This window comes from Pseudocercospora fijiensis (genome assembly GCF_000340215.1).
Source record: "Pseudocercospora fijiensis CIRAD86 unplaced genomic scaffold MYCFIscaffold_6, whole genome shotgun sequence".
In the NCBI taxonomy this organism is placed as follows: domain Eukaryota; kingdom Fungi; phylum Ascomycota; class Dothideomycetes; order Mycosphaerellales; family Mycosphaerellaceae; genus Pseudocercospora; species Pseudocercospora fijiensis.
The window spans coordinates 3,120,224-3,187,257 of record NW_006921537.1 but is presented as its reverse complement, the minus strand read 5'-3'; the positions used below and the strand labels follow the sequence as shown (position 1 = coordinate 3,187,257).

The 67,034-nt window shown below is 44.9% G+C and overlaps 16 protein-coding genes and 1 non-coding gene across 17 annotated transcripts; 5 read left to right on the top strand and 12 right to left on the bottom strand.

Annotated features, from left to right (window-relative positions):
- Positions 1 to 3,989: 3,989 nt before the first annotated feature.
- Positions 3,990 to 4,256, bottom strand: MYCFIDRAFT_176567 (uncharacterized protein; the record flags this gene model as incomplete). Its single annotated transcript, XM_007930307.1, has 4 exons — positions 3,990 to 4,041; positions 4,081 to 4,110; positions 4,136 to 4,173; positions 4,203 to 4,256. 4 exons carry the CDS (start codon positions 4,254 to 4,256, stop codon positions 3,990 to 3,992), a joined length of 174 nt encoding a protein of 57 aa, XP_007928498.1.
- Positions 4,257 to 4,302: 46 nt separating this feature from the next.
- On the top strand, positions 4,303 to 6,330 carry MYCFIDRAFT_204249 (uncharacterized protein). The gene has a single exon (XM_007930306.1). The coding sequence runs from the start codon at positions 4,577 to 4,579 to the stop codon at positions 6,143 to 6,145; it is 1,569 nt and encodes a 522-aa protein (XP_007928497.1). The 5' UTR covers positions 4,303 to 4,576; the 3' UTR covers positions 6,146 to 6,330.
- A 708-nt stretch (positions 6,331 to 7,038) lies between these two features.
- On the bottom strand, positions 7,039 to 7,164 carry MYCFIDRAFT_t54. The gene has a single exon. It is a non-coding gene; the product is annotated as a tRNA-Arg (tRNA).
- A 160-nt stretch (positions 7,165 to 7,324) lies between these two features.
- On the bottom strand, positions 7,325 to 8,065 carry MYCFIDRAFT_140868 (uncharacterized protein; the record flags this gene model as incomplete). The annotated part of the gene is made up of 2 exons (XM_007930305.1): positions 7,325 to 7,832; positions 7,893 to 8,065. 2 exons carry the CDS (start codon positions 8,063 to 8,065, stop codon positions 7,325 to 7,327), a joined length of 681 nt encoding a protein of 226 aa, XP_007928496.1.
- Positions 8,066 to 8,228: 163 nt separating this feature from the next.
- On the top strand, positions 8,229 to 10,272 carry MYCFIDRAFT_211797 (uncharacterized protein). Its single transcript, XM_007930304.1, has 3 exons — positions 8,229 to 9,355; positions 9,417 to 9,624; positions 9,743 to 10,272. The coding sequence occupies exons 1-3, from the start codon at positions 8,661 to 8,663 to the stop codon at positions 10,115 to 10,117; spliced, it is 1,278 nt and encodes a 425-aa protein (XP_007928495.1). The 5' UTR covers positions 8,229 to 8,660; the 3' UTR covers positions 10,118 to 10,272.
- A 591-nt stretch (positions 10,273 to 10,863) lies between these two features.
- Positions 10,864 to 13,858, bottom strand: MYCFIDRAFT_72157 (uncharacterized protein). Its single transcript, XM_007929871.1, has 2 exons — positions 13,457 to 13,858; positions 10,864 to 13,339 (listed from the first exon to the last, which is right to left on the bottom strand). Exons 1-2 carry the CDS (start codon positions 13,816 to 13,818, stop codon positions 10,897 to 10,899), a joined length of 2,805 nt encoding a protein of 934 aa, XP_007928062.1. The 5' UTR covers positions 13,819 to 13,858; the 3' UTR covers positions 10,864 to 10,896.
- Positions 13,859 to 13,873: 15 nt separating this feature from the next.
- Positions 13,874 to 16,222, bottom strand: MYCFIDRAFT_217179 (ABC transporter, ABC-B family, HMT-ATM type; the record flags this gene model as incomplete). The annotated part of the gene is made up of 2 exons (XM_007930536.1): positions 13,874 to 15,712; positions 15,776 to 16,222. 2 exons carry the CDS (start codon positions 16,220 to 16,222, stop codon positions 13,997 to 13,999), a joined length of 2,163 nt encoding a protein of 720 aa, XP_007928727.1. The 3' UTR covers positions 13,874 to 13,996.
- A 594-nt stretch (positions 16,223 to 16,816) lies between these two features.
- MYCFIDRAFT_140759 (uncharacterized protein) lies at positions 16,817 to 17,952 on the top strand (the record flags this gene model as incomplete). The annotated part of the gene is made up of 3 exons (XM_007930303.1): positions 16,817 to 16,945; positions 16,993 to 17,565; positions 17,617 to 17,952. 3 exons carry the CDS (start codon positions 16,817 to 16,819, stop codon positions 17,950 to 17,952), a joined length of 1,038 nt encoding a protein of 345 aa, XP_007928494.1.
- An 8,725-nt stretch (positions 17,953 to 26,677) lies between these two features.
- Positions 26,678 to 28,987, bottom strand: MYCFIDRAFT_51989 (uncharacterized protein). The gene is made up of 2 exons (XM_007929806.1): positions 27,221 to 28,987; positions 26,678 to 27,155 (listed from the first exon to the last, which is right to left on the bottom strand). The coding sequence occupies exons 1-2, from the start codon at positions 28,802 to 28,804 to the stop codon at positions 27,054 to 27,056; spliced, it is 1,686 nt and encodes a 561-aa protein (XP_007927997.1). The 5' UTR covers positions 28,805 to 28,987; the 3' UTR covers positions 26,678 to 27,053.
- A 782-nt stretch (positions 28,988 to 29,769) lies between these two features.
- MYCFIDRAFT_64530 (uncharacterized protein) lies at positions 29,770 to 30,976 on the bottom strand (the record flags this gene model as incomplete). The annotated part of the gene is made up of 3 exons (XM_007929860.1): positions 29,770 to 29,916; positions 29,983 to 30,344; positions 30,403 to 30,976. 3 exons carry the CDS (start codon positions 30,974 to 30,976, stop codon positions 29,770 to 29,772), a joined length of 1,083 nt encoding a protein of 360 aa, XP_007928051.1.
- Positions 30,977 to 31,758: 782 nt separating this feature from the next.
- On the bottom strand, positions 31,759 to 32,451 carry MYCFIDRAFT_81333 (uncharacterized protein; the record flags this gene model as incomplete). The annotated part of the gene is made up of 1 exon (XM_007930302.1): positions 31,759 to 32,451. One exon carries the CDS (start codon positions 32,449 to 32,451, stop codon positions 31,759 to 31,761), a length of 693 nt encoding a protein of 230 aa, XP_007928493.1.
- A 522-nt stretch (positions 32,452 to 32,973) lies between these two features.
- MYCFIDRAFT_140021 (uncharacterized protein) lies at positions 32,974 to 35,895 on the bottom strand (the record flags this gene model as incomplete). Its single annotated transcript, XM_007930301.1, has 2 exons — positions 32,974 to 33,789; positions 33,895 to 35,895. 2 exons carry the CDS (start codon positions 35,893 to 35,895, stop codon positions 32,974 to 32,976), a joined length of 2,817 nt encoding a protein of 938 aa, XP_007928492.1.
- An 8,667-nt stretch (positions 35,896 to 44,562) lies between these two features.
- Positions 44,563 to 45,721, bottom strand: MYCFIDRAFT_87993 (uncharacterized protein). The gene is made up of 2 exons (XM_007930300.1): positions 45,063 to 45,721; positions 44,563 to 45,003 (listed from the first exon to the last, which is right to left on the bottom strand). The coding sequence occupies exons 1-2, from the start codon at positions 45,589 to 45,591 to the stop codon at positions 44,813 to 44,815; spliced, it is 720 nt and encodes a 239-aa protein (XP_007928491.1). The 5' UTR covers positions 45,592 to 45,721; the 3' UTR covers positions 44,563 to 44,812.
- Positions 45,722 to 47,795: 2,074 nt separating this feature from the next.
- Positions 47,796 to 48,146, bottom strand: MYCFIDRAFT_8780 (uncharacterized protein; the record flags this gene model as incomplete). The annotated part of the gene is made up of 1 exon (XM_007929688.1): positions 47,796 to 48,146. A coding segment is annotated over one exon (351 nt), but the record flags the coding sequence as incomplete, so codon positions are not given.
- Positions 48,147 to 49,761: 1,615 nt separating this feature from the next.
- On the top strand, positions 49,762 to 50,881 carry MYCFIDRAFT_189452 (uncharacterized protein; the record flags this gene model as incomplete). Its single annotated transcript, XM_007930299.1, has 2 exons — positions 49,762 to 49,996; positions 50,046 to 50,881. The coding sequence occupies 2 exons, from the start codon at positions 49,762 to 49,764 to the stop codon at positions 50,879 to 50,881; spliced, it is 1,071 nt and encodes a 356-aa protein (XP_007928490.1).
- A 1,171-nt stretch (positions 50,882 to 52,052) lies between these two features.
- On the top strand, positions 52,053 to 53,712 carry MYCFIDRAFT_140370 (uncharacterized protein; the record flags this gene model as incomplete). Its single annotated transcript, XM_007930298.1, has 2 exons — positions 52,053 to 52,593; positions 52,625 to 53,712. Coding segments are annotated over 2 exons (1,629 nt in total), but the record flags the coding sequence as incomplete, so codon positions are not given.
- Positions 53,713 to 53,814: 102 nt separating this feature from the next.
- MYCFIDRAFT_176559 (uncharacterized protein) lies at positions 53,815 to 63,900 on the bottom strand (the record flags this gene model as incomplete). Its single annotated transcript, XM_007930297.1, has 4 exons — positions 53,815 to 54,015; positions 54,044 to 54,207; positions 54,236 to 54,396; positions 63,890 to 63,900. 4 exons carry the CDS (start codon positions 63,898 to 63,900, stop codon positions 53,815 to 53,817), a joined length of 537 nt encoding a protein of 178 aa, XP_007928488.1.
- Between the last annotated feature and the right edge of the window lie 3,134 nt (positions 63,901 to 67,034).

Here is a 67,034-nt window from a genome sequence, read left to right as displayed (position 1 = left end):
AAAAAAAATAGACCAAAAAGCGGGGGAGACGGCAGTGCAGCAGCTCTGAGGGGTTTACGTATATATATATATATATATATACGAGGAGCGAGAAAAGCTCTACGGCCTTAAATACTTCGTATTGTCTTATCTATAAGATAGCTGTCTTATCTATAAGACAGGTAGGTCTATTATAAGACACGTTAAATACCTATAATCTATCGTCTTATCTAAATTAGCTATAAGACAGCCGTCTTATCTATAAGACGGCTTATAAGACGCCTGTCTTATAAAAGATTGCCTCTTATCTACTATACTATCTTTTATAAGATAGATTTATACCTAGTTACCTTATATATCGCTATCGCTACCCTCGGAGGCATCTCCTTTAGATATAGCTTCTTGCCCTCTCTTAACCGCTACTCTTGCTATATCTATATATCGTAGTATAGATAACGACGAGATCGAGGACTTCGTACTAGTGCTAGCCGTATATATAGCGGTTTAATCGCTTCGAGTAATACTAGAGGCTATAGAGCGGCCGAAGTATAGGCCTCTAGGCAAAATAACTACTCTAGTAGTACCGGAAATGGGGTCGTTTTAGACGCAGGTTATATTAATTAGACCGCCGGAGTATTATTACGATGCAACGAGGCTTCGACAACCTGTTCTTAAGGCGTTAATTAACACTCTCGTAGACGATTATAGCCTTACTTATAGCCGTCGAGTGAGCGCCGCTAAGCAAGTAATTATATGCCTAGATATGCTAGTATATAAGAAGACAAACCGGCAGTTACGAAGGGTGTATTAACACTCGCTACTTACCGCGAGGCGCGCTATTCTAAGGATTAGTCGTCTATTATATACGTTGTTTCGAGACATAGCTAAACAGCCGACTGCCGAGTCTATAACCTTACTAGAGATAACTAATAATCTAAAGATATAGCTATACTTCTTAGGCTATATTAGCGCTCTTAACGGCTCTTATATTCCCTTTAAGGCGAAGAACGTACCGAATACTAGCGCGTATCGCAATCGTAAGGGTAGTATATCGTAGAACGTTCTTACGTATATAGATTTTAAAGGCAACTTTATATATATATTGCCTAGATAGGAGGGCTCGGCGGCGGATAGTACTATATTGCAAACAGCTATACGGAAGGGGTTAAAGATTCCTCGAGGAAGGTTCTATTTAGCGGATAGCGGCTATTTAAAGAACCTCGATTATGTGCTAGTGCTATACTAGAAGACGAGGTATTACCTTCGAGAATAGTACGCCTCTAAAATAAAGCCTAAGCGTAAAGAAGAGTTGTTCAATCTTCGGTATTCGTAGCTTCGTAACTACGTTAAGCGTAGGTTTAGTATCTATAAAGAGAAATAGCTAGTATTTAAAGAAGGTCTATATAAGGGCTATTCTACTGTCTAATAGGCGCGGTTTATTATCGCTATTTGCGCCCTTAACAACTTCTATAACCTCTATAACTAAACTATCGAAACTAAAGCGCTCGAATAGCAACCGGAAGACCGTAACGCGGGTTTCGACGAGGATAATATCGTAGAAGATAAGGTCGCGGAGATAGATCGAGTATCGATAGCGCTTCGAAGCAAAATAGGTATATATAGAGATAAACTAGCTATCTCTATATAGCGAGATTATACTGTAAGGAATGCGGCTAGCAATCCGTACGAAGATAATTAATAATAATAATAAAGAGAAGGCGGAGGTAGTAGTAGATATCCGAGTATAGTACGAAATCTTAGCTTAGTTCGGTACGTATAGGTCTTAGCGGTATTCCTTACCTTAAATTACTATTTCTCGTACCTTCCGGAACTTTAGTTAGATGCCTATATATGCCGTTATCACTCTCGCGCCTATCCTCGTCCTCTATCGGTATAAAGAAGGTAGGAGGCGGGTATTGCCGAGTTAGCGCTAAAAACCGACTGTTATTGCTGTATCGCTAGTTTCTCTATAGTAATACTACTATTCTTTGCATATAATAATTTTGATTAAGAGTTAATTAGCAGAAGCGTTATATAAAAAAAGAACGAAGAAATTTAGTTATAGCGTTGTTGAGGAAACTCGCGATAAAGTCGAAATCCGGAGGTTTTACTAAGCTTTAGGCTTAGCTTTATATGCGACAGAATTAGTAGGAGATATAGCTTGTTTACGGGGCAACAATATTGTTAGAAATAACCGTAATAGTAGCTTCGCAAGCAGTTCTAATAGATTTACGCAAAAACTAACAATATCTCTACGTAAATTTATAGTATAGATAAAGACCCTTTATTCTTTAAAATGTAGCTTCCCCGACAACTATTCTATACTATTACTGCTAATAAAAGCTACTTTGGCTTCTAAACTCGAGGTCCTATATCGACGGTAACTGCTGTTTAACGTACCTATAGAACAACTGCTACGCCGGATAATTAAAAGGTATGTTTTGAGGAACCATTTCCCTTAGATTCTATACTAATTAGGGTTCCATTTATAGTGCCGCCTACTTAAGAGTAGGCGGATTAGTTCCTCCTGTATCCGGCAACGTAGTAGGCGTAGACGCCTCTTTAGTAACGTCCTCGATATCGTCTATATTCGCCCTCTTCTTTAATAACTACTTTAGTGTTGCTTCTAAATCTTTGTCTAGACAACCTATAATACGGCTAGCCGTACCTTTATTCTCGAGAAGGTCTGAGAGTGCTATTCGCTTCGTAAAGGCAAGCTTTTAAATAGCCTCGCAATTTATAGCTTTACGAATAGCAGCACTTACGATAGTATCCTTCGGCGCGTTCGAATACTGTCTATTAGCAAGAATGCTTATTAGTGCTCGGTTTAGCGGCTTCTCGAGGTTAGTAATAGCAATACTAACTTTGTTAGTAGAGTACGAGCGCTATAGTTAAGACTCCGTTGCCTTCGGCTTCTTCGCTAACGCTATAACGGCCTATTTCTATAGTAATTAATAAGCCTATCTCTTCCTTCTACGACTAATACTGCTATTAGTACTAGACGACCTCTCGAGAGGTAAACTTAGCGCTTTGCTAGAAGAGGCTTCTTTATTAGATGCTAGCTATTCTTCTTCGTCTATAATAACTTCTTCTTCCTCTTCTTTACTACCTTCTTTACCTTCCTCGTCTACCTACTTAGCGTAGCGCTCTATAATCGTTAAATCTACTAAATCCGCGGCTTCGAATGCGCCTTTACCTATAGCGAGGTAATTACTAAACAATACCTCTAACTTGTTATAAAACTTAGGTAGGTTGTCTTTAAATAGAAGGCAATCTAGATAAGCGCTATAATAGCCTTCTTCTATATTATTATCGTCCGGTTTAGGCGGCTAACTACTCTACCTACTAATCCTTCTAAGGTGCGCTTTCTAGCGCTTCTAAGACGGCCGGAAGGTATTAAACTTATTACGTACCTACTTCGGTGCTAGGCTAATATTATACTTAGCGTTAAGCTCCTTCGTAACCTCGAGAATATCCGAGTCTAGAAACCCTTAGTTATTATTCTGCCTTGCTAGTCGGTCGATGAACGCCTATAGTATAGACTCGATTTGTGCCTCTATTTATAAATAAGGCAGCTATCTCGTACGCGGCTTATTTATAACCTCCTTCTTCGACTCCTTCTTCGACTCCTTCTTCGCCGCCTCCTTCGCTTCCTTCTTTGCTTCCTTCGTAGCCTTCCGCTTAGCTTATATAGTAGCGGCCTTCGTAGCGGCCTTCGGATTAAGCGGCGTAGACGACGACGAGCCCTTCGGCGGCATTATATAGCAAGAATAGCGACAATCGATATAGTAGTAGTAATAGCTAGGAGAGGTACGGTCTATAAAGGTAAGAGGAAGGTTACGAGACATCGCTAAGAGCGCTATTTTAGATAAGATACGTTAAATACCTATAAGATAGAAAAGATACTAGCTTATAAGACAATAAGGCTTAATAACCTGTCTTATAGATAAGACAACCGCTTATCTATAAGACGCGCGAAGTATTCAAGGCCTACTATTAATAGAGAAGTTCTAGTGCCGCGATGATGGTATACGCACGCGCCCAACCCCCTGACCCTGACCCCTGACCCTTGACTGGGTTGATCTACTCGCACGGGCACACCTGACGCTACCCGAGCTCGTAGTCTCGTACCTGATAAATTGACATGCGTCGGCACCGTCGTACGGCCTGATCCTGGTAAGACTTGATATGCCGCTCGATTTTGTCCTCCTATAGGTTGCCACTACCTGCACGTGGTACACACTCTCTTCTATGCCCTCATTCTTGCTCATCGACATCGTCTTTAGTCATCGCGGCCCATCTTCACTTCGAGATGAGAGCAGCCTCTTTCGCTGCCAGCGCGGCGTGGCTGCTCAGCACTCTTCAAAATGTCGTCGCGTGGGGACCGCGAGGAAGCCCGAATGGCCCACCTGGGCGGTATGGCGGACCTTGCGAGCATGGCGAAGATTTCCAGCCAGACTTCATCCTGCGAATAACAGAAGCCAACGTTCCAGTCGCGTGTCAGAATAGGACTTCAGTACTAGCAAATGGCACATCGCCTGGCCCGCCCATTCGACTTCAGCCTGGCCGGAGAAGCTGGATTCGCGTCTATAATGACATGGAGCGTTGGAACACCACAATACATTGGCATGGGCTGAGTCAGCGGATGGCACCTTTCAGCGATGGCACCCCAGCAGCAAGTCAGTGGCCAATTCCGCCGGGCCACTTTTTCGACTATGAAGTGTATCCGACGAAGAACGAGAGCGGCACCTACTTCTACCACAGCCATGTTGGCTTTCAGGCAATGTCTTGTGCAGGCCCACTGATCATTGAGGACCCTGCGGAGGATCAGCCTTACAGGAATCAGTACGACGAGGAGCGCATCGTCCTCATCACCGATTACTACAACCAGACCGACGAGCAGATCGAATTCGGTCTCTTGAACACGACATTCAAGTGGCCTGGTGAAGTCAATGCAGTGCTCATCAATGGAGTTGGTGTTGCGAAGGGAGAGACAGCTGGCCAAGGCGCTTGCAAGCTGCCCGTGATTGATGTAGAGCCCGGTAAGACGTACCGCATGCGCTTCATTGGAGGCACCGCCATCAGCCTGGTCCAATTCGCCATTGAAGGTCACCATAACTGGACGATCATCGAAGCCGATGGTAGCTACACCAAGCCGTACACCCTTCCAAAGGACTTCAGATTCATGCAACTGTCCAGCGGACAGCGTTTCGACGTGCTTTTCAAAACCAAGACCGTGGCCGAGCTCAACGGAAAGACCGATTACCTCATCCAATACGAGACCAAAGATCGACCCGCCGTCTATCGTGGCTATGGCGTTCTGCGATATTCCGGCGGCAAGCCCAACATCACCACAGCACCAAGCACACCTCTCTTCAAGCTCAGCAACCACACCTACGACTGGCTCGAATACGCCCTCGAACCCCTCAAACCCAACAACTTCCCCCAAGCCTCCGAAGTCACCCGCCGCATCCTCATCGACAACCGCCAAATCGGCCTCTCCGCCGAAATCATCTGGCAAGCAAACGGCCTCAACTGGACCGAACTCCTCTCCTCCCCCTACCCGGGCGAAGAACCCTACCTCACCCACATCTACAAAAACGGCCCCTCCGCCATGCCCAACTACACCGCCGCCCTGCAAAACGGCGGCTGGGACCCTCACTCCCTCGCCTTCCCGGCAAAACTCGGCGAAGTCCTAGAAATAATCTGGATCAATACCGGCTCCTTGGTGAAAAACGGGGGTGGGCAGGATTATCATCCTTTCCATGCTCACGGGGCTCATTACTACGACATCGGCTCGGGGAATGGAACGTACGATCCCATCGCCAACGAGAAGAAACTCGCGCATTACAACCCTGTGCTCCGCGACACCACGAATCTATACCGGTACATCGACAAGACCACCGCGGGGAGTCAACTTGGTTGGAGGGGGTGGAGGTTACGAGTTACGGATCCGGGGGTTTGGATGATGCATTGTCATATTTTGGCGCATATGATTATGGGGATGCAGACGGTGTGGGTGATGGGGGATTTTCAACAGGTTACGAGGATTCCGCTTTTTGATGCGGAGAGTTATCTCACGTTTGGGGGCAGTGCGTATGGGAATGAGACGTTTAGTCCGTGGGTGAATCACTTTTTTGAGGATGCTGATGAGGAGGAGGTGTAAGGGAGGGGAGGATGATGGGGAGGGGAGGTTAAGGTCGGGAATGACGGTACGACTTGATGCATCCATCATATGAGGCGTTTAAAGGTCTGGTGTACATAATCTAGCTCTGGATGGGTGGGAAGGGGTGTGACATGTGTATAGATATGATACCTCATGTAGCGTTGAAAGTGCAAGTTCGACACGCTAGCTAGCTGGCTTGCTTTCTTTTTCCTTGCCTTTGCTGCATTTCTCCTCACCTCACCCGAAGACATACGCATCATAGATCTCCGGCCGAGCGAATATAATACTTCGAATTTTTTTCCCCCCACGGAATGAATTAATCTCAAGAAGACCTCCTGTCCATACATCTGCAGTCCCTTGTAGTCGGTGCCACGAACTTCCCGTATGCTATATCCAATCACACGAGAAACGCCTGCCCAGCGTCGCCCGCAATTCTCAATCACATCATCAATTTCATCGTCGTCCTCGCCAATTCGTTAGGACTGCGTGGGCTGGCAGACTGAGTTGAAGTTTGACGTTTTGCTTACTTGTGCGTTGGTAAGTAGCCATCATTTTTTCTTCTTCTTTTCTTTCGTGTGTGCATGTCTAGTACACGCTGCTGAAAATCCCGCTTTTTTGTCGGTTGGAAAAAGGCTCTTGGTTTTCTCAAATAGCCGGTAGGTATCGTGATCTGAACTTTTTCTTTTTTCTTTCGTCGATCATTCACGAAGGTATTTTGGACGTGAACAACAGCAATGTATGTTGTAATGCCATCATGAGATAAATGCGTTCATGTTTGGCGGGTTCAAAGGGCTTGAAACCATCATGCTGGATGGAGTGCGAAAAGAAATGATGGGCGAAAAGGGAAGAATAAAAACAGTTTGATCGCAAGATGAAAAAGCAAAAAGGAATTTTGGAGACAGTAGGAATCGAACCTACGTCCAGGACATGCCTATTAACAATGAATGAAGCATGGGCTAATGAATTGCCCACCTCTAGTGAATCGAGGTGCCTGTGCCCAACCGCTAGACCACATCTCCTAAGGCCGCAAGCCGCATTCTGACTTGCTGAAGGTCCTAGGTTCTTGACTGTATATGAAGTGTAAAGCATGGTACCATTGGGTGAAAGTGGAGAGGTAGCTTGCTTGGAAGCTTGGTTTGTTGCAGCCTGATATCTGGATGGAGGTAATTCTGCTCAAACTCACTGCACCGGCGGCTCGGGAGGCTCTTCTTCTTTCGCGTCCGGATCAAGTCCAAGATCAGCCATCATCTTGCCCGGCCTCGCAAGTCGAAACGCTACGCTGTCTCGCAGTCCCATACTCGGGCTCTCAAAATCTTGGAATGAAATTTCGCAGCGTGTGAAGCGGCATTTCTCGAGGATGCGGTGCGAGGCGAAGTTCTCCGAGTCGGTGTAGCCTTCAAGCACATCGTGACCACCCGCAGTGCCTTCTGGGACGCGTTCCCAGTACCTTGGTATGAAGGCTTTCAGTGCTTCGGTCGCGTACCCTTTGCCCTGCAAATCTGGATGAATCATGTAGCCGACCATTGGCCAGTGGAAAGCGCCCACCATCCCGACGATTCGGGATGATGCAGTCGCCGCACCACATGGCGATTTCTCTCGGATACAGAAGTTGAAGACGTGGCGGCCAAGGGCTCGAGAACTGACCCATCGTGCAGCCTGATCTCTGTTCTGCACCGGGGGATGAGATCTGGAAGCTGTGAGCTGAGCACGTCTCCAATCGGGCATAGAGAACATGCCGCCTACGTACGTCCACTGCATCACCGATTCGTGCTGGAGAATCGGGAGGATGCCGTCGACATCGTCCATGGACATGGTTTTCATTTGCAGCCTTTCTGTTTCGAATGTCACAATGCGTGGCTGCACCAGCTGCTCGGGATTGGCTTCATCCGCCGCGGTCTTGCTGGCGATGGCGGGAGGCATGTTGTCTGAGCATTGTCCTGACTCCGATGCATGTCGACAAGGAACCGCGGAGGCGCAGCAAAGAAAGTGGTATAGAACAATCGGTCCGAATTTGGCTTGGCTGGCCTGGATGTCATGTCTTTGCTGACGGATGTTTCTCCTCCCTCTCTGTATCGATGCAAATCACTGTCGCGACAATACGATATGCGAGCGGACCAGCCAGCACCGACATCCTGCATGCTACGCGACCCGGGCAGCCGATCCTGAGGTATGGCGAGGATGTGGACCGACGCAGAAAACGAACATCGAGCATGACCCAAGGATGGCTTCCAGGCGGTCTTCAATGCAGCGAGGATACCTGCGGGCTGCAATGTTGGGATAAGAGACGCAAGCAGGGAGGGGGGCACGCTTCAGGCACATATAAACACACCCAATGACGAAGAAGAGCCTGGATATCCAGATTGAGACATCATGAACAACTGCAGCGTAGAATAGGCATCGTGTCCGCGGGCTCGAAAGGAGAGAATACGGGCTCTGAAAGCTTCGTTTGCGAGCGCAACACCATCATGCCTTGAAGCGGTGGATCATCAGCATCATTGAACGTGTGTGATGAACCATGAAATGCATCATGATGTACAGCGACTCGTCTATGAACAACGCAGCTCATTTTGCATTCACTGCATACCAGTTCGCCTTTATTTGCCTTGGCTCGGACGTCCAATTGCGATTCGCAACCACCGACCATCCTTTCCCCTCGAGCAAGATTGACACAATGACATTGCCAAAACACGCTCTCGCCTACGAAAATTGCACGCTCGATGAACTTCGCACGTTCGTGCAAGACCGCGGCCTACATAAAACCGAGCATTCTCAAATCACCCAGGAAGAATGTATCCGCCTACTTCGTAACGCAGATAAATCCATGACCTTCCGATTCACAGCTCTCGCTGGCGAAATTCGCAACCGCATTTACGACGAGCTTCTAACACTCAACGACGTTGGCAAATGCCACCCGCAAATCCTGCGCGCTTCGAAGAGCATACATGGTGACGCTTCTGAAATGATCTACTCAATTAACACTCCTACAGCTCGCTTCGTGGCCAACCACCTATTGTTCCTGGAGACGCGTCGCGCTCCGCATGATTATCGATACGAGCCGATCATGAAGCTCAATGCTCCACCTTGGCCACTTTCATTTCTCAAGTTCGAAAAAGTCCGAATTTTACTCGACGAGGAGGCACTGTACGACGCCGTGGATCAAGGCCATCGTCGATCAGCTTGGGAGGACGTGTCTCGATCGACGGCTGAATTGTAAGTAATTCGTGATCCACTTCTTCCTCCCGGGATACATGCTCACGCATATGTTGCTCAGGTATACACTGGTGTCATTTTTGCAAAAGAGCACATCACTGAAAAGCGTGCTCGTCGAAGGCAAGGCTTACGAGACAGTCAATCACTTAGGACGGGAACCGAGCACGATCTCGTTGATGATGCAGTGCTCCTTCGCAATCAGTCGCCTCTGCGCTAACTTCAACGTCGACTTCAAGGGCATGGACCACTGGCCGGGCTTCCAAGCGAAGGTACGTGCGCCAGAAACTGCTTTTCGACTCCGTTACAATCTCAACGGTAGCCCATCCCATTTCTCGAGGTGGAGAGCTACTTTCTTATGAACCCTTTGCTAACCGGCCTCGATTCCAGGTGCGTGAGGATGCTCTAGCTCACGCAGACCTCCTAACCCACGATCTCCACCTTGGCATGCAATGCATCTCCACCGAACGTATCTACTGCCACTCCCTTCTAGGCACGCTAGGCAAAATGGTCCCTCTCGAAGTGCTCGAGGAGTTCCGCAGACTCAGCCATACGATGTGTTGGAGATACGACGCGGTGTGCTGGTTTGATGCAGATATGGAGCAGCATATGAAAGACATCATCATCAAGTTGACTCCGATTCTTGACAGGGTTTATGGCTTGGCGGCTTCGCGTTTGGAGTGTCGGCGGCGATGGGATCGGAAGACTGAGGAGTATGTTGAAGCGCATGCCATTCGCTTGAGCTTGGATATACGGTATGGGTGAAAGGTTGATTTTCTGATTGCTCTTGGCGGAATTTGCGGCTATCACTTGTGAAGATCGCTTCCTCAGTTCGACAACAACAAGGCTTCAGTCCGCTAGCTAGCTGTGCATGAGACGATGGTTTATGTGAGCATTTGTGAAGATCACTTGCAAAACCTACTCCCACAAGACTGCAGCCCGCTCCGCATCCAGAATCACGGCAACTAAAGTAACACGGGAAACGATGTCTGAGTTGAAGATTTATGTGAGCACTTAAGTGTACAGACCGCTCTTTTCAGTCCAGCTGCAGGGCTGTTACTTGAGTAGCCCGGTCTTCATCAAAGGCTACGGTAACTCAGGTATAACGGAAAGAATTTCCGAGTTACGTCCATGACATTTATAGGAGTTGTAGCTCGAGTGAATTCCAGCTTGCACACGCATTGACGTTAATCCAAGGGAATTCCTGCAAGGAGTCTTTTAGATAGATAATGCGAGATGTGATGTATTTTCGGAGAGGGTTTCGACAGACACTGGCGATGAGAAGGGTCAGAAGGTATTGTGCGAATCAAGATCCGATGCTTCTTTTTGATTGGCGTTGAGGACTTTTATGACTGTACGAATTTGGTCTTGGTTCTGGCGCCTGCATATCTATTTAGCCAACTCTTCCTAGGATATCATACGCACTCTTCTTAAAGTGAAGGAGAACGCAGAGCAAGGTGAACGGGAAGGTACAGTTGAAGTGCAAGCTTTCACGCTCACGATACAGCCACTCCTGGGCAGGTTGACCGCGCTCTCAGCATGACTTAATTCATCGCCTTCGCAACCAACTTCAAAACCTCCTCAGTCGTCTTCCTAGAGTTCTCCGGCGCTTTCCTCACAGTCTGCCACACCTCACCATGCTTCGGCTCGTTGGCCGTACACTGCTTGATGATTTGTTCCTGCTTCTCCTCCGTACCATGCTGAACCAAAAACTTATACCACCAAGCCCAGCTATCACCAAGATCTGGATCGAGCGTGACGGCCTTGAGGAACCAACTATCAGCCTTGTCCAGCTTACGCTCCGACCAGAAAATTCTTGCAGCAGTGACGAACAGGATGGGGTCGTTTTCGACTTTCTTGATGGCTTCGAGGATGCGTGGTTTGCGTTTCGTGCGTTCTTCCAAATTCCAGATCCGCTCGGCCCAGATGAGGCCTGAGTTGGGGCATTCTTGGAGTGCCTGGGCCAGTTTCTGATTTGCGGCGGGAAGGTTCTTGGCGCGAATTTCGAGACGGATGGATTCTGTCCAAAGCCGGTCGTTCTTGGGTACCGCTAGTCGTGCGCGATCAAGGGTGGATCGTGCTTTCACGACAATGCCCATGCTCTCTTCCAGACGTGCAGCGAGAATCCAGAGGGGGACGCTCTTTGGACACTGCCGGGTGCCGTTGCTGAACGCTTCGCGAGCTTGCGGCTTCATACCCTTCCCTTCGTAGATCTGACCCTTCATCATCCACAACTTATCGGTCCTCGGGAATGATTGTAGTCCTTCGTTGACGAGTTCGAGAGCGCGGTCTGAGTTGTTCGTCTGCCGCTCGAATGCCACACTTCGTACAAAGACACGGTCAGTCCTCGCCTCTTCTCGCGCTTGGGCGAGCAGCATCCGAGCGCGATCCTCTTGTCCGTTATCTGCTTCGAGTTTGACGGCAGCAAGATAAATATCCTCGTTCTCCGGGTTCTTGGAGAAAGCTTCTCCCAACACACGACGGGCCCCTTCAACATCACCTGCAAGCCATTTCTCACGAGCCAGCTGCATCCAAAGCTCTGAAGATGTCGGAATACTATTCACAGCCTCTTCCAAGATGGACCACAGCTGCTCTTTCGAACCGGCCTTTCGCTCCAGTTCTGCAGCAGCTAGCCATACGCTCTTTCGAGTGTAGAATTCTTTTCTAGCAGCAGAGTATATCGCACGAGCAGTCTCGTACATGCCTCGGTCCATTGAGCTTTGCGCGTCGTTGAGCCAGATCTGCTTGCGATCATCGTCTGGGTCAAGTCCGAACCCGATCGTCTCTTTGATGATAGCGCGGCAAGTCAACGGCGCACCTTCTTCTTCACATGTCTCTGCCTGTGAGATCCATTCCTCACGCTTCAGCATAGCAGACTCACGAGCAAGTGCTTTGACTGCACGCTCCATGACCTTCGACACCATCGCTTCCTGGCCAGTCTGTTCTTGCAATCGCGCCGCGGCGACCCAGATCTCGTAGCTTGCCGGCACAGCCTTTCGTGCCTTGTTGAGAACGACTTGTGCCTGCTCTGGTGTCTCAAGTCGTGCAAGAGCCAGCCAGAGCTCGACTGAGAGAGGAATAATCTCAGTAGCCTTTGCGAGCAAGAGTTTAGCATCGTCGGGGTTCTCCTCCAGATTGACTGCCTCTTTCCAAATAGCGACTGACTGCGGAATGTGATCTAGTGCTTTTCGCAGCACGCGCTTCTTCGATGCAGGAATCGTCTCGAGTTTCGAGGCTTCGATCCAGAGTCGCACTGATCTGTCGTTGTGCTCGATGGCCTTCGCCGCGATGATCTTGGCGTTGGCGTTATCGTTCAGTCGCATACTCTCCAACCAGACATCCTCGTTCTTGGGACACATCTCGCAACCTCGTCGAATCACGTTTCTGGCAGCCACAATCTTGCCGGCGTACTCCTCCAGACGTGCTGCTGCAATCCAGCCCGGTCCATGGCGAGGATTCGTCTTGATGACTGACTCCAAAAGCACTCGTGCACGCTTGATATCACCCACCGGAATATCGCCTTTCGACAGTTCCGTAGATGCTAACGCAGTCATGTAGCCTTTCGGGTCAATGCTCGTGCTCGTTCCGGCAGAAGCAGTCTCCGTGCCCGCCGCTGCTTTGTCGAGTCTCGCTTTCAGCACCTTGTCTCGTGCAGCACCGATGTCCGCAAAATTGGTCATGGTCCCATCAGCCTGCTCATTCGATGCGCCGTCTGCCTCAGTCGCCATTCCTTCATCTTGAATCTCGGTCCCCAGCTGCCCGCTGTCCCTTGCACCCGCCAACACGCTGTCCGGCACAGCATAGAATCGTTGTCGCGTATTTTGCTTGCTCCTTCTATTCTTGCCGGTCAAGTCTCCCACTTCGGGAATGCTCGCCCAATCTTCATCACTGACTGTCCCGAGGGCTCGTTTGAGATCGGCGAATTGTTGCTGGATCTTGGGATTTTTGGCTTCGAATTCTTCTCGTTCTTTGCGTTCACGCTCTTCCCTGTTGTCTCTCAAGTCGGCAAGTGCTCCACCACACGAGATAGGCTGCAAGAACGATGAACATGGCTTTTCATGTGATAGATCGTGCTGGGGAAGGGAATGTATGGGGCAGACTAACCTTGACGTCTTTCGACGCTTGCTCATGCGCTCGTCGACATCTTGGTAGATGCGATCAGCCTCATCGTCCTCGCGATCGTAGTTGCCGCTTGCGAATAGACCTTCCTCGTTCTCGGCATCTTGATATCGGTCGTCATCTTCAGCGTCGTCGTCCTTCTTTCCCTTCACACCGTATGCTGTTGGTGGCGCATTCCCAAGAGCTGCGGCGCGCTTTGCGAGTGCTTCTTTGATCTGCTCTTCTGAAGGTCCTTCGCGGGCGGGGCCAAGATCGGATCGAGTGGTGAAACCTGTCGCACCACGACCTAGACCAGCGACGTAGTTTTCTGGCGCTTGTTGCGACAGAAAGTCCTTGCGACCAGACATATTGGTGCAGGCGTGATCTACGGTCGGGAGTCGGAAGTCTCGAAGTGATGAGTGTTTGCATATGGACTGAACTGTCCATAAATTTAAGCTTTCTTACGCGAGTCATGCTCAAAAAGCGAAATGACCTCTACAGAACATGAAATGATTTGACCTCTGATTTCCAAATCATCGACATAATTTACTTCCTCTCCCCAACCCTCGCCTGGTCCACGACCTCCGTCTCCTCAGTAAAAGCCATCTCCTGAGCGCTCCAAAGCTCCGAATAGATGCCATCATGATGAATGAGCTTGTCATGCGTGCCCTGCTCTGCGACTTTCCCATCCTTCAAGACGATAATTTCATCACTGTCATAGATCGTTCGGAGACGATGAGCGATGAAGACACTCGTCCTTGCCTTGTCCTTCAAGATGGAATTGATGTTGTGCAAGAGAGTTTGCTCGGTATGCGTGTCGAGTGCAGAGGTCGCTTCATCGAAGAACAGTAGAGGCGCGTCTTTGAGGATGAGACGACTGACAGCTAGTCGCTGTTTCTCCCCTCCGCTAATCATCATTCCTCGCTCACCGACCATGGTCTTGTAGCCATCGGGTAATGACTCGATGATGTCGTGGATGCGAGCACGTTTTGCTGCGGCGATGAGTTCTTCATGCGTGCATGTGATTTTTCCATAGCGGATGTTGTGCTCGATCGTGTCGTTAAAGAGAGTTGTGTCTTGAGGCACGACTCCAATGCTCTTTCGGAGAGATTCGAGAGATACTTCTCGGATGTCCTGACCATCGATTGTGATTCGGCCTGATTCCACATCGTAGAATCGGAACAGCAGACGTAGGATTGTCGACTTACCACAACCTGACGGTCCCACGATGGCGACCTTCTTACCCGCGGGGATTGTCAAGTCGAGCTTCTTTAAGATGGGTCTGTCGGCACGGTATCCAAATGACACATTTTCAAACTTGATCTCCCCGCCCTTGTTGAGGAGAAGAGGCTTGGCATTCGGCGCCTCCTTCACCTGCACGTTCACCTTCTGCAGATTGAAGAGAGTCTCCATATCTAACAGCGATTGTCGGAGCTCGCGGTAAACGCTGCCCAGAAAGTTGAGTGGAACGGACAGCTGGAAGACGAGCTGATTGACCATGACCAGATCTCCGACGGTCAAGTTCGCGCCGGCCACCCCTTGAGCGGCCATGTACATCATGCCGGTCAGAGCCGTGGAGAAGATAAGATTCTGACCACTGTTCAGATACGCTAAAGATGTAGCAACTTTGATGCTGGCATCTTGGTAGTTTTTCAGTGCTCCATCGTATCGCTTGGCCTCGTAAGCCTCATTATTGAAGTATTTGACAGCTTCGTAATTGATCAGGCTGTCTACTGCGACAGTCGCACCTTTGTTGTCGGCAGCATTGGCCTGCTTGCGGAATCTGGTTCTCCAAGCGGTAGTGGCGATGGTGAACCAAGAGTAGGCGGCCATTGTGCCCACGGTGAGAGCTGCGAACTTCCAGCCATAGTTGTAGGTCAGGATGCCCGAGACCAGACTGATTTCAAGAGCCGTCGGTATGATGTGGAAGACCATGCTCGTCAGCAGGAAGCTGATGCCCTTGGTACCACGATCAATAGCTCTGGTGAGACCTCCTGTCTGTCTCGAGAGATGGAAGTTGAGGTCCAGCTTCAGGAGATGTTCGAAGACATTTCCAGCGACTTTGCGAATTGATTTCTGCGAGACGGTGGCAAAAACGGCGTTTCGAAATTCTTGGAACACTGTTGCACCTATCCTCGTCGCTCCATATGCAAAGATGGCAGCGCCAGCAACAGTCATGGCCGTGCCTCCAACAGCAGCGAAATCGATGTTCATGGAATCAACAATGCTTTTGAAGTAGAATGGTACTTGCACGTTGAGGACCTATATACTCTATCAATGCTGTGGGTTGGGGAAAGACGTGGGCGCTGAAAACGCCGAACGCACCTTGGCGCCTACGAGCAAGCCAACACTGAGGCCAACCCTCATCTTGGTGCTGAAATCATTCTTGGGCCACAAGTACTTGGTCATATCCTTTATGATGGCCCAGTCCGCCTTCCTCTGCTCCTTGTTCGAGACAGTCTGCTCGGCAAGCAGCGGATCAGCCTTGACAGCGGGCTTGGTTGCCTTCTGCACGTTGGCCTCCTCTTCTTGCTTTGCTTCTTTCACAACAGCTTCTGGTGGTCCGACTCTGTCTTCTGTGGGCTCACTCTGGTTCTGTGGCTCCTTCTGTGCTGTCGTTGCTCTGGCATTGTCCTTCCTGTGCCGAGGTGTATTCGCGAACACACGCTTCGCATGCCATGAAGCTTGTATATGTAGTGCAGGCGTCGGCCTACGTGTAGAAGCAGTGCATGGTCTTAGAGCAGCCCGCAGGCCGACTCTGCTCACCAACATGCTCCTTCACCTCCTCTTACTCCCTATCTGGGCCGTGAAACCATCTGGATGCGGCCGTGGTGCACTTATGCTCCTAGATGAGGACCTTGATGACTCTGGTTGAGGGCTCAATGGCTGGCGAGTGCAAACTGTAAGTTAGTTCTACAGGCTACGCAGACACGCAGGAAGATGCAGCCTCAACACAGGACCAGACTGTAGTGCGGCAGAAGTGGCGTCGATCGGATAGCGTGCTTGAGCAGAAGAAGTTGAAGCGAGGCGAGGCTCGAGCGAGATCGGGCTACAGCCAATCGTAAGGCAACAATGATTTCTGCCTGAATGTGTCTCTCGTGGAAAGGTCCCTGCTAAACAACTTTCTCCAAACACAGATCTCATAATGCGCCGGCGCGCGTTGGACCATGTCTGCGCATCCTGCAGGCAGGTCAGACACTCCAGCAGCTTGACTGGAAAGACGAGTCGACGATATGTCCAGATCAGCGCAACACCTTCATCAACACAGCCAGTACAGAGCTTAGAAGCGAGCAGTCCTGCAAGCTCAAGTCCCTCAGCTGGTATGGCTGCTTCATGAGTAGTATGACCATGTGCTGTAGCTGATCAATGCGTGTAGATGCGCGATTCGAAGTGCTCGGCAGCCCCTTCTCCCTCCTCTCCGCTTCGATATCTGCTTCTCAGAACCTGTATACGCGAAAAGGCACGTTAGTAGGATTCAATGGCAAAGCGGAAAATGTGAGGCAGTACATGACACCGAAATTGACCAAAACTGACTCTCCCAGGCCGTATCTACCCTCTCTCTTCTTGAGCCATTCCGACGAGCACTTCTCGGTATACCATTTGTCTACCAGCGAATCTCCTCGACCTCTCCATATACAGCGCTCATAGCTACCAAATCGCCCATCACATCTCTGGTCGTAGTACATCTGGATGGCAGATTAGACTGGATGGTGGCGAGAAGAAATGCTTTACTAGCATGGACAGGACATACACTCCAGCTCAGGCCGCGATGGAACATGAGAATGAGCATGGCACATTGGGGAAACACGACTGTGACTGGCCGGGGGCTACTCGCTCTGTCAGGCAAAGGTCTTATCCACCAAATCTCGCTCAAGGCTGGCGAGGACTATGTGGTGCATCCCAGCAATGTGATTGCGTACAGCATGATGCAGCATGCGCCGCAGCCGTATCGATTCAAGTCGAATAACCTGCGCTTGCAGATTCCGAACCCGTTGACCCTCCTTCCTGACACGAGATTTTTCAGAACAGTGCGGGAAAGCACGGCATACAAGCTGTTCAGAGATTTTGCTCTCACAGTCAGGACGTGGACGAGGAGAACGATCTGGGGCGATAGGGTGAGTTGATGAACGTGGTGGAAACTTAAGACTCCTGCTGACTCTGTCTAGCTCTTTCTACACTTCCATGGCCCGGCGACAATCCTGCTTTCATCCAGAGGAGCACGAATCACAGACGTGCTTTCCTCGCAAGACGTCAACGAGATTGCGGATAGTCCTGCTGGAGCTGTCCCATCCGCACTGCATGCAAAGTCGGCAGCTGAATCCGGCGCAGCTCTCACAGCTCCGCCACCAAGACAGTCAGAACAGAAACTTACATACGCGAGCGTGAACAAGGGCACAGTCAAGTTCGACGATGCCAAGGTACCTGAAGGTAGTACGGCGCCCGCCACAGAAGAGGGCGGCAAGTCTCCAGCGGCAGGAACCAATGCTCAGCTCACACGATAAGCACAGAACTTGACATTCCAGATACCCAAATAGTTCAATTTCGGGTTCCGCATGCAGACCCGAAGCTGCTTCACTCATGGCGCATTCTGTACATTCAATAGAAATCTTCGCGGCCGAAGATGGACTCAAAAAGACTTCAGCAGTCCTCCTTTCAGCTTCTCCGTGGCTTTCTTCAGTCAAGCATTCGCTGGTACGTGACCAGTATTTCCAATCCTAATCCCTCTACTAATGACATCCGAGCACGTTGGATCGTGACTCGTAATCGACAACAGTACCTCAACAGTTCAGCGTCTATGTCGAAGTCTTATCCAGACTCACTCCGACCTCTCCACCAGCCCCAACCCAATTCGAATTATTCATCAAAGACCAAGAAATCATACTCCCATTCATCGCAACAATATCACCTCTCGCCGTCGACTCCGCAGTTGTGATCTCGATATCTAAAATTAATACTCCTATAGGAATCTAATCCTTTAAAAATGACCCTATTCCTATCCTTAACTATATTTATATTTACCGTTCGAGTCGACTTCTTACCTAATAAAAAATGTTCGCAAAGCTCCTTAAGGGTTAGAATTAGAGATAAACTATAGTATAGTTTTCTTTTAAAGTTTTATTAGTAAGACCTTAGTCTATATAATAAAGGAACTTAGGTTTTAAATATAACTCTAAAATTTAATAAGATCTACTATAACGTAGTATATCTTAGAATTAGTAGATATAGAGATTTAATATCCTAGTCGATAGACCTATTAGTAATCCGAGCTAGATTATAGTAGTTTTAAGGTTAGAGAAGTATTTATATAAGGTCTAAGATACTATAATTAATAGTAATAAGTAACTGTCCTCTTGCTTGTCTAGACTCGCTATATAAGTACTATCTTTGCCTACTAAAATTATTCTAAGCTACTTTATACTATCTTCCTCTAAGGATTATCTTATATTCTAGTTTAAGTAGATAGAAATTTAATCCTTACCTCGTTCCTTTAACTTTTTTAAAAACTCCTTATAATCCTTCTATTTATTTATTAAAAGCTACCTATTAGCTACCGACGTCTAATCTAAACGCCGTATATTTAAATCCGCTTTCCTACTCTCCCTCTTACTTACTATCTTAGCCGCAATCCCCTTAGGAAACGGCTCTATAGTCCTCGCTCTTCTATTATTAAGTAGTATATCTATTCCTTACGAGTTATCCTAAATTTTTTACCTTCTAAAAACCGCCCTAAAGTAAGGTAACTAAAAAGTCTATAGAATCTCCTTTTATAATGCGATCGTTTTATTATTACTTCGTATCTAGAAAATCCTATTATAGATTAGAGTAATATATAGACGTCGTCGTCGCTTATTTTCGAAGGCGTTATAGATTTAATAGAACTCGCGGGAATCGCTACTATAGACTATATTAATATCGAGAGTTTTATCTTTTTAGAAAGAAGAAGAAGGAGGAGATATAGGTACCTTAGGCGATTTCTAGAAAACCGTATCTACGTCTAGTATTAGGATATTAAACCCTAAAGCTAAAATATTAGAATAAAATTTTAGTCGTTTATTTATTTATTTTTTATATACTAGTATATTACTCTATATATTTTCGTTTTCGCCTATTACGAAGAGAGTAGGGTCGTAGTAAGCGGTTCGGTTTTTTTTAGAAGAGGGTACTATATATAGATAGGTCTAGGGCTTAGAAAAAATTGTTAATTCCTGTAAGAAGGGTATGTTAGTAGGTAGATAGGGTAGTAGTAGGTATAGGTAGTATTCGATAGAGAACTTAGAGGAGAAGGAGGAAGGCAGGCTAGTTAGCCTAACGCTAAGCGCCAAGCCCTGCCTAAGGCACTAAGACCCTAGCTTTACTCGAGCTAGTTATATACCAATCACGTATAGCCTCTAATACACGCTTCCCTTCTAAAGGCCGCGCCCTCGTAGCCTTTCTATATTCTAACCTTAACCTCCGTTACTACTAACTTAGTAAGTCTAATAAACTACTTAGCCGCGCTAAATTAAACACTTAACTACCTAATTATATAACTATATTAAACCTTACTTTTAGTACAATGTCTAACTCTAACTGCGCTATCCCTATATATAATAAACTATAGAGTAATATATATCTATAAGAATTAAGGGCCTTCGACTAATTACAATACAAGCGCGTCTTCCCTACTATAATAGGTAGACGTGCGAGGTATTATAGCCCTGCCTCCGCTCTAAGTAATGTCGTACCGAGTTCTTTGCGTCTACTCTTAAAAGACCTAGCAATATCCGCTTCCGAGGGTTTGTCCGCTTCCGAGGGTTATTGTTCTTATTGTTACGAGGGCTATTATTGTTCGTAGTTTCGCTAGCCCTAATCAGTTAGGTTTAGTAGCCTTTAAGTGTCAACTAATTATATCTTTTTAAAAAACTTAGTTCTTCTAGTTTCTATAGGTAAAGGCTATTATAAGTGCAGTAGTAGAGGTTCGCCTCGCTTAAAGGGTTAGATAGATCGAGGAGTAACCTATTGTCCGCAAGATCGACCCCGGCTAGCTTAGCTCTATAGTTTTGCCCTTAGTTAGTTAGTCTATTAGTCGCTTAATCTTTTAAGCGGCTTAAAGTTTTAATTAAAGTTTTGATTAAACCTTTAATATAGCTATTCTTTTGACTTAGCCGGTAGGGTACGCTCCGGCTCGTAGTATAGGTAAGGTTATATCTATAGTCGCAGCGACAATAGCAAGTAATATTAATAATAGCGGCGCTAGTCGTCTTAGCGCTAACTTTACCTTCTTCTAGTTTCCTTCTTTAACTAATAACAACTCGGCAATACCGTTACTAATATAGCTATATCCTTCCTTTCTTAAATAGTAACACACTCCGCAACACTATTACTAATATAGCCGCGCCGGCCGCGCTGTCGTTATTATTATTATTACCGTTTACGCGCGCGCCGTCCTCGTAGATCGCCTAGGTATTAAGGCCCCGATAGAAGGAAGGAATAAGAGGGGGCGCTAAGAGAAGGGTTTTATAGGTTGCGCTAGTAAAGAGGTAGATCCCTTAAAAGAGTAGGCGATTGGTTAATAGTTATAGCGCGTTTATTAACGCTCGGCGCGTATCTGCTATAGTAGTATAGTCTTATTATCCTTTGTTGCTAACAATTGCTTGCCTCTAATTAGTTAGTTAATAGCACTCTAGGGGTAGCATTAATCCTAGGCCCCGATAGTAATATTATAGCCTCTTAGCCTTCTTCTTGTCCTTTACGCTAGTCTAATACTTATCTAACAACTTAGTTATATCTTTAAAAGAGGCTTTAGCTTCCTACGAGTCCTATTTAGGTAAATAGCCTTGCTACCTTAATAGGTATTCCTTTTTACCCTACCTAGTTCGGTGCTTTAGGATACGTTCTATAAACTATAGCTCTTTACCGTTAGCTAGTATCTCTTTATGTTTAGTAGGGGCTTCTTTATTAGAGTCTCCGCGGTAGTAGTATAGTTTAAGGAGGGAGATGTAGAAGGTGTTATAGATAGTATAGTATAGTAGGAGCTATAACTAATAGGCCTAGCTATTGCCCTTCGGTTCTCGGATGCGGAAGGGGCTAATAAACCGTAGCGCTAGTTTAGGGCGTATTTTGCTATTAGGTAATAGGTGTTTGCGGATACGGAGGTTCTTTATACTAAGCATAACTATGTCGCCTTGCTTAAAGGTTATCGGTATATAGTGTTTGTTATAATAGGCCTTCTAATAGGCCTAGGCCTTTGCTAGTTTGTTAGCTATCTTAGCGTAAATCTCTCGTATCTTTTGAACCCTCTCGATAGCCGCTAGTATTTTAGGGGCTTAATGCGCTTCCCTTTCCTTACGCTCGGCCTCGAGCGAGGTAAATAGACCCTATAGTAACGCGGCGTTTTGACCTATTATAGCTATATATAGTAAAACCTTAGTTAATAAATGTACGCTATTATTGTATACAAATTCGGCCGGTTATAGGAGGTTAACCTATCTATTAGGGTCCTTATTAATGTAGCTTCGTAAGTATTGCTATAGCGTAGTATTCTGCCTTTCGGTCTAACTATCTGTTTGTAGATAGAACGCTATAGACAGGCGATACTTAAGTCTTAGCTATAGGCAAATCTTACTCTAATAATAGGATATAAATGTCGAGCCTCGGTTAGAGACTATCCCTTTAGGGGTCCCCTAATAGGTATAGAAGATGTTGTTCTATAGCGATTCTACTATATCAATAGTAGCCTAATCTTTCCGCGCTAGGACATATCGAGCGCCCTTAGTAAACCGGTCTATAACGACTAGGATAGCGTTAAAGATGTCTTTGCTTCCCCTTCGCTTAGTAGGGGGAAGACCTATAATAAAATCTATTATAAGCTCTGCAAATGGCTTGTAAGGGGTTAGCAATAAGGATAACTCGCTAAAAGGCTAATACTTTAGTGCCTTAACACGTTAGCATACGGCACACGTGTTTACGTAGTCCTTTATATCCCGCTTGCTGTTTAGCTAGTAGTATATACGCGATAGTAGCTCGTGCGACCTCTCTATACTATAGTAACCGGCAAGCTTACTATTATAGTGTCGCTTAAGAAGCTCTTATCTAATCGATTGTTTAGCGGGGACATAGTATCTGCCCTTAAACTTTAAGTAACCTTTGTTATCGATCGACTAGTTACTCTTACTAGATCGAGTCGTTCGCCTACTTATAAGCTTATCGATACGTTTAGTAGTAAAGGCGTCCCTCTACTAAGCACGTAATAGCTTATCTATAAACGATTGACTATCCCTATTTGCAAGGTTATTTAATAGCACCCTCGCTATTAAACGAGGTACGCATTATATATATCTAATAGTACTAGTAGCCGGATTAACTATATTAGTGCTTTAATCGCTGTTACTATATATAGCGATATCGACTAGGGAGTTATTATAACTTCTCCTATTTGTGTCCTTAGCCCTTACCTTAATACGTACTATTAATATAGTAAGAGCATTAATATGCTTTAAGCTGTCGCGGAGTCCGGTAAGCCGCTTATCCTACGCTTACCTTACTACGAGGTCTATAGCAATCTTATACTATAGGGTTGGAAACAATAAATTAATAGATTGGGTTTCGCTATCGTAATTAGGTCGCCTCGATAGGCTATTAGTAGAGTTACTTATACCTAGCCGATGTAGCATATTAAAATTAAACCCGGCGAGGTAGACGGCCTATCTAGCCTATCGACCTATAACCCTAGTAACCTTCGTAATCCTACGTAGGTTGTTATAGTCCGTATAGACCTAAATAGTATGCTATGCACTATTAAGATAGTAGCGCTAGTACTTAAAGGCTTCTACGATTGCTAGGAGCTCTTACTCGTAGGTCTTATACCGACGTTCTATATCGATTATCTTCCGTAAAAAGAAGGCAATTAGGTGCTAGTAGTAGTTACTGTCTAACTGCTAAGACATTATAGCTAATACAGCGAACTGTAAAGCGTTAGTCTTAATTCGGATCTGCTTATTTAGTACAAAATAGTATAACAAGGGGACTTTAGTAAAGCGCTTCTTTAAACCGTTAAAAGCGGCTTGTGCTCTATTAGTCTATTTAAACTCTCTAGATAGATTAGCCTTAGTTTTAGTAAGTTCAGTTAGTAGCATTACGTGCCGCGAGTAACTTTCGATAAATCGACGGTAGAAGTTAGTAAAACCTAGGAATAATTAAAGCTCTTTAATACTAGTAGGTATTAGCTATTTAGTAATAGTCTTAATTCGATTAGGATTAGCCTTAATACCCTTAGTTAATACGAGGAAGCCGAGGAATAATACCTCTTTAGTAGCAAAGGTGCATTTAGAAGGCTTGCAATATAAGCTATAGGCTCGTAGGCGATCGAGCACCTTACGGACTATAGCCTAGTACTCCGTAATATCGGGGGAGTATATATAAACTAGGATGTTATCTAGGTAAACTATACAGAGGTAGTCTAGTAGGCCTAATAGGGCCCGATTAATATAGGACTAGAATATAGTAGGGGCATTAGCTAGCCTAAATAGCATAACTAAGTACTCGAAATAGCTATAGCGAGTGCGGAAGGCTGTCTTCTATTTATCGCCCTTGCGAATACAGATGCGGTAATAGGCGTCCTTAATGTCTAATATAGTATAGTAGTAGGTACTAGAAAGGCGGTCGAGGGTCTTATTAATAAGCGGGAGTAGGTAGCGGTCTTTAATAGTAATAGCGTTAAGCCCTCTATAATTAATATATAAACGCAGGCCGCTATCCTTCTTTAGTACGAATAGGATAGGTGCACTAGTAAGGCTGTTACTATATCGAATTCGACTATTAGCTAGGTTTTCCTCTAGGTACTTACGCAGTATAGTAAGCTCTCGTTTACTAAGGTTATAGAGGGGGCTAAAAGGGACCTCCTTGCCCTCTATAATATTAATCTTATAATCCGTCTCTTTAAATATAGGCAATGTCGATGCTAGGTAGTGTTTAAACATATTAATATAGGTCTCTCGGATAGGCTCTAGTATACGAGTAAGCTAATTAGGATTATTAGGGAGTATAGGTTTATCGTTATTACTACCGAGTAGCTCGGCCGTCGGATCCGCTAGGGTTAGGTTACTAATAAATAGGACCCTAATATTATTAGGGCACTCGCTAATATTAATATATTTAATGTCCTCCTTCCTCGCGATTCTAAATCGCTATTATTAACTGCCTAAGTCTATAACTATAGTATAGTACTTAAGAATAGGGTTACTAATAACAATATCGGATAGGAGGCTGTCTATGTCTACTACGTAGGTAGTAAAGTCTAGTAGGCGCTTATTGCCGAGGTCGTCTCTTAGGGCTATATAGATATAGTAGGCTCCGTAGGTTAAGTGCCGAGCGTTATTAAACTAAGCAAGGGTTAGTAGGTTAGTCCTAGGCAGTTGTCGAAGGTCTAATTGCTTAGCTAGGCGATAGCTAATAAGGGTACTAACTGAATTTCCTAGGTCTAGTATAACCTTAGTCTTATAGTTAGTTCTATACGTGTCCGATACGAGATAGGTACGTATAATAGCTAGTATAATATCGATAGTCTTACGCCGTATAAGGCTAATAGTTAGTGCGGCGCTTATTCTTTTTTCGACTAATTAGAAGGTTAGCCTATAGAGATAGCGTTAGCTACTAAGAGGTGCTTTCGGTACTTAGCGGTAGTACGGTCGACCTAGGCCTAATCCCTAGGTTTGTCGCATTAGCCTAGCAGATAGCTAGTGCTATCGCAATTGAAGCACTTTAATCTAGTTAGGAGGTTGCTATAGCTACTATTAGTCGAGCGGTTAGCGTTGTAAGGGTACGAGCCTCTTCTACGGCCCCTATCGCGGCCTCCTCTATATAGCCGCCGGCTACGGCCTCTTCTACGGTCGCTATTACTGTTTCTATTATTAGCATTGTTGTTTTAATAGGACTCTTAGCTATTGCCTCCGTAGGCACTACGATTGCCGCGGTTAGTACTAGCTAGTCGGATCCTCGATTCTAGTCGTTACTAGAGCTAAATAGCCCGCTCGGCTGTTTCTACTTCGACTATAAATTAAATGCGTATTAGGTTAGCCTATTCGAATACACGACGGCGGTCTAATTTAAGGACTAACTCCTATCGCAATTTAGGGCGCATTTCGGAAATCTAGATAGAGTCGGTCCTAGCTAGCAAATCGTCCTTAAGGGTCTTTAGATAGGCCTTAAATAAACGAGCTAATTAATTAGTCTTTTGCTTAGCCCGAAGGTACTAGTCCTAAGCGTATTGTTGCCTTAGTATAGGGTTTCTAAGGGTATCTAGCATAACGGTTTTATAGGTTTGCTACTAAATAGCGGTCTAATTAGTAAGGGAGTTAAAGCAGTTATCCTAGGTACGCTTTAGGTCTCTATTAATGTATTATATAGCATAGACGACTAGCGAATAGTCGTCTAGTAGGGCCCTTAGTGCATTCCGCTAGTTTAATTTACAATTACGTACATAATTATTATATTGCTTCCGGCTAGAGCTATTAAATACGGTATAGTCCTTAAGTTTAGCATTCTTCTTCTAGACTGAAACAAATAGAGAGGAAGGCCCTGCTATTGATTTAGTATTAGTTGCTAGGGCTTCTTATAGGCGACGAATTTCGAGGAGATTATCCTTTAGCTATTATTCTTAGCGTAAGATAGTAAGCCTGTTTTAAGTAGCTCCTTAAAGTCTCGCTACTAGTTGGGGACTAAAGGCTAGTTAGCTATATCGACGGTTAACAATATTGTTAAGAATATCGTCGACAGACAATTCTAGGTCGTTACCTAGAATTATAGGTTCTTTAGTAGGCTCTCCGGTAGGCTCTTTAGTAGGAGGCGCTTTAGTAGGTGCTTTAGTAGGCACTGTACTACTAGTGTTGTTATTGCTAGCGCTGCTAGCGGTAGCACGGTTGTTGTTTCGTAATAAGCCGGCTATTATAATAAGGGGTAATACTAATAATATATTATAGGCCCCTAAGATACGGATATAGCGGAATTAGTAGATATCGGCTTAGTACGATTAATTTAGTGTAATGGGCCGTATAGAAGGCCTTGCTTAATAATTGGTACGGTTGTTTTAATGGAATAGTACGTATAGGTCCCGTTCTTCGGGCGTAATATAGTTAAATCGATAGTTTTCGTAGCTATACCGCTAAAAGCTTAAAATAAGGACTATCTAGCTGCTGCCCTCAAAGGGTGGATCGAATACTGTATAAGAAGGGTATATTAGCAGGTAGATAGGGTAGTAGTAGGTACAGGTAGTATTCGATAGAGAACTCGGAGGAGAAGGAGGAACGCAGGCCAGTTGGCCCAACGCCAAGCGCCAAGCCCTGCCTGAGGCACTGAGACCCTGGCTTCACTCGAGCTAGTCACATGCCAATCACGTGTAGCCTCTGACAATTCCCTAGACTCGGCGCAAAAGGTATTAGAGTCTTAATTTAATAGAAGTCTTAGATCTTTTTTAACAGTCCTCGAACCCTCCCGCGATTACCCAAGCCTTCCTCTTACACGCAACGAAATACTTCAACAAATCCAATTATACGAATATGAATGTGAATGCGCTCGGAACGCTGCCTCAAGCGCTACGATACGAAACGAAAAAATTGAAGAAAAGATTCTACAGCTTGGCCTTGACTTCCTCATGCGACCATTCCATCTGCTTAAGCTTCTTGCGCTGAATCTTTCCAGAGATTGTCTTGGGAAGAAACGAAGCATCGACCTAGCTTTCGTCAGCACATAAGCTATCTTCAAAGAGAGAGAGAGAGAGCGCGCCACAACACTCACGAATTGGATCTTGCGCGGATACTTGTAAGGTGCCGCGTTCTCTTTACAGAAATTCTGCAGCTCCTTGATCAACGCTTCCTCGTCCTTCTTCGCATATTCTGCCGTCAAAACGACAAAGGCCTTGACGACTTCTCCTCGCGACTTGTCGGGAGATGAAACGACTGCGCTTTCAACCACCGCCGGATGCTGCTTGAGTGTCGACTCGACCTCGAACGGTCCAATGCGATATCCAGCACTGTTGATCACATCGTCGTTCCGGCCCACGAACCAAAAGTAACCGTCTTTGTCGCGCACCGCTCTGTCGCCAGTGCTGTACCACGCTCTCCCTTCCTCTGGACATTCCTTCAACTTGCGATCGAGCTTTCCCTCGTCCAGATACCCATCAAATAAACCGAAGAAGTTCGATTGCTCTGTGAGGTCAACCTTGATGGCAATGTCACCTTCAACGTCTGCGGCAGTCTCTCTGCCATCATTGCCAACCACATATAATGGTGTTCCTGGAGATGGCTTGCCCATCGATCCCGGTCGGATGGGATTGCCTTTGAAATTACCGCAGAGAAGGATGGTCTCTGTTTGCCCAAAGCCATCGCAAATCTCCATCCCCGTGGTCTCAAGCCAAAGACGGATGACTTCCGGGTTCAGCGGCTCACCGGCACCTGTGCAGTGTTGCAGAGATCGTGGAGGATTCCGTTTGAGGTACTTCCGACTTTCGTCAAGCACAAGCTGCCTGTAGACGGTTGGAGGTGCACAAAATGTAGTGATAGGATAGCTGTTCAAAATGTCCAGCGTCGTCTTCGGATTAAAAGCGCCACGATCATCATGGATGAAAATCCCGGCACCGCAATTCCATGTCCCTAAAAACGCCCACGCTGCCTTCGCCCAGCCCTGTTCGGTCAACACCCAATTCAGCTGTCCTGGCTCCAATCGATGGAAATGTTTCCCAGTGATCGTGGATGCAAGTGGATAAGAAATCTGATTATGCTGCACCATCTTCGGCGGTCCCGTCGTACCACTCGTGAAGTAGATCATCGAAGGATCCTTGAGCGCCGGCTTTGCACCAAGGTATTTCGCGTCTCGAGGAACCGACTTCAAGGCTTCGCTGAGGAGCAGTACATCGCTGCAAGCTTCCCCATCCAGTTGGAAAATATGCTGGATGGATGGACAGTTCTTTCTCACTTTCAGCATTTTCCGGACAGCTACACTGTCACCCAGGAAAACCGAAGCTTTCGACCTGTTCGCTCGATACTCGATGTCTTTGTCGACGAGCAGCGTCGTTGCCGGACATATGACGATCCCGCTTCGAATGCCAGCCGTGGCGATTTCCCACCATTCGGGCAGGCGCGGCATGATGATCAGCATCTTTTCGCCTTTTTGCACGCCAAGCTTGTCGCGAAAAAGTACGGCTAGGCGATGAGACTGTCGACTGAAGTGCTCAAACGATAGTCGACGTTCCTGCTTCCGGTCCTGGGATATCCAGTGCATGGCACAACCTTTTTCCGCCTTCTTGGCCCAGTAGTCGACGACATCTGTGGCGAAATTGAAGTCTTTGGGACGCTTTAACTGGGCGTCGAAGTAGTGTGCCATCTTCGCGGATTGGGAGGTGAACGCTTGATCGTTCAGGAGTCGGAATGAGGTCGATTGTATTTCTTCCACAATTGCCTTCGGCAGGGGCTCGAAGGCTACAGGTGACCGGCTGCCGGTCCGTGGACGGTAGAACCGTGTTCTACGTAGTCTTCAATCGCATTGCCTTTAGGGTGCCCTATGTTGCGACAGGTACGATTGGTTCAATACTGAACAAGCCTTTAAACAGAAGGTAGATAACGATAAATGAGATACAGTACTACTATGTAGTTGCCGCGGATCTGGGAAGAACGAGATGGAGGTTGGTAGAGTTGCGCACGGGCCTCGGCCTCGGCCGAGATCGAATTTTTCCCTTCAGCCGGGGTCTTCACTAGGAACCAGTGATGTCCAAACCTTAGTAAGTAGTAATTACTATAGAAATTTCGGGACGTAGTAATAGTAATTACTATTACTCTTTTTCGGAATCCTATAGTAATAGTAATTACTATTTAGTAATTACTTGTTACTATATAGTAGTATAGTAATTACTATATACTATTTATATCTAGAGAAGTACTTTATTTTTATAGATATATTATATAATCTTAAGAAAATATATATAATAGTACTATATCTATAAAAAGCTATTAAGAATCTCTTATTCTAAAAGAACTTTTCTATTAATAGAAAATAGTAATATAATAGTAATATAGTAATTACTATTTAGTAATTACTATCTGTATTACTATCTCTCAAATCTCGTAGTAATAGTAATTACTATTACTAGAGTAATTACTTTTAGTAATTACTCTGTCCCTATAGTAATTACTTTTAGTAATTACTCTGTCCCTATAGTAATTACTATTTCAGTAATTACTAAGGTTTGGACATTACTGCTAGGAACACCTGTACTGCTGTATAGTACTACTGTGATTTGACCTTGATGGACGACTTCAAGCGACTACACATCATTCTTTCCGTTACGCAGGCTACGCTGCAACCTTCAATACCGCCCGGCCTGGCAGCTTGCCTTCACTCAGAAGCTTGCAGAACTTGTCGACATCATCAAGCGTGCCCTTCGTCAGGATGGGATGTACTAAGTCCCGAGCACAAAAGTCAAGCGCTTCTTCAACGTCCTACGAGAAGGAATATCAGCATCAGCATCAGGCTTGGGAGAAGCTCGTTGTCAAGGCAAAGCTCACCTTAAGCGTTCCCGTCACAGATCCGACAATGTTGAGCCGCTTCATAGCCAGAGCGACGGGAGGTGCACCTGCAATGATGTCCGCCTGCGCGGGAAGACCAACGGCGACAATGGTACCTCCAGGACGAGCCAATGCTGGAGCCACTTGATAGCCTTGACGACTCGCCGCGAAGACGATGATGCCATGCGCACCATAGGTCGTCAACCTAAGGACCTCGGCTGGGAGGTCTTGAACCTTGGTATAATCAATATACGCCTCAGCACCGAGATCTTTGCAAAGCCGGTCCTTCTCGTCGCCTCCATCGATCGCAATGACCCGCATGCCCATGGCTTTTGCGTACTGCACGCCAAAATGACCAAGCCCTGTGCATTGACATTAGCAGGTCAATCTGGAATCTTGGAAGAACTGGCCACCACTTACCACCTCCAGCCCCAATAACGACGAGCCATTGCCCTGGCTTCACAGCACTTCTCTTGCACGCAGTGTATGCAGTCACACCTCCACACATGATTGGGCCTGCCTCTTCGTCGGACACACCGGCCGGTATGCGAGTGGCATAGCGACCATCTGTCAAACAATATTCCTGGAAAGTGCCTGGAACGGAAAGGCCAGAATTCAGCTGCTTGGGACAATGCAGCTCATCAGTTCCATTAGTACAGAACTCGCAGTGACGGCACACGGACGCCACCCACTTCACTCCCGCTCGATCACCGACCTTCCAGAGCTCGCTCACATCTGGATGCACAGCAACGACCTCCCCAGCGCCTTCATGGCCAGCGATTCCACTTGACTGCTCCATCATCTTCACGCCGAAGACCTGCCATTCGTCGTGTAGGAGGGATTTGTCGGAGGCGCATAATCCTGTCCAATTGATCTTCACCAAGATCTGGCCTGGTCCTGGCTCTTGCGGTACGGGAACTGTCTTGACGGGAGCCGTAGTTTCCTGGCCTTCGCCCCTTCTGACTGCCGCACGCTGCTCAGTCGGGAGACCCATGATTTTTGGAGATTGTAAGCCACCGAGAGAGTTACAAAGTGCTGATTGCAGGTAAGTTGAGGTTTTGTCGTCTCGTGTGTTATATAGGTTGTTTGTGCTAGACTACGGAATCCTCATCAGCTGCAGTTTCCGCTCACCAACACAGACTAGTGACGACTGACCGATGACCGACCGGTTTATCCGCAGGGCTGAAACCCCGCAAACGATCACATTGAGCTGCAGCTGAGTCGGTCCTTGCGACTCTCCGGCTTGTGTGAGAGGAGAGCTATATTCATCCACGTCAATCGGTATTGTACCTGGCACAGAGGGTCTTCAGGCGTTCCGAGCTGCGAAAAACATCTGCACTTCATATTCCCAGGCAGTCAGGATTGAGGAAAGGTGCTCAGGGCTTCTGCATATACCTTACACAAGTGCATTTGCTCAGCTCATGCAGACGGCAGGTGAGAAAGTCACGAGCTTGGAAGGTGTGAGTATATGGACAGAAAGATTGCATGCAGTAGTCAGAGCAGACATATCAGAGCTCCTCAGCCATAGCATCCAAACGGGTCCAGCCCATCGCTCGCTTCCTGCAAATTGAACCACGAAATCCACGCCGTATAAGGGGTTCAAAAAAAAAAACACCTCGCAGCCAGTACTCACACGTATCGCAACCACATCCCTCAATGCATCAAAGAAAAACAGCCCGGGTCAATATAACCCTCCCATCCTCTCCCATCACTCAACCCAGCCTCTAAAATCCAAAACCAACCCCCCATCCATCACATCCTCCACCCCTCTCCCAATCACTCCTTATGAACAACCAACCAAACCGGCGGCAACTCCCCTCCCCTCCTCCCATTCCACCCCATATCCGCCAACGTCCCCAACCCCTTCTCCTCCCCAAACTTCACCGTCGTCCCCTTCCTCCACCTCCCACCCCCCACCTCCACAACCTCCGTAACACACCACCCCTCACAATCCCCCGTCTTCAAAACCCGTTCAATCACATCCTTGACCCGGAAATTCGTGGCGACTTTGAAAATTTTGAAATTTAGAGATTTTGGGGGGGAGTCGTGTTCCCAGATTTTGGTGGAGGCTTTGGAGAAGATGTGCAGCATTGTGTGGGAGGATTTGGAAGGGAAGAGGTAGTTTGTTCCCGGGCGGAGGGTCGGGGGAGCGTAGGCATTGGAAGAGGCGACGGTGGATGGGGCGGGAGGGGGTTTGGGTTCGGAGGTTTGGGTTGCGATTGTGAAGGTGTGGGATGGAGCTTGGGAGCAGGGTTTTGGTGGTGGTGGTGGTGGTGGTGGGGAGGCGGCGAGGAAAGGTTGATTGGGTGGGAAGCAGTAGGCTGGAGGAGGAGGAGGAGGAGCAGTTTGGTAGGCGATTTGGTGGACTAGTTGTGGGGCGGACATGGCTGGGATGATTGGGATGGGGACACTTCCGGGTGGTGGGAGGTAGCCTTGGTCGTGACGCCACTGGTATGGGGCGAAGTTCATGGGGTCGTTGTGGGGAGCAGCGAGGATTGATGGTGAGGCTTGGTAAGTTGGAAGAGCTTTGGGTGGTCGAGGTGGTCGACTGTGTTCGGATTGCTTCGATAGCTTGATGTGTTCAATGGGGAAGATTGACCATTGACTTATAGGTGTTGGAAGATGGGAAATCTGAATGCCCGCCAGCACATGGCTGGAGCAAACAATGGTGAATGGGTCATGTCGGTTTGTGCTGAGCAACGTGGTCGGTCAGGCGAAGCCCAAACGCCATGAGGCATTCCCGAATGAGCACTTGACGAGATCGAAGACATCCGCTTTAGGGAATGTCATGCGCCGGATGACTCCAGCAATCTTGACGTGAGCAGTGCGGTCCCCATGGCGAGGGTGCGGGATGTTAACGCGAGATAGCACAGTGGCGTTCTCGTGATATGCCGATTCTGCATGTGTACCCTGTGCTATCAATGTCAAAGATGAGGCCAAAGCATGCCGCACCTTGCAACATATCTTCTCCTGAGTATCTCACCACTATACCTACACTCCTGCAACGACAGCAAGTCCGCCGTAGATCAGCTTTCGTACAGCATAGAAGCTGCCCTCGTTTTCCTTGGTACGATAGGCTGGTTGCGACAACCCGCCCTGATGCGTCTCCACCTCGATCCTACCCGTGGCCGACTTCCGCACCACGACTGTGCTGTCAATGAGAAGCGTACCTTCACCACGGAACTCTGCCGTGTGGCCCGAAGCTTGCATCAACCTTCGCAAGTCAGCGAGTCGCAAATCTCCTACGTGCACCGGTTGTGTGACACGCTGTTGTGTCGCAGTCGCTGATGTTGCTGGAAGGTCGAGCACGGGCATTGCTGGAATGGCGACAGACTTGGACTCTTTCTCAGCCTCATCGTCCTCCTTTTTCTTCGCCAGCTTCTGCTTCTTTCTTGCGGCCTCCTCTTCAGCTGGACTTGATGTCTCAATCGGCTCGGCATCAAGCCTGCCAGTCAATGCAACAACACCAAGACCTTTGACGTTCTGCCAAGTCAGCTTCTTCACCAGCTGTCGGCTGAGCTTGAGCGTCCATGCGTTGGTATCGACACTGGCGTCCACAGTCTCACCTATAACAGGAGCGAGCACATCTGCCGACTTCGTCTCGCCCTCGGCAAGCAGCTGTCGGCACTCGTCAGCAAGTGCTTGTGTCTCGCTAGTGTCTCCAGATATCAAAATGAGCTTCCGCGGTCTGATCAGCGGTATCAACATCTGCAGATCACGCTTCTCGTGAAGACCGGAGAAGTCGATATGGGCTATTCGGAGCTGCAGTGTCAAGCTCCGTTCTACAAACACAAGCTTCTGCGGTCGCTGCTGGTCCACAGAGTCTTCTGGCTCGTAGTCACTTTCGCTGTCACTGCTCTCTTCAGACTCAGCACCATCGGCACCTGCCACGCCAGCTCCGTCATCGGCAACGCCAGTAGCACGAGCGATGAGAGCATCGATGTCGTCGGGTTCTCGTTCGACCTTGGCAGGTTTTGGCGGCTTCTCTTGTTTCGGCTTCTTCGCGCCCTTCTTATCGGCGGTGTTGGCCACATCGTCCCATTTGCGTTTCTGTCCAACCGCTGCTTCGCCCTGCTTAGCGCCATCGCGCATGTCAACACCGTCCACATCGTCTCGCTCTTCAGCGCGGAGATAATCTTCTGGCTTGATAATGTCACCATAGTCATCATGCTTCGGCCGCCGCGACACGAATGGAAACATCTTCTCCCGACCACGCTTATTCCGCACGTCATAATCGTGCACGTTCTTGCTCCTGATCAAGACATTGATGCCTAGCTCTGCCTCAGATACACCTGCCTTTCGTTTATTGCTTTGCGTCATCTGAGCAGAAAGATTCAAGGCGCGGCCTTGATGTTCTGGGTCCTCATCTTCATCTTCCGAATCTGACGATTCTTCGGCTTCCTGATCGGCGACTTCCGTAGTGGTTGCATCGTTCTCGGTGTTGTCGCCGAGTTGGGTGCTGTGTAGCTGGCGTTGTCGCGCGGCGTATTGCTGGTACAGGGCGTCTTCATCTGCGGTCAAGTCTGCAACTGAAGCATCGCGCAGGAGGATTGATTTGCCATCTGCGCCCACCACTTTGGCGCCTGTCTGAGATATGGATTTACTGCTCGCTTTCCACGCATCTGCCAGCTGAGTGGCAATGCTCGAATGAGCGGCCTGGCTTTGAGAGATGCTCTCCGTCAGCACGACCAGGTTTCGAGGATCTGCTGAGAGCTTCTCCAACGCCTGCCGCGAATATCCCCATTCCATCGAAGCATCGCTCGCGAGCATGATACAAGGACTTCTTCTCCGCAGCGCACGATCAAACTGCGTCTGACGCTCAATCTGCTTCACAAACTTCCAGTCCAAGAGATTTGGCGCCTTATCATCATCCCTCTGGCCCTTGTTCATGGCACGCTCCGCATCCTGAATGATGGTGTCGTCCATCCACTCGAGCATGCTCTGCAATTGCCTAACCGTGCTTGTACTGCTCTTGCTTGCCATATAGATTTTCGCATTCCTGTAGGTGTCCGCATGCGGTCCACTGGTGTTTTCGCGCCAGGTATGATTGAGAATGAATGCGAGCTCTAGCACTCTTGCGCTCGAATCGGTCGGTATGAGTACTTTTCCACCTTGTGCTATTGTTTCTCTTATCAGGCTGATGAGCGTCTCGTCTCTCTTCTTTCTAGGCAGCACATCTGTCTTTTCTACGCCCCTGCTGCTGCAGACCAGCGCTGTCGGCCTCCGCAGTGGCTCGATAATTTCTGCACCTCCACCAGCGCCGCTCCCACCCAGCCACGCCGCTCCAGAAAGCAGATTCTCCCTGCCCTGATTCCAGTCTGCAGCATATACGATGCTCTCCAAGCTGTGTTGTATGTGCCATATTGTGCCACCAGGCGTGTGTCCTGCGCTGTAAGCCGTGATAGTGAGGTTGCCCAGCGGAGGACTCCACGGGCTCGGAAGAGGTTGGTGTGGCTGGGAGTACTTCAAAGGATGAATCGCGCTGAAGTAAGTTGCGACTTCTTCCGCCGTGGGCGCGGGGAGGAGGAGATTCGGCGTCGCATTCGAGTTCAAAGGGCCAATACTGGATGCTGGTATTGTGATCGCTGCCGATGGGCTGGAGGCGTAGATGTCTGCTGCGAGGGTCCTGCCCAGATTGACGACAGGTGTAGTCGCATAGACAGGCACTTTCGCGAAGCCAGGCACATGTTTGCAGCAATGCGCATAGGCTCCGATGTGCTCAATGGTCGCATGGGTCAGAAGGATCACCGACAGCGTCGAGACATGCTTCTCCAGCGCCTGCAGCTTTCCCGTGTCGAATGTCTCGTCCCATCCAACATCGACCAGAATCTTGACTCCTCCATCGAGCTCGAGTAGTGATTGTGAGGCCGGCGAGGCTGTCTGCGCGCCCAGGAGCGGCGTGAAGTTGAACATCGCGTCGTGTTATCGTGAGGGCATTATCGATGGTGGTGAGTAACGCTTGAGAATCGATGTATCGAGCATTGAAGCCTTGTTGATAGCATATCGAGACTGTCTTCATGTGAATGCGCGAAAGTGAAGCTGGAACCTTGCGATCGGCCCGCGAAGACGTGGTCTGTGTGCATTCGATCGGACCGATGTGCAGCGGAACTCCCTCCCTCCCTAGAACTGCATTGTCAAGACGCGAACTATCCGCACAAATGCGATGATCGATACAGTGCTGGCCTTATTCTATACACTACTCTAGCAGCAGGATTACTGCAAAGTCCCTCGGCTTCTTTCGAAAGCTACGGACTCTACCGCGTTAGATAAGAGGATCTACGAGTAAGGCTCTCTAGGCTTGTACTAACGCTACCCTAGCTAGATACAGTGCGATTAAGCGAGATAGCGGACGGGAGTAATCCCCGTAAATGGCAGCTAGCTTAAAAGCGTTAGACGTAAACTTTTTAAAAGTATAGATAATTCCTTTAGGTAGTACGCTAGCTTTAACTAGTTAGATCCCGTTTTTAGAGATTACTACCGTCCGCTATCTCGCTTAATTGTACTATAGAATCGATAGAGGCCTTTCTTAATATCTCGAGCCTAATAGTAGCGCTTACTAATTAAACTCTCGGTATAGCGTACGATATAACCCCTACCTACTAAAGCTAGCGATTTCTAATACCGAATCGAGATTTAATAGTAGCCTAATTGTTAGGGCTAAAGAGGCTATACGTAATTAGTATATAACTAGGCTAAGTAAAGCTAGGGTCTTATATTAGGGCTAAAGAGGCTATACGTAATTAGTATATAACTAGGCTAAGTAAAGCTAGGGTCTTAGTGCCTTAGGCAGGGCTTAGCGCTTAGCAATAGGCTAACTTGCCTGCCTTCCTCCCTCTCCTCCTAGCTTCTTATCGAATACTACTCGTACCTACTACTACCCTATCTACCTACTAATATACCCTTCTTATATAGTATTCGATCTACCCTTTAAGGGTAGTAGCTAGATAGTTCTTATTTCAAGCTTTTAGCGGTATAGCTACAAACAAGACTAATCTAACTATATTACGCCTAAAGAACGGGACCTATACGTACTATTCTATCGAAACAACCGTACTAATTATTAAGCAAGGCCTTCTATACGGCCTATTATACTAAGTTAAGTATACTAGACCGATATCTACTAATTCCGCTATATCCGTATCTTAGGGGCTAATAATATATTATTAGTACTATCCCTTATTATAATAGCCGGCTTATTACGAAACAACAATCGCGGCGCCGCTAGCAGCGCTAGCAACGACAATGCTAGTAGCATAGTGCCTACTAAAGTGCCTACTAAAGCACCTGCTAAAGTGCCTCCTACTAAAGAGCCTACCGGAGAGCCTACTAAAGAAGAACCTATAATTCTAGGTAATAATCCGGAATTGCCTATTAACAACATTCTTAATAATATTGTTAATCGACGATATAGCTAACTAGCCTTTAGGCCTTAACTATTAGGGAGACTTTAAGAAGCTACCTAAAACAGGCTTACTGCCCTACGTTAAGAGCAATAGCTAAAGGATAACCTCCTCGAGCTCCGTCGCCTTTAGGAAGCCCTAACGACTACTACTAAACCTATAGTAGGACCTTCTTTACTACCTATCTAAAAGAAGGATGCTAAACTTAAGGACTGCACTATGTTTAACGGATCTAGTCGCAAGCAATATAACGACTATATTCGTAACTATAAGCTTAACTAGCGAAACGCACTAAGGGCTCTTCTAGACGACTATTTATTAGTTGTCTACGCTATATAGTATATTAATAGCGACCTAAAGCGTACCTAGGATAACTATTTCGATTCCCTCGATAATTAAACCGCTATTTAGTAGCAAACCTATAAAACCATTATACTAGACACCCTTAGTAACCCTATACTAAGGCAACAATATACTTAGGACCTATATCTTCGAGCTAAATAAAAGACTAATTAATCGGCTCGTTTATTCGAGGCCTACTTAAAAACCCTTAAAGACGACCTTCCGCCTAAGACTAATTCTATATAGATCTCCGAGATACGCCTAAAACTTAGGTAGGAACTTATCCTCGAATTAGACCGTCGCCGTATATTCGAATAAGCTAACCTAATACGCATTTAATTTATAGTCGAAGTAGAAATAGCCGAACGAGCTATCTAGCTCTAATAACGACTAGAATTAAGGATCCGACTAGCTAGTACTAACCGTAGTAACCGTAGTGCCCGTAGGGGAAACTAAGGTTCCTACTAAAACAATAGTACTAATAATAGGAGCAGTAACAATAACCGTAGAAGAGGCTGTAGCCGTCGGCTATATAGAGGAGGCCGTAATAGGGGCCGTAGAAGGGGCTCGTATCCCTACAATGCTAACCGCTCGGCTAATAATAGTAACAATAGCTACGGCAACCTACTAACCGGATTGAAGTGCTTTAACTATAATAGTACTAGCTATCTCCTAGGCTAATACGACAAACCTAGGGATTAGGCCTAGATTAACCGTACCTCCGCTAAGTATAAGAAGCACCTCTTAGCCGCTAACGCTACCCCTATAGGCTAACCTTCGAAAAAAGAGTAAGCGCCGTACTAACTATTAGCCTTATACGGCGTAAGACTATCGATATTGTACTAGCTATAACACGCTCCTACCTTGTATAGGATACGAAGGGCACTAACTATTAAACTAAGGTTATACTAGATCTAGGAAATTTAGTTAGTGCCCTTATTAGCTATCGCCTAGCTAAGCAATTAGACCTTCGATAACTGCCTAGGACTAGCCTGCTAACCCTTGCTTGGTTCAATAACGCTCGGCACTTAACCTATAGGGCCTACTATATTCCTATAGTTCTAAAAGACGACCTCGGAAATGAACGTCTACTAGACTTTACTGCCTACGTAGTAGATATAGACAACCTATATAGGGGAGCTACTATTGTTATTAGCAACCCTGTTCTTAAGCACTATACTATAGTTATAGACTTAGGTAGTTAACAATAGCGATTTAGAATCGCTAGGAGAGAGGACATTAAATACATCGATATTAGCGAGTGTCCTAATAATATTAGGGTCCTATTTATTAGCAACCTAACCCCCGCCTTAGCTAATCTAACTACCGACCTACTTAGTAGTAATAACGATAAACCTGTGCCCCCTAATAGCATAGACCCTAATTAGCTTGCTCGTATACTAGAGCCTATTCGAGAGACCTATATTAATGTATTTAAACACTACTTAGTATCGACATTGCCTATATTTAAAGAGACGGATTATAAGATTAATATTATAGAGGGCAAGGAGGTTCCCTTTAGTCCCCTCTATAACCTTAGTAAACGAGAGCTTGCTATATTGCGTAAGTATCTAGAGGAGAACCTAGCTAATAGCCGGATACGGTATAGTAACAGCCCTACTAGCGCCCCTATCCTATTCGTACTAAAGAAGGATAGTAGCCTACGCCTATATATCGACTATCGTAGGCTTAACGCTGTTACTATTAAAGACCGCTATCTACTCCCGCTTATTAATAAGACCCTTAACCGCCTTTCTAGTACCTACTACTACACTATATTAGATATTAAGGACGCCTATTACCGCATCCGTATTCGCAAGGGCGATAAATAGAAGACAGCCTTCCGTACTCGCTATAGCTATTTCGAGTACTTAGTTATACTATTTAGGCTAGCTAATGCCCCTATAACATTCTAGTCCTATATTAATCGGGCCCTTTCGGGCCTATTAGACTATCTCTATATAGTTTACCTAGATAACATCCTAGTTTACACACATTTACCTAATATTATAGAATACTAGGCCGTAGTACGTAAGGTCCTCGACCGCCTACGAGCCTATAGACTATATTGCAAACCTTCTAAATGCACCTTTACTACTAAAGAGGTATCCTTCCTTAGCTTCCTCGTATTAACCGAGGGTGTTAAGGCTAATCCTAATCGGATTAAAACAATTACTAAATAGCCTATTCCTACGTCTATTAAGGAGCTTTAATCGTTCCTCGGCTTCGCTAATTTCTACCGCCGCTTTATTAAGGGCTATTTACGGCATATAATGCCCCTAACTAAGCTTACTAAAACTAAGGCTAACCCGTCTAGGGAATTTAAATAGACTAACAAGACACAAGCCGCTTTTAACGGTCTAAAGAAGCGATTTACTAAAGTCCCCTTATTGCACTATTTTGTACTAAGCAAGCAGATCCGTATTAAGACTAACGCTTTACAGTTCGCTATATCGGCTATTATATTATAGCAATCAGATAAGGACAATTACTAGTACCTAATTGCCTTCTTTTTACGAAAGATAATCGATATAGAGCGTCGCTACGAGACCTATAAGTAAGAGCTCCTAGCTATTATCGAGGCCTTTAAGTATTAGAGGCACTATCTCGATAGTGTATAGCATACTATTTAGGTCTATATAGACTATAACAACCTCCGTAGTATTACTAAGGTTACTAGGGTTATAGGTCGATAGGCTAGATAGGCCGTCTACCTCGCCGGGTTTGATTTTAATATATTATATCGGCTAGGCGTAAGCAACCCTACTAATAGCCTATCGAGGCGACCTAATTACGATAGCGAGACCTAATATATTAATTCTTTGTTTCTAACCCTATAGTATAAGATTGCTATAGCCCGTATTGTTAATAAGCAAGCGTAGGATAAGCGGACTTCCGGACCCCGCGGCGGCAACAAATACTATAGCGGAGTTGTCGTTCTTCTAGTATACGTTAGAAAGGACGTAGATCGCTCGAGCTATAATAACTCGATTAAAGACATTGCTATCTATAGTAATAGCCTATATAGCGATAGTACTATAGAAGAGGTTATAGTAGTTCCGGCTACTAGTACTATTAGATATATATAATACGTACCTCGTTCGATAGCGAGGGTGCTATTAAATAACCTTACAAATAGGGATAGTTAATCGTTTATAGATAAGCTGTTACGTACTTAGTAGAGGGACGCCTTTGCTATCGAGCGTATTAATAAGCTTATAAGTAGACGGGCGACTCGATCTAGTAAGAGTAATAACAATTAGTCGATCGACGACAAAGGTTACTTAAAGTTTAAGGGCAGATACTATGTCCCCGCTAAACAATCGATTAGACAAGAGCTTTTAAAGAGGCACTATAATAGTAAACTCGCTAGTTACTATAGCATAGAGAGGTCGCACGAGTTACTATCGCGTATATACTACTAGCTAAATAGTAAGCGGTATATAAAGGAGTATATATAGACTTATATAGTATACTAGCGAGTTAAAGCACCGAAGCACTTACCGTTCGGCGAGTTGTCTTCGCTCCCTGTTCTAAAGAAGCTATTTGCTAAGCTAATAATAGACTTTATTATAGGCCTTCCTCCTGCTAAGCGTAGGGGCAGTAAGGATATATATAATGCTATCCTTATTATAGTAGATCGATTTACTAAAGGCGCTCGATACATCCCGGCGCGCAAGGATTAGACTACTATTAATATAGTAGAGGCGCTATAGACTAACATCTTCTGCACCTATTAGGGAACCCCTAAGGGGATAGTATCTAATCGTAGATCGATACTAATATCGCACTATTAGAGCGAAATATACCTATAGCTAAGACTAAAGCATCGGCTATTAACAGCCTTCTATCTACAGACTAACGGTCAAATAGAGAGGCAGAATGCTACCCTATAGCAGTACCTACGCAGTTATATTAACGAGAACCCTAACGACTAGGTTAACCTCCTATAACTAGCTAAATTCGTATACAATAACAGTGTCTACTTATTAACTAAGGTGTTACTATATATAGCTATAATAGGCTAGAACGCTGCTATACTATAAGACCTACTATCGCTCGAGGCCGAGCGTAAGGAAAGGGAAGCGCGTTAAGTACTAGAGACACTAGCGGCGATAGAACGTGTCTAGAAGATGCGAGAAATCTATACTAAGATAGCTAAGAAGCTAACAAAGGCTTAAGAGTATTAAAAGGCCTACTACGATAAGCGCTATATACCGATAACCTTTAAACAAGGCGATATAGTTATACTTAGTACAAAGAACCTCCGTATCCGTAAATACCTATTACCTAATAGTAAAACAAGACCTAAGCTCGTACCGAGATATATTAGCCTATTCCGCATTCGAGAAGTTAAGGGCTCTTCCGCGTAGGCCTACTAGTTATAGCTTCTACCCTATTATACTATCTATAATACCTTCTATATATCCCTCCTTAAACTATACTACTAGCGCGAAGGCGATAAAGCGCCTGCTAAGTTAGAAGAAGTCTTAGCTAATAGTAAAGAACTGTAGTCTATAGAGCGTATACTAAAGTATCGGACTAGATAAGGTAAGAAGGAGTACCTCCTAAGATAGCAAGGCTATTTACCTAAATAGGACTCGTAGGAGGCTAAAGACTCTTTTAAGGATATAACTAAGTTATTAGACGAGTATTAGACTAGTATAAAGGACAAGAAGAAGGTTAAGAGGCTATAATATTACTATTAGGGCCTAGGATTAATACTACCCCTAGGGTGCTATTAGCTAACTAATTAGAGGCAAGCAATTGTTAGCAACAAAGGATAATAAGACTATACTACTATAGTAGATACGTACCGAGCGTTAATAAACGCGCTATAACTATTAACTAATCGCCTACTCTTTTAAGGAATCTACCTCTTTACTAGCGTACCCTATAAGACCCTCCTCTTAGCGCCCCTCTTATTCTACGTCCTATCGGAGCCCTAAGGCCTAGGCGGTCGATAGAGGCGGCGCGTACGCGTAGGCGAATAGTATTAGTAAGGATAATAGTAACGACGGTATTACGCTTATACTAAAGGGCGATACGGCCGGCGCGGCTATATTAGTAACGGTATTATAGAGTATATTATTAGTCGAAGAAGGAAATCGAAAGTAAGGTAAAGTTAGCGCTAAGACGACTAGCGCCGCTATTGTTAATATTACTTGCTATTATTACTACGCCTATAGATATAACCTTACCTATACTACGAGCCTAAGGCACCTTTAATTAAAACTTTAATTAAAACTTTAAGCCGCCTAAAAGATTAAGCGACTAATAGACTAACTAAAAGTAAAAACTATAGAGCTAAGCTAGCCGGGGTCGATCTTGCGAATAATAGGTTACTCCTTAATCTATCTAACCCTTTAAGCGAGGCGAATCTCTACTACTATACTTATAATAGCCTTTATTTATAGAAACTAGACGAGCTGTGTTTTTTAAAAGATAAGATAAGATTAATAATCGAAGGCTACTAAACCTAACTAATTAGGGCTAGTAAAACTACGATAGTAAATAATAGCCCTCGTAATAATAAGAACAACCCTCGGAAGCGGACATTGCTAGGTCTTTTAAGAGTAGACGTAAAGAACTCGGTACGATATTACTTAGAACGGAGGTAGGGCTGCAATACCTCGTACGTCTATCTATTATAGTAGGGAAGACGCGCTCGTATTGTAATTAGTCGATAGTCCTCAATTCTTGTAGTTATATATTACTTTATTATATATAAGGATAGCGTAGTTAGAGTTAGACATTATATTAGAAGGTAAGGTTTAATATAGTTATATAATCGGTAGTTATACGTTCAATTTAGCGCGGACTAAGCGGCTTATTAGACCTGCTAAGTTAGTAGCAATAGAGGTTGCGACTAGAACAAAGACCGGCTATAAGGGCGCGGCCTTTAGAAGGGAAGCGTATATTAGGGCTAAAGAGGCTATACGTAATTAGCATATAACTAGGCTAAGTAAAGCTAGGGTCTTATATTAGGGCTAAAGAGGCTATACGTAATTAGTATATAACTAGGCTAAGTAAAGCTAGGGTCTTAGTGCCTTAGGTAGGGCTTAGCGCTTAGCAATAGGCTAACTTGCCTGCCTTCCTCCCTCTCCTCCTAGCTCCTTGTCGAATGCTACTCGTACCTACTACTACCCTATCTACCTGCTAATATACCCTTCTTATACTAATATCGACGAACGAAATAAAAAGAAATATAACTAATAATATAAATTAAGAAAATTTTCTAGTAGGAAATCCTAAACAAGCCTAAATAATAATATTAACGCCTTCCTAAAATTAACTAACGGTAATCTCTTAACCTATAGTAGTAATAATAATACCCTATCTAGGAAAGTACGATTCTTCTAACCTAGTAATAAGACGAAGTAAATTATCCGGGAATATATTAGCTTAACTAGCTAGATAGTCGGAAGTCCTCTACTCCCTACTAATACTAGTAGTATTTTTTTCTAATAACTCTAGTTTTTAGAACGAGTTAAAAAGAGAAAAAAAGGGATATATAATTTAAGTTAACTTAAAGAGAAAAGTACTAGGTATATAGTAAGTTATATATTCCTTTAGAAATAAGTAAGTTACTTTAATAGTTATCCGCTTTTTAGAGGTTATATCTCGACTTTAGTATCTTCTATACTTACCGAGTAAGTAAAGTAAAATTATCCTCCTATAAGAGATAAGGTAGGTAGGTAGGTAGATATTACCTTTCTACTAATCGGAAATCCTAATAGAAGCGAAACTTAAGGCCTCCTCTCCTATAGCTCTTTAATTTAAAGATCCTAATAGGTATTATAAGAACTAGTTAGAAGTATAATTAAAAGTTAGTAGATTAGAAAGAAGTAGGTTAGATAGATAGATAGATAAAGCGAAGGTAATATAACCGATTAAAGAAGTAAAAGAGCAATTACAAATATACAAAACCCCCTCATTTTCGCTCTCCTAATAAACAATAAATCTGAAGTTAGCTTTATTCACATGCAAGATTGAAACAAACGAAACAAAAACGCCATGGGTCCTGTGTAACCCTTCCCTTCTCCTTTTCGTACCCGTCCGTCACTCATCTACAATACCCCTTCCCTTCAAATCCCAGCCCAAGGCGGAGGCGCACGTTTCTGCGGCCCAGCCGTAGCCTCCGGGAAATTCGTAGTCGTGACAGCCGAAGGCGTGAAGACACCATTATTCACAAGCCAAGCGGCGGCGTTGAATTCCGAGTAGAGTTCCGCGACGCGGAAACCGTATTGGTTGTCGGGGTCGGGGCGGGTTTTGAGAACTGGAAAAGAAGAAAAAAGGTTAGAATTCGAGAGGTTGATGGGATGGGATGAGACTTACCACCTAAGCCGACGACTGGGATGTCGTTGGATTCGGATGCTTGGCCGTTGGCAGAACGGGTTGTTTTCCAGCGTGTGGAAATGGTGTCGCAACCTCCCCACGTCCCGAGAGTTTCGAATGGGATGAGAGGCTGGGCTCCTTGCGCAGCCATGAAGGCTGCGCGTCCGTCGAAAGTTATGGCGTCGACGACGAAAGGGTAGTCGTTGCCGCGGTTACGGATGATGTTGACGGCGGAGGAGTAGTCGACGAAGTCTTCGGTGAGGGCTTCGAGGGCGAAGGGGTCGGAGTAGTTGGTGATGAGTTGGCGGAAGATTTCGGCGCCGGCGGTCCATTGTTCTGGTGTTAGGCATTGGGTTTCGGGCTCCTGGTCTGGAGGGCAGTAGGCGTGGCCGCGACCTTTGCCTTTGCCGCCGTAGCTTTGTCCGCGCCATTCATTCTTCCATTTGCCGTCTTGGTCCCAGCCTGGTGCTGGAGCGGCGAGGACCGTTGTGGCGAAGGCAGCGGCTGCGAATGCGAGAGTAGCGCGCATCTTGTCGGGTGTGTGGTGGAAGCTGATTGGGTGTTACTGGGAAGGCGGAGGGTAGTGTGTGTTCCGATATGTCTGCCGAAGCGAAAGGTGCTGTTGTGTAGCGATTGAATGTAGGAAAAGTCGAGCTGTGACCAAGGCTCGAGAGAGATGGTGAGGAAGGGTTGGTGCGAACGAGCTACTCTTAAAATGTACCGCGTGCACAGCAGCAAGCGACTCCACGAGGCACCTCCCTGCAATGAGAATAGAAGTGGGCTCAGACCCGCAGCCGCAGTCTTGGCCAGGCGATCAAGGAATCAGGCGTGTGTCGTGATGTTGCCGTTTCCAGCGTACCAAGAGTCTGACAGACTGCACGATCAAGTCATGCACGCGCCCGTAATCGCATATGACAATTCTCCGATGCACCATCGGACAACATGCGCTGTGCTGTGCTCCCAGACATCTCTCATCATCACTGCCATGGTCTGCGTCCCATCAGCATGCGAGGGCTGAGCACATCCACCTCCCAAGCGTCTTCCGCACGTGACGTGTGCGATGGGCGTGCGCGCCATGTCGATTTGCCAGCAAGTCCGTGTAGGAGCAAATTCTGATGACTGCCCAGATCCGGCTCTCCAACTGCGGCGCGGCGGGGCGGAAGAGGAAGACAGCGAGCAGTGGCCAAGGAGATGTGGATGTGCCGAGAAACTTGGCGAGGGGGCACTTCGGCGTTTTATAGTCGATGACATGCTCGGCCGTACCCAGCCAGCCACAATATTGCAGACAAATTACAATCCGTCAGCTGGCCATGTTTCTTCCGTATTATGCAAAAAGCGCATGAAAACACAACGTGCTGCGAACCGGTGGCGCGGTGTGTGCAGTGGTGCGAATGGCTCGGGTGTTACGCCAGAGTCTGGCCTCGCTGGCAACGAACGATTGCAGCAATCCGCATGCAAGGAGGACTTAATGCACCTCGGAAGTGTCAGTTGTTGGGCTCTGCTGTATACTGAAGCATAGCAGGTGGACTTGATTTTAGGCGTTTGGGGAGCAGAAAAACCTTCTGCAGTGCCGACCAGGGCAAGGACAGACCCCATGGTCAACTGCACCATCGCCAAGAACTACGCGATCTTGATGATGAATAATGTCACGCCTTGTGGAAGAGTGGAATCTCCCCTCAAATTTCCTTCCTGCACTCCTATCCTCCCTCCTTCCGCGGCCAGAGAAGAAGTCTTGGAAAGCAAAGCACAACCGAATCTGAATCTCGCTTCTACTTGATAATGCGATGCAATACCCCTTCATTTCGCTTTTCTAAAACCCACCAAATCAGAGTGCCTTCAAGTGACTTCTCCTTGGTCCCGAAGGGTCTCTATGCGCACAGCATCTGTCTAGACCACCCTTCACACAGGAAACAATGCCTCCTTCCATCCTACAGCTCCCAGACAATACCTACATGTACCTACACATGTCGTGCAACGAAGAAGGAATAAGCAGGGGAATGCATGTCGTAGGGCTGCTGCTGACCACGACCCAAAGTTTTTTTTTGTACATATTTGACAGCAGTACCGAACCGAAGGCTGAAGGCTGAAGAGGTACAGTAGTTGTCATAACTAAGCCGGCATCACCATCCCCTTTTCTAGGATGAGTGTGTGTGCTGTGTTGTTGCTGACAGGCTTGAATTTTTTTTTTCAGGCGTCCTGTTCCATTTCTTTCTCTTTCTTGGAAACCAAGATTTGCTGATCAAGCAGCAGTTCTGGAAATATCTTTTTTTATTTCGCCAACAAGTAGCACTGCAAAGAACGCTATCGCTAGCCATCTCACCTCATCTTTTGCAGCTGTAGGTGGAGGATCTTAGGGTCGTCGTGTGCTTGGTGGCCAAGCTGTTGTTCCTTTGGTGGTCGTTCTGGCCTGAAGCTGGCGGCTTCTGTTGTTGTTTCACGTACTGGCGGAATCCTGTGGAGTGGTCAGAGGTATATCGCGTGATTCAATGGACCGACACAGAGAGGGGAGGATGTGGGAATTGAGGCGATTGATGCATGTCTGGCTGGTGCAAATAATCTTTTTCCAGCCTATTTCAGCCCTACACATTCCGCAGATGGATACTTGAAGACTCGGTGAGGGAGAAGCATGCAAGTTCAGTCCATCGATATTGAGCCAACACTTCCACCCTCGATCCGAGCTTCCCCAACGCTCTTCAACGCTCCAGCCATAACATCCTCTCCCGACATCGCAGCCAGCTCTTCATCGCTAACATCCTCTTTCCCCTTCGGCCATATCGCGCGCCACGAGCCTTGCGCACGGACTGTGATCGATCGACCGTCGCGTGGTATCCAAGGCGCCACAAGCTCGACCTCTTTCTCGACCATATCACCTGGCGCGATAGTAACTAGGGCATCGCGAGGTGGAGGTCGTAATCGATTCAACTTCAGCTCTGGGCCAGGGATTGCTTCTCCAGTGCTGGTGTCGCTGAGAGACAAGACGCCGGTGTTGAGAGCTGAAGGATCGATTGGCGTGTCCCATGTGAGCAACGTGAGCGGCGTCGCGGTGTTTTTGTTCTGAATGGCAACATGCACTGTCGGCGGGTTGATCGTCTTGCTTCGCGAGAGCGTGACTATCAGGTCATCGGGTGTAGGCATATCGCTGAGCGCTTGGAGTTTCGATGGAGCTTGGGAGCTGTCGTAGGCCGTGTTGGACGATAGACAGTAAATGGTCGCACAGGCTGCCAATACGCCAGCGATCACGGATATGATGCGGGTGGGCATGAGGTTGTCTCGTTGTGAGGACTGCTGGTCTGGTGGATGAGCGAAGGCTTGCAAGCGGTCTCGCTTCAGATGAGGGAAACGCTTCGAGTAAGTGAGTGATTCTCAAGTAGCTCGACCTACACGGTGAAGTGAAGTGACACGTCGCGCATCGCCCTGTGATGCCAGGTAGTGTTGCTCAAGCACACGATGTGTTGACCAGCGTTTCGTTGTACTCCTGCGTGGCCTCGCCATACGTCTCGCTACATGGCCGAGAAGTCTGAAGGGCAGCTTTTGCCGCTCCAGCGCTTAATGGCGCCTCGTGGCTCGGTGTCGCTGCGCTGCATCTCACACTCAATATGCGTGGTGTACTTGGCTAGGTTTTGTTTGTTTCACCATGCACCTTCACGCGCACGTGATTTGGCGATGCATGCCAAGCGCGGCTGTCCACAGTCTCTCCTGAGTGCTACACCTCCTCCGCCACTGCACACCACACCACACCTTCATCCGACTGCTGCCACTCGGCTTGCCGCATCTTGTGTTCTTTCGGCTCGGCAAGGTACCTTCGAACGGATGTGAGACACGCTACACACACAGGACTCGGATCTCCTTCTCCAACAGGAAATCTCTCGACCTCAAATGAGAATATCGCCGGCGAAGCGACGCCCACCTGCGGGTTTGACGATGGACTTCCATCTCAAGCGCTCATTCGTCCAGACACTCTCTCCGGGCACACTCGCCGATGCACTCCCTGCAACAGACAGAGTGCCAACATACGACCGTGCTACCTCACATACGCACGCCAACTTCACTTGCTTTGTGGTCCGCAGCGTTGATCTGTCCAAGCTGATCCATTCTCCCTACTTGCCAAGAGCACGATGGGCCCTTTTCATTGTCACTGCTTGCATTTTTACCGCCGCGCATCTGCGCAGTTTGACGCCAGCACACATCTCGTGGCAATGCTTGACTCTTTACCAAAACTGCCAAGTTAATCCTCTGCCTCAGATCCCTCCTGGAACCTTGGTACATCTCGACCTTCCCAAATCGACTGGATGCATCTGAGACTGCCTCAGCCTTTCGCATGCGCATCATCAAAATGTCGTTGTCTTCGTGCGGTGGTAGCCGCTGGGCATTGTCGCACACAACGCCGCGGCGCAGTAGACAAACAATGCCCGATTCTTGGTGCCACTGCTATAAAGGTAGGTGATACACTTTGACAGCTGCGCAACTTGAGCCCTCGCTGTCATACCGCAACGCCTCATATCCTACGGTGGCCTGGTGCCACGTTCGCTCACTTCACTTCACTTCTAGTCGGCGTAAATACCTCGTTTGCGCAAGCTATTCAACCCATCATCACCTTTCACCAATCACCATCATTTGCAGAACCACCGTCATTGCTCAAACCACCATACTCCAATCCACCCTCATTTCTCGGCCAGCATCATTCGACTCCATCGACAAAATGAAGTTTGCAATCTTCTCCATTGCAGCCCTCGTGGCGTCAGTCAGCGCTGGCGCGATTGACCTCCAAAAAAGAGACACGCCTCTTCAAGTCCAGCTCTCTCAGGTGGAGGGAGACAATTCCAAAGTGAAGGTCGAGGTCACCAATACTGGCTCTCAAGGCTACAACCTCTTCTACAAAGGCTCCTTCCTCGACGGCGATTCGCCAGTTGACAAGTTTGTGGTTCAAGGAACAGGTACCATCACATACTTGGAGATGGAGAGGAAGTACTAACAAACTCCCAGCACAAAGAGCAAACTTCAACGGCGTCCTCCTCCGCATGTCTACCAAAAATCTTACAGCATCCGAGTTCGTCCCCATCGAATCAGGCCAGACCATTGAGACCGAAATCGATGTTGCCGAACTGTATGACGTTGAGAGCACCGATTCCTACGCCGTACGTGCCGTCGGCTCGATGCCATACGCTGAGCTCGGAAGCACCAAACTCACCGGCAAATCCGTGCGCTTCTCCTCCAACACCATCACAATGGACATCGACGGCGACATGGCAATGAAAATTCCCTACGCCGTCGACCGCCCCCATCAGAGACGAACCACCCTAAACACCTCAGGCTGCTCCCCTTCCCGCGCTCAAACCCTCCGAAACGCCCTTTCAAACTGCTCCAAACTCGCCTCCAACGCCGCCTCAGCCGCCACCTCCGGCCACGCTCTCCAAAAATACTTCAAAACCACCTCCCCCACCACCGCAAAAACCATCGCATCCCGTTTCCGCGCCGTAGCACAAGACTGCGGCTCCCAAACCGGCGGCGCGACGGAAACTTCTTGCAGTGACACGTACGGTTACTGTCAACCCGGCGTTTTGGCGTACACCTTACCGCGATATAATTTCGTGGCGTATTGTGAGATTTTTTATCAAGTTCTCGAACCGGTTTCGAAGCAGTGTCATGATCAGGATCAGGCGACGACGGTGCTGCATGAGGAGACGCATGCTCCTGGGGTTTTTCGGCCGGGCACGGAGGATTTTGCGTATGGGTTTGAGGCGACGCGCGATTTGACGAGTCGGGAGGCGGTTGGCAATGCGGATTCTTATGCGCTTTATGCGAATGGTGAGTTGAGTTGAATTTTTCTTATTTGGCACTGTGGAAGGAATATGCTGATATTTATGGGGATTTAGCGCTGTATGCTGGCTGTGCTTAGATGAGTTGCTGGAAGAATCTTGCTGGATGGATGGATTTTGTGGACTGGCTGGCTTCTTTATGATGACAGGGTCATTCGAGCATGTTTACCTTTTTTTTTGTCGTATATGTAGGTGTCTGCCACGTGACTCCATCAGCTCGCTGCGATCTTGTTGTCGCCTGCTGGGAATCTCAAAGGCACAACTGATCTACATAACACTATCTGCTGAAGACTCCTTCCTCACTTGGCTGTTCTCGGCTCTATGATGAAAGGCAAATCTCTCGCTCCTGAAATGAGTTCTCTTCAGCTGGTCTCGCATTCGCTCTCGTCGATCCAGCGATCTCGCAGCCTGCGATCATTTCTTTCTGCTCTGCTCTGCTCTGCTCTGCACTTTGTGGGGGAGATACGGAAAGGTGGGATTGATAATGATACGGATCTGCGAGAATAACGTTTGCGAAAGAAGCATTGAAGTTTCTTCTTATAGGCAGGTGAATGAGATTTTCGATGTCGATAGTGCGACTTTTGTTAGGTCGGACGGGGGCTGGGGTTAAGCAGGTTATAACACAGCTACGATCAATGTTTTGTGATGAAGTGTGGATGGTTGATGCTAATCATGATCCCTAGAGGCGGCATGCATGGCAGCATGGGTTCAAGAGGAGATTTGAATCATTTGATTAGCAATAACCATTTCGTTACTTTACATTCCAATAACGTGTGCCGGTTAGTACTATCTCTTCATCACTTTCCCGGCTAAACATCTTCTCCGCAGTTTGCCATCTGTGTTGCGACATGAGGTCGCATTGTATGGACAAGCACGTGGACCGTGACACTCGCTGGGGATCCCGGTGTTGCTTTGCTTACATGGATGTCGTGTTGCTGCCGCCTCATAAGTTATCCGACCTACGATGACTGCTCGGGCAAAACATGACAGTCTTGGTCTGCAAGATGTCGTTCTATCGTTCCCTGGTCTGTATAGTTCTGGCTGCCTGCACCTGTTCGGCCCAAGTTGCCCAATTCAATAATCCGCCAGGGGTCGATATTTGGTGCGGGAAAGCATACCGAGCAACGTGAGCTTCATCCAGCATAGACTTCAGCATTGAGTGTGCTGACCACGACTCAGAAATGCATCATTCAACCCAGGAGGCCGATTCGAGGCGCCATCACGGTCGGCGAAGCCATTATTGAACCTCAAAGTCACTCCGCGAATGAGTATATATCTGGATGATGAGAAGCATGGCAGCTTTCTGGTAAACGCCTCCATATCTCACCTGGTTGGGACTGCCATTAAGTCATCGAGCCAAAGCACATACAACGATGTCCCATTAAAACTTTCGATTGACATCATGCTGGGTGGAAAGTCCTTGCTCGGCTATGGCCCAACATCTATCCCCCTAGGCAGCATCGCAGAGGTGGATTTCGACCTCTCGTCCATTTCTGCAAAGCACGAGCCATACAATGTTACAGTCGAGGCCGTTTCTGAAAGTAATCAGACGTTCACTGCTTCAACGCAGCTCATTGTGCTTCCAATTCGGAGCGATAATGGCACTGCTGTGCGCATAGACAATCTTGTCGGCGGCTTGGCCGTTCGCAACGCATCATCGAAGGAATTCAAGCCTTTCTTTCCATACACTTACTATGGTACGTATCTAACCCTTTGTGGTAGATTGCATCACTCATACATATGCAGTACAATGGGATCGTTACTTCAACACCAGTGTCTCAACCCTCGAAGACTTCAGTAAACTCGGCTACAACGTCCTCCACATAGTCCCAACAGGAAGCCTAGGCCAACTTCCCTTCCCATGGGCTGAATTCCAACCATACCTCGACAAAGCCGAACAGCTCGCCCTCTACTTCCACTACGACGTCCTCTACCTCGAACACGGCATCGGCAACACAACCGAACAAGTCAACCGCCTCAAATCCCACCCCTCAATCCTCTCCTGGTACATCGCCGACGAACCCGACGGCAAATCCATCGCCCTCAACAGCCTCCCCACCGCCTACGAAAAAGTTCGATCCCTCGACCTCTACCACCCCGTCTCCATGGCCCTCAACTGCTACGATTTCCACTACCAATCCTACGCCTCCGGCGCCGACATCATCATGCCAGACGTCTACCCCATCAGCACCAACACCTCGTGGTCCACCGTCTACGACACCCCCTGCAACTCCACCTACGGCTGCTGCGGCTGCGACGACTGCAACGGCGTTTTCGAAGACATTTCCGATCGCCTCGAACATTTCCATGCCATTGATGATGTCCTCGGTTGGCAGAAAGCGCATTGGACCGTCCCGCAAGCTTTTGGAAACGAGACGTTCTGGACCCGGTACCCCACCGCCGCGGAAGAAATCGTGATGACTGCTGTCGCGATTAATCATCGGGCGATGGGATCGGTGATGTGGGATTTTCCTACTTCGGATGAGATTTTGGATGTTACGAGTCGGTTCGCGGGGGTTCTGACGAGTGGGGAGTTTGCTGGGTTTGTGCTTGGGGAGCGGAGGGTTGGGGGGTTGGTGGTGAAGGGTGCTGAGAGGGTTGATGCGAGTGCTTGGGTCGGAGAGAAGAGTGTGTTGGTGATTGTGATCAATTTGAATTATGGCAATCAGCTCGCTGCGGGCACGATCTCGATTCAGCTGCCGGAAGGAGTGCATGGGAAGGCAGTCAAGAAGACGCTTTGGGGAGATGTCGAGTGGTCGGTCGATGGTAGCACGATTTCGACACCAACTTTGAAGGGACTGGAGACTTCGATGATCATTCTTGATCGGTGGTAGAATTTCATACTGCATTTGAATTCCTGCATTCCTGCCAACTCCTCCATTCCACACCCGGTCCGGTCTTCGAAAGAGGCTCATCTCGCAACTGTCCGTTGTTTCTCAAGTTGGCGGTTTGCAAGAGTTCGTTCTTGCGCAAGGCGGTCTTGCAGGCGTCTTGGGACCAGTAGAGATGGGTACGCAAGTATTCGTCATTTTGCAAGGTGGTGTTGAAGTCTCAGGCTGAGGGTCTTTATATTCGTTCGAAGTCTTCGGGTTGTGGAGGAGCTGAGGACTATTTGGATCAATTGTACAGCAGGCCTCCTGATAGAAGAATCATCAGCAAAGCAACCGTTGAGTCGCTGCTTTTATGACCTACGCAGGCATTACCGTAGTAATTCAATTTACAACATTTATGTGGACATCCCGATGCGTGATCGTACTTCGACCAACCTATGGCAATCGATGAAGGTGGATTAGCATTGCTGATGATGCACCGCTGGCTCGGGTTGTTGTCTCTTACCACCCTTTGGATCGTGGTCACCAGGCGAATATGCCAATGCCAGTGCCAGTGCGTCACGTGGAATCAATCCTTCGAGACGATAGTACTTGGGTCTGAACCCTGTGGTGGCTGCAGATACTGTACTTGTAGAAGCTATAATAAGGAATGAGACAAGCGTCGTAAGCTGCATCTTGTGTTGTGGACTTGAATACAGAGATGTCCAAACCTTAGTAACTAGTAATAGTAAAAGTAAATAGTAAAATAGTAAAGCTTAATCGGCGATAGTAATAGTAATAGTAATTAGTAAATTCTCTAAAAATCGTATAGTAATAGTAAAAGTAATAGTAATAGTAATTACTATTTAGTGATTACTAATTACTATTAGTAATTACTATTGCTATAGAAACTATCGAAAAGTGCATCCTTATTAGATATAATCTTTATATTTTTTAGTATTTTATAGTCTACAGAATATAGATATATACAACACTATTGCCAAGACACAAGTCTTTAGATTTATAGTAATAATATCCTAGAAAATTAATATCTCTACTATAGAGAGATGCTAGATACTAAAAAATTATTATAGAATAGTACTAAAAATCTAGTTTTCTTTAGCATTAATATTACCCCACAAATATTTATAATACCAGAGTTAAAAATAAAAGAAATATTTGGTAGAACTTTGTATATATTAGATTAAGTACCTATAAATAGAAATAGAAAAATAGACTATAGTATAGGGAAAAAATTACGAATTATACTAATTTAATTTAAGTCTTAATATATAGAGAGTAAGAGGCATAAAGAGCTAAAAAACCAATAATATTTATTATAAAAATATTCTAAAATATACTATATAGAGTAATAATAGACTTATGAAATAATTTTTTTATTAATAAATAATAATATCTTTTATTTTAAAGATATCCGATTTTCTAATACTCTTTTAAAAAAAAGATATATTTAATAGTTTTTAAAGCGCTTTCGCTTAGATTTAAATATTTAGACGAATACTTAACGGATTTAGCTAAAATTTTAATTATAGATTGTTTAATATATACCGCACGCGTATATAAATTTTATTTTATAGTTTCTCACTAATTAGTGTTTAAGAATTCTTGGCGGGATTTTAGGCTTTGTTTAGCCCTCCCGGGCCCCCCTACGCTTACTTAGCTACGTATTAGGAAGGTACATAAAAGCGGGGTACACGACGTATTACTATACGTCTTGTGCGACCGTAGAACGTCGTTCCTTTCTCGAAACAAGCTTGAAACTCGAACGACGAACAACGGACAACGACAAAGAAACGAATCCTAAACAAACTTGAAATGAGACTCGCCTAACGATACCCGGGCGGGTTTGATGCCTACGACTATCGGCACGACTTTGCTAGGTCCCTCGGCGAACGTATTACGCCTAAGAAGCATATCGCTACGCTATAGATATCTGTCTTTCTTTACTAACTAATTCCTTTAGCAAAACCTAGCGCCGCGACTTCTTTGCTCTTAAGAACGCTCTTAGCAAAGTCTAACAGCTTCTCGAGAAGGTTAACAACCTTAAGGAAGAGATCCGTACTCTTACGGAACGCATTCGAGTCCTCGAAGGATAAGGTACGTTTGTTTTCTTACTTTATTAACTTTTTATTAGCTTTGCTAATACTTTTAGTTGCCGCTGCGAACGACTTCGAAATGATCTAATTTCCAACTCCGAATATCGAGGATTTAATAGCCGATCGTAAGTTATAGCAATAGCAGTAAAACAACTACTAATTTTTCTTTAAGAAATCGAAGAAATTCTCGGAGCTATTAACCTTTAGGGTTACTAATCCGAGTCCTATATAGGCTCTAGATAGCCTATATAACAGAAGAAACACTATCGTTAGTTAGGGGTTATCTTAAACCCTATAAAAAAGTCGTCTCTAGAGGTTTTTTTTTCTCTTTTAGTATTTTTATTTTTATTACTATAATAGTAGTATACTATACTATATATATATATTCTTTTAGTTTATTTTAGTCGGATATATATAAAAGAATACTATCCGAGTCCTATAATGCTTATATAAGCCCTACTTCTAGAGGGTCTCTATTTTAAGGCCGCGAGAATCTAACGCTATTTAGCGATTGGATTAAGCAATCTAGCAAGTCTAGGACTAGATTTTAGGTAGAATTTAGGTTCTATATATCTTATATATATATAAGAATACTATCCGAGTCCTATAATGCTTATATAAGCCCTACTTCCAGGGGGGTCTCTATTTTAAGGCCGCGAGAATCCAACGCTATTTAGCGCTTGGATTAAGCAATCTAGCAAGTCTAGGACTACATTTTAGGTAGAATTTGGGTCCTATATATCTTATATATATATAAGAATACTATCCGAGCCCTATAATGCTTATATAAGCCCTACTTCTAGGGGGGTCTCTAATTTAAGGCCGCGAGAATCTAACGCTATCTAGCGCTTAGATTAAGCAGTCTAGCAAGTCTAGGACTAAATTTTAAGAAGAATTCAGTTTGTATACATTGTATAAATATATAAAAAAACTATCTAGTATCTATATAAATTCTTTAAACTATAGGAGAATTTTATATCTATAGGTTGTAATTTTATACTATCTAGGACTTATATTATATATTCTAAGTCGTATATATATTCTAAGCTAACTATATATATAGTTCAACTAATATAAATCTAATAGACTAGTAATAACAATAGTAGTAGTACTATATATTATTATATATTAGGGCCAAAGAGGCTATACGTGATTAGTATGTAACTAGGCCAAGTAAAGCTAGGGTCTCAGTGCCTTAGGCAGGGCTTGGCGCTTAGTAATAGGCCAACTTGCCTGCCTTCCTCCCTCTCCTCCTAGCTCCTTATCGAATACTACCTATACCTACTACTACCCTATCTACCTGCTAATAGACCCTTCTTATACAGTATTCGATCTACCCTTTAAGGGCAGCAGCTAGATAGTACTTATTTCAAGCTTTCACCGGTATAGCTACGAACAAGACTAATCTAACTATATTGCGCCCGAAGAACGGGACCTATACGTACTATTCTATCGAAGCAACCGTACTAATTATCAAGCAAGGCCTTCTATACGGCCTATTATACTAAGTCAATCGTACTAGACTAATATCTACTAATTCCGCTATATCCGCACCTTAGGGGCTAATAATACATTATTAGTGTTACCCCTTATTATAATAGCCGGCTCGTTACGAAACAATAACCGTACTACCGCTAGTAGCGCTAGCAACGACAATGCTAGTAGTATAGTGCCTACTAAAGTGCCTACTAGAGCACCTACTAAAGTGCCTCCTACCGAAGAGCCTACTATAGGACCTGCTAAAGAAGAACCTACAATTCTAGGTAACAACCTAGAATTGCCTATCGACGACATTCTTAACAATATTGTTAACCGTCGATATAGCTAGCTAGCCTTTAGTCCCTAACTAGTAGCGAGACTTTAAGAAGCTACCTAAAACAGGCTTACTGCCTTGCGTTAAGAACAACAGCTAAAGGATAATCTTCTCGAGATTCGCCGCCTCTAGGAATCTCTAACAACTACTGCTAAGCTAATAGCAGGACCTTCTTTACTACCTATCTAAAAGAAGGATGCTAAACTTAAGGACTATACCGTATTTAATAGCTCTAGTCGGAAGCAGTATAACGACCACATTCGTAACTGTAAACTTAACTAGCGTAACGCACTAAGAGCGCTACTAGACGACTATTCCTTAGTCGTACACGCTATGCAGTATATCAATAGCGACCTAAAGCGTATATAGGATAACTATTTCGACTCCCTTAATAACTAGACTGCTGTTTAGTAGCAAACCTACAAAACTATTATACTAGACACCCTTAGAAACCCTATACTAAGGCAATAACACGCTTAGGACCTATATCTTCGAGCTAAATAGAAGACTAATTAATCGGCTCGCTTATTTAAAGCCTATTTGAAAACCCTTAAAGACGACCTTCCGCCTAAGACTAATTCTATATAGATCTCCGAGATACGCCTAAAACTTAGATAGGAGCTTATCCTCGAATTAGACCGTCGCCGTATATTCGAACAAGCTAATCTAACACGCATCTAATTCATAGTCGAAGTAGAAACAGCCGAACAGGCTGTTTAGCTCTAATAACGACTAGAATCGAGGATCCGACTAGCTAGTACTAACCGTAGCAACCGTAGCCGCGGAGGAAACTAAGGTTCCTACTAGGACAACAATGCTAACAATAGGAACAGTAACGATCGTAGAAGAGGCCGTAGCCGCCGGCTATATAGAGGAGGCCGCGACAGGGGCCGTAGAAGGGGCTCGTATCCCTATAATACTAACCGCTCGACTAATAATAGCAGCAACAATAGCTACGGCAACAATCTCCCGACCGGATTAAAGTACTTTAATTATAACAGCACTAGCTATCTACTAGGCTAATACGACAAACCTAAGGACTAGGCCCGAATTAACCGTACTTCCGCTAAGCATAGGAAACACCTTTTAGCCGCTAATGCTACCCTAGTCGGCTCTTTTAATTAGTCGAAAAAAGAGTAAGCGCCGTACTAACTGTTAGCCTTGTACGGCGTAAGACCATCGACATTATGCTAGCTATAACACGCTCCTACCTTGTATAGGATACGAAGGGCACTACCTATTAAACTAAGGTTATACTAGATCTAGGAAATTCAGTTAGCGCCCTTATTAGCCATCGCCTAGCTAAGCAATTAGACCTTCGACAACTGCCGAAGACTAACCTGCCAACCCTTGCTTAGTTTAATAACGCTCGGCACTTAACCTATAGGGCCTACTATGTTCCTATAGCTCTAAAGGACGACCTCGGAAATGAGCGCCTACTAGACTTCACTACCTACGCAGTAGACATAGACAGCCTCCTATCCGATATTGTTATTAGTAACCCTGTTCTTAAGTACTACGCTGTAGCTATAGACCTAGGCCTCTAGAAGTAGCGATTTAGAATCGCTAGGAAAGAGGACATTAAACACATTAATGTTAGCGAGTACCCTAACGATATTAGGGTCCTATTTATTAGCAACCTAATACCTGCCTTAGCTAATCCGACTACCGACCTACTCGGTAGTAATAACGATAAACCTGTGCCCCCTAATAATCCTAATTAGCTTGCTCGTATACTAGAGCCTATCCGAGAGACATATATTAATATGTTTAAACACTACCTAGCATCGACATTGCCTATATTTAAGGAGACGGATTATAAGATTAATATTATAGAGGGTAAGGAGGTTCCTTTTAGCCCCCTCTACAACCTTAGTAAGCGAGAGCTTACTGTATTACGTAAGTACCTAGAGGAAAACCTAGCTAATAGTCGTATTCGGTACAGTAATAGCCCTGCTAGTGCACCTATCCTATTCGTACTAAAGAAGGATAGTAGCCTACGCCTATATATCGACTATCGTAGGCTTAACGCTATTACTATTAAAGACCGCTATCTACTCCCCCTTATTAATAAGACCCTCGATCGCCTTTCTAGGGCTTACTACTACACTATACTAGACATTAAGGATACGTACTATCGTATCTGTATTCGTAAGGGCGACGAATAGAAAATAGCCTTCCGTACTCGCTATAGCTATTTCGAATACTTAGTTATACCATTTAGCCTAGCTAATGCCCCTACAACATTCTAGTCCTATATTAATCGAGCCCTTTTAGGCCTATTAGACTATCTCTGTATAGTTTACCTAGATAACATCCTAGTTTACATACATTTACCTAATATTATAGAATACTAGGCCGTAGTACGCAAGGTCCTCGACCGCCTACGAGCCTATAGATTGTATTACAAGCCTTCTAAATGCACCTTTGCTACTAAAGAGGTGTTATTCCTTAGCTTCCTCGTGTTAACTAAGGGTGTTAAGGCTAATCCTAATCGGATTAAAACCATTACTAAATGGCCTATTCCTACGTCTATTAAGGAACTTTAATCGTTCCTCGGCTTCGCTAATTTCTACCGCCGCTTTATTAAGGGCTATTTACGGCATATAATGCCCCTAACTGAGCTTACTAAAACCAAGGCTAACCTAACTAGAGAGTTTAAATAGACTAACAGAGCATAAGCCGCTTTTGACGGTCTAAAGAAGCGGTTTACTAAAGTCCCCTTACTATACTATTTTGTACTAAGCAAGCAGATCCGTATTAAGACTAACGCTTTATAGTTCGCTGTATCGGCTATTATGTTATAGCAATTAGATAAGGACTATTACTAGTACCTAATTGCCTTCTTTTTACGAAAGATAATCGATATAGAGCGTCGCTACGAGACCTACGAGCAAGAGCTCCTAGCTATTGTCGAGGCCTTTAAGCATTAGAGGCACTATCTCGATAGTGTATAGTATACCATTTAGGTCTACACAGACTATAACAACCTCCGTAGCATCACTAAGGTTACTAGGGTTATAGGTCGACAGGCTAGATAGGCCGTCTACCTCGCCGGGTTTGATTTTAATATATTATATTAGCTAGGCGTAAGTAACCCTACTAATAGCCTATCGAGGCGACCTAATTACGATAGCGAGACTTAGTACATTAATTCATTGTTTCTAACCCTATAGCATAAGATTGCTATAGCCCGTATTATTAATAAGTAAGCGTAGGATAAGCGGACTTCCGGACCCCGCGGCGGCAACAAATACTATAGCGGAGTTGTCGTTCTTCTAGTGCACGTTAAGAAGGACGTAGATCGCTCGAGCTATAATAACTCGATTAAAGATATTGCTATCTATAGCGATAGTACTATAGAAGAGGTTATAGTAGTTCCGGCTGCTAGTGCTATTAGATACATACAATACGTACCTCGTTTAATAGTAAGGGTACTATTAAATAACCTTGCAAATAGGGATAGTCAATCGTTTATAGATAAGCTATTGCGTACTTAGCAGAGGGACGCCTTTGCTATCGAGCGTATTAATAAGCTTGTAAATAGGCGGGCGACTCGATCTAGCAAGAGTAATAACAATTAGTCGATCGACGATAAGGGTTACTTAAAGTTTAAGGGCAGATACTATATCCCCGCTAAACAATCGATTAGACAAGAGCTTTTAAAGAGGCACTATAATAGTAAGCTCGCTAGTTACTATAGTATAGAGAGGTCGCACGAGTTACTATTGCGTATATACTACTAGCTAAATAGTAAGCGGCATATAAAGGAGTATATACAGACCTGTATAGTATGCTAGCGAGTTAAAGCACTAAAGCACTTACTATTCGGCGAGTTGTCTTTACTCCCTATTCTAAAGAAGCCTTTTATAGAGCTTATAATAGACTTTATTATAGGTCTTCCCTCTGCTAAGCGAAGAGGAAGTAAAGACGTCTTTAACGCTATACTAGTCGTTATAGACCGATTTACTAAGGGTACTCGCTATATTCCTACTCGTAAGGATTAGACTACTATTAATATAGCAGAGGCGCTATAGACTAACATCTTCTATACCTATTAGGGAACCCCTAAGGGGATCGTATCCGATCGTAAATCGACACTGATATCTCACTATTAGAGCGAGATTTGCTTGCAGCTAAGACTAAAGCATCGGCTATTAATAGCCTTCTATCTATAGACTAACGGTTAAACAGAGAGGCAGAATGCTACCCTATAGCAGTACCTACGCAGTTACATTAATAAGAACCCCGAGGACTAGGTCAACCTCCTATAACTAGCTGAATTCGTATACAATAATAGTGTCTACTTATCTACTAAGGTCTCCCCTTATTTTGCTATAATAGGCTAGAACGCTGCCTTACTACAAGACCTATTTATCTCGCTCGAGGCCGAGCGTAAGGAAAGGGAAGCGCGTTAAGTACCCGAAACACTAGCGGCTATTAAGAGGGTTTAGAAGATACGAGAAATCTATACTAAGATAGCCGAGAAGTTAACAAAGGCTTAAGAGTACTAAAAGACCTACTATAATAAACACTACCTTCTAATAACCTTTAAGCAAGGCGATATAGTTATGCTTAGTATAAAGAACCTCCGTATCCGCAAACACCTATTACCCGATAGCAAAACAAGGCCTAAGCTCGCACTAAGATACATTAGCCTATTCCGCATTCGAGAACCGAAGGGCATACAGGCCTACTAGTTATAGCTTCTACCCTATTACACTATCTATAACACCTTCTATATATCCCTCCTTAAGCTATACTATTAACGCGAAGGCGATAAAGCGCCTACTAAGTTAGAAGAAGTCTTAGCTAATAGTAAAGAACTATAGTCTATAGAACGTATCCTATAGCACCGGACTAGGAAAGGCAAGAAGGAATACCTCCTAAGGTAGCAGGGCTATTTACCTAAATAGGACTTATAGGAAGCTAAAGGTTCCTTTAAGGACATAACCGAGTTGTTAGATAAGTATTAGACTAGCGTAAAGAACAAGAAGAAGGCTAAAAGCTTATAATATTACTATTAAGGCCTAGGATTAATGCTACCCCCGGGGTACTATTAGCTAACTAATTAGAGGCAAGCAATTGTTAGCAATAAGAGACAATAAGACTACACCACTATAGTAAACGCGTACCGAGTGTTAACAAGCGCGCTACGACGCGTTAATTAGTTACTGCTCTTTTAAAGACTCTACCTCTTGTTCCTTTATTCTACCGAGGCCTCGAGGCCTAGGTAATCGACGAGAATACGCGCGCGCGTACGAATAACGGTGTGTTAGAAGATAGCTAGCGCGGCTATGTTAGTAACGGTGTTGCGAAGTGTGTTGCTATTTAAGAAAGGAAGGACACCGCTATATTAGTAACGGTATTGCCGAGTTGTTGTTAGTTAAAGAAGGAAATTAGAAGAAGGTAAAGTTAGCGCTAAGACGACTAGCGCCGCTATTGTTAACATTACTTGCTACTATTACTGCACCTGCGGATACAACCTTACCTATACTACGAGCCTAAGGCACCTTTAATCAAAACTTTGATTAAAACTTTGATTAAAACTTTAAGCCGCTTAAAAGATTGAGCGACTAATAGACTAACTAACTAAGGGCAAAACTATAGAGCTAAGCTAGCCGGGGTCGATCTTGCGGACAATAGGTTACTCCTCGATCTATCTAACCCTTTAAGCGAGGCGAACCTCTACTACTATACTTATAATAGCCTTTACCTATAGAAACTAGAAGAACTAAGTTTTTTAAAAAGATATAATTGGTTGACACTTAAAGGCTACTAAACCTAACTAATTAGGGCTAGTGAAACTACGACAGTAAATAATAGCCCTCGTAATAATAAGAACAAACCCTCGGAAGCGGACAACCCTCGGAAGCGGACATTGCTAGGTCTTTTAAGAGTAGACGCAAAGAACTCGATACGACATTACTTAGAACGGAGGCAGTGCTATAATACCTCGTACGTCTATCTATTATAGTAGGGAAGACGCGCTCGTATTATAATTAGTCGAAGGCCTTCAATTCTTATAGATATATATCACTTTATAGTTTATTATATATAGAGATAGCGCAGTTAGAGTTATATATTGTATTGTTTAGAGGTAAGGTTTAATATAGTTACATAATCAGGTGGTTAAGTGTTTAATTCAGCGCGGGCTAAGTAGCTTATTAGACTTGCTAAGTTAGCGGCAATAGAGGTCGTAAAACATAGGCAGGCTACGAGGGCGCGGCCTTTAGAAGGGAAGCGTATATTAGGGCTAAAGAGGCTACACGTGATTGGCATGTAACTAGGCTAAGTGAAGCTAGGGTCTTAGTGCCTTAGGCAGGGCTTGGCGCTTAGCAATAGGCTAACTTGCCTGCCTTCCTCCCTCTCCTCCTAGCTCCTTATCGAATACTACCTGTACCTACTACTACCCTATCTACCTACTAACAGACCCTTCTCACATTATAATACTAATAGATATGTTTATTATTACAGTTATTATTTATATATTATATATCTTGTTAATAGTATAGTATATAAATATACTTAATTAAAGCCTATCTAGCCGTCTAAGTCTATATCTATATCTAGAGTCTCGTAGTCTATATCTTCGGTAGATAATTCGTCGTCTTCTTCTAATTCTATAGTAGCGTCTAGCTCCTCTAGGTCTAGATTATCTATAGCCCTTTCTTTACCCTTAGAATTAGATTTAAACTCTTCTAGTTCTTCTTTAGATAGTTCTTTATCTTCTTCTATATCGTCTTCGGTCTTAATAATACCTAAGCTCTTTAATATAATAAGTTGTTTAAAATTCTCCGAACTAAGCCTATTACGTTTCTTAGTTAATATATCGGCTGCTATAGAGAATTGCGACTCGCTAGGGACCGAAGTCGCTAATATAGATAGCTAATCTCGCGCTATATTATAGATAATAGGTAATCTATACTCTATACTTTTATAATAATCTTCTAGTATATTTTTATTATTGTTATCTTTAGGTAGTCTAGGCTCTGCTAGATAGGTATCTAATTCGTCTACTTTAGATAGAGTTTGTTTACTAGTAGTACCCGCAATATAGAACTCGTCGTCGGAATCTATATTATAGGAAATAGAACTACTAGCGACCGTAGTTTGCGATTCGTTTTCGATATAAGTACGGCCGCTAGTATTAATATAATCTATTTTATAACTTTCGTATATGTCTCTTAAGTATTCTTTTACTTCTTCTATTACTTTAGAACTAAAATTAATAGGAGGAGATTCTAAGAACTCTGGTTTAAAACACGGATTTAAAACCGTAACTACTAGAATATCTTTAAGCTTATTAAACGTTCTGGTTTTATTATTAGTATCTAGAAGAGTCGTATTCTTAATTGGATAATATTCTAAGGCTTTATTAATTGCTTGTTCTACTCCGTATTTTAAGAAAGGATTGGATTTAATACTATCTTTCTCTAAATGCCTTTCTAGAGTTCTTATTATTTTAAATATTTCTAGTATAGTCTTAGAAATAGTCTCGTAGTTTCGAGCTTGAAATAGTTTAGTAGGACGTACAAATACTTCTAAAGTATCTCGTAATAGAATAAGGTAGTCTAGTTCTTCTTTAGATATATAATAATTATCGATATTTAAAGCACGACGCTTAGTCTTAGATAGCTCGTTAGCTTGCTCTAGAGTCTTATTAATTTCTAGAAAATGATATATTATACTATTAATTAGATTATACTTAGATAACCATCTAGTAGCGTTATCGCCTTTAAGTCTTTCGGAGCCTTTTTTAGTATTTTTGTTACGGCTTTTATTTTCTTTAACGACACGATTAAAAGTATTCTTTAGGAAATGATTTGTTTTAAAAGCTCTTATAATCTTTCGTAGACTATTAGGTAATGTTTTTATATTAATAGTAAACGTAAAGTTTGGATTATGATTAGTAATAGTCTCTAGAGTATTAATAAATATCTTAGTAGTATTAGGTATAAAAAAACAATATAATAGAATACTATTACTTATTAAATTAATAGTATGCGCTACGCATCTTATATCTACTATATTAGTACCGTAAGATATTTTATATTCTCTTTTAATATCTAAAACTAAAGTATTAATAGCGCTAGCGCTATCTCTAGTTACGCCTATAATTCTATTCCTAATATTATAATTACTTAGTACGTTGTCTAGTTCTTTAAATAGAAAGTCGCCCGTATAAGACGTAGCTCGATTTAATTCTTCGAAACCTATTAAATAACTTTCTAGTCTAAAATTTCTATTAATAAAATGTAAAGTAATTCCTAGATAATCGTAGGTATTATTACGGGAATTCCATTCGTCGAATGTTAAAGAGAATCTACTAGTATTCTTTTTAATAATTCGAATATATTTATCCAGTTCGGCAGTATAAAATAGATTAAAAGCTCTAGTAATAGTTTGTCTAGAAGGTATATCGCCTACTTCGTTATTTAAATAGGTGATTAAGTTACCAAAACTTTTACTAGATATTATACTAAAAGCTAGATTATTATTAATAAGAAAGAGTAATAGTAGTCTAATAAATTCTTCGCTATTAAATAAGCCGAAGCTTTTACGTTTTCTAAGATTAGGTATAGGTTCTATAGTTAAATGTGAGTCTAAAGTAGATTGATTGCTACCTATAATACTAGATTGACTATTATTATTATCGTTATCGTTACTATCGCTAGTATAATCGCCATCTTTAGACGTTACTATATGTTTATGTAGTTTACTATAATGCGCGTATAAATTAGTTGTATTAAACGGCCAAGTCTTATTCTCATAGACTTTATTACAGGTTGTACAAGTAAGAGTAAAGGTCCGTACTTTATTTTCCTTATAAGGGTCTAAAGAATAATTAAATAGTCGTTCTTTAATAGGAGGAGGCGCGTCTTTTAGCGGCGGTAATATAGCATCTGGTTTATTAAAATTATATTTAGGGGCCATTATTATATATATAAGCTCTATACAGAACTTAGCTATTTATAGTATATAGTATAGATAACTAGCAAATAGAAATATAATAAATAGTTTAATAAATTATTTCTTTTAAATAGTTTAGTATGTATCAAAGTATATAGACTTGATAGTATATAGTATAAGGTCTCTTAGTATAGTATAGAGTATAGAGTAGATAGTAGTCTAGTAGTATAGTATACTAGAAAACTATAGAAAAGAAAATCAACTCTAGAGGGGTAGAGGCCGAGTATATATATTACGCTCGCCTCTCGAATTAAGGTTTAGGTACAATATTATAACTATAAAATGTTATATTATTATAATGTTATACTAAAATAACTATATAACGATATAATATTATACAGTTATAATAATATGATAAGATAATAGAATAAGATAATAATATTATTTTATAATAAAAGTATTATATTATTATATTTCCTAAGATAATAGTATAAGGTATTCTA

Bases quoted from the DNA above. Each gene is read 5' to 3' on its own strand.
- MYCFIDRAFT_204249 (XM_007930306.1), top strand. From the start codon at position 4,577: ATGGAGCGTTGGAACACCACAATACATTGGCATGGGCTGAGTCAGCGG.
- MYCFIDRAFT_211797 (XM_007930304.1), top strand. From the start codon at position 8,661: ATGAAATGCATCATGATGTACAGCGACTCGTCTATGAACAACGCAGCT. The intron at 9,356-9,416 runs GTAAGTAATTCG...TATGTTGCTCAG, and splicing joins TCTCGATCGACGGCTGAATT to GTATACACTGGTGTCATTTT. The intron at 9,625-9,742 runs GTACGTGCGCCA...CCTCGATTCCAG, and splicing joins GGCCGGGCTTCCAAGCGAAG to GTGCGTGAGGATGCTCTAGC.
- MYCFIDRAFT_72157 (XM_007929871.1), bottom strand. From the start codon at position 13,818: ATGTCTGGTCGCAAGGACTTTCTGTCGCAACAAGCGCCAGAAAACTAC. The intron at 13,340-13,456 runs GTTAGTCTGCCC...GAGAGACAACAG, and splicing joins AAGCGTCGAAAGACGTCAAG to GGAAGAGCGTGAACGCAAAG.
- MYCFIDRAFT_51989 (XM_007929806.1), bottom strand. From the start codon at position 28,804: ATGGCACACTACTTCGACGCCCAGTTAAAGCGTCCCAAAGACTTCAAT. The intron at 27,156-27,220 runs GTGAGTGTTGTG...GACGAAAGCTAG, and splicing joins ATCCGCGCAAGATCCAATTC to GTCGATGCTTCGTTTCTTCC.
- MYCFIDRAFT_87993 (XM_007930300.1), bottom strand. From the start codon at position 45,591: ATGCGCGCTACTCTCGCATTCGCAGCCGCTGCCTTCGCCACAACGGTC. The intron at 45,004-45,062 runs GTAAGTCTCATC...CTTCTTTTCCAG, and splicing joins CCCAGTCGTCGGCTTAGGTG to TTCTCAAAACCCGCCCCGAC.